The following is a 53,279-nucleotide window of genomic DNA, read 5'->3' on the forward strand; positions in this document are numbered from 1 at the left end:
TTAACCATGGTTGGTATCCCTAACTGGTGTGAAGATGCAAAGGCAAAGGGTTAAAGGCGCCCATGCAACTTGCGCAACCCGATAATGTCCCCACCCACAAATGCTTGTCCACAGAAACCACATCGCTTTATATCCTAGCATTAATTACCAATTAGTGCCAAAAAAAAAAAAAGGAATATTTTCCAATATTAGAAAACAATCCCCAAATTGAATTCCACAAATTTTCCTTTTTCCCCCTCATGCAATGCATTTATTTTTGGGTTAAATTAAACCTAATGTATCTGACTATTAGTAAATTTATATTTTAGTCACTCAAACTTAAAAAAGTTATAAAATGATTATTGAACTATTCGAAAATTTTCATTTAAGTCACTGAACTATTAGAAAGTTTTTATTTGAGTCAATAGGCTATTAAGTTTTTTCCTTTTTTTAAGTTTAGTTAGCAAGCTTCAAGCGACGATCAATATGGTGGATCAATGCCTATTGATGAGTAGAAAGTTATTTGAATTTTGGTTTGTAGATTTGCGACATTTAGAGTTATTTTATGAAAAAACTGAATTGTTGAAGAGAAGGGGAGGGAGAACTTTTGATTAGTGTAGGTGGTTCAAATAAAGTAAACCATATATCTGCAATTAGGGTGAACAAAATTCGATTCGATTCGAAAAAATAAAAAAAAATTAAATTTCGAGTTAATTGAATTGAGTTATTTCGAGTTTTGAGTTTGAATAGAGTTGAATTTTACAATTTGAATAACTCAAATAATTCGAATAATAAATTGGTGTAAATACCCCTTTGGTCCCTGTCAATTTTGAAAATGCATAAATTGATCTCTTTCTCAAAAAAATAAAGAAATAAAAATAATTTTCATAACTTTAAAATAATTTTTAAATTTTTTCTAAAGAATATAAAAAGAAAGTTAAAATTTTTAAAATACTCTAAAATAATAATTTTGGGGACCTAAATAAGATAATTAAAAATATATATGGTTTCAAATTTATGTGCTCCAACATAGAATTAATTATACTGTAACAATATTTTAATTTGACATGTTGATTTTTTAATTTAACTTGGACAATTTCACTCGATTCAATTCAACTTAAATTTTATTTTACTCGACTTGATTTGAAAAAATTCAAATCGAGATAGGATGATAAAATAAGACTCGTCAACTCGATTAACTAAATTTTTTTTTTACTTGATTCGATCTAACGCTCACCCCTAACTGTAGTTTTAGTAGTCCAGTGATTTAAATGAAAAATTTCGAGTAGTTTAGTGACTGTTTTGTAATTTTTTGAACTTGAGTGACCAAATTGTAAACTTATTAACAATTTAGTGACCTTGAGTGTAACTTACCCTTCTATTTTTCCATGAAAAATTTGCAACCAGTGGAGTAGAGACGAAGTCATAAAATTAATTTTGGAGGTACGAGATGAATCATAAATATTGGGAAGGGCCAAAGTGCAATTTTTTCATTTAACTTGAAATTTCTTAAAGTTTAAAGGATCTAATTAGAATGTTTGCCATTTTTTGATAGGTCAAGATCACCATCTACCCCTTTATCTTTGCTCTTGAGTGGGAGGATAGTTTTTTTATCGGTTAAAATATACTTGAAGTTTCTATATTTTTCGTATGTTTGGAATGTAATACTCCTACTTTTTTTTCCAAGGAATTTAATTACTTTATTTTTTCATATTTAAAAATGCAAGTCCAATTTTTAATAGTTCTAAATATTTTATAAATCTTTGTTACATGACCATAAAATGAGTAATAATTTCATTCAAAAATGTTAAACCAATGAATTTAGCCAAAAAAATTAACATTATTAATAATTAAACCAAAGAACCTTAAAAAAAAAAATTAACTATACAAAATGTATAAAGACTTAGAACATATTTTAACCTTTTTCTTTGCTATGTGTTTGCAATTGGTACAACCCTTACATTAATTTCCTTAAGTAGTAGTACAGTTGTTTTTTATGATATAAGGAGGTTGGAAACTTCAATGTAGGTCAGTATCAGATATCACTGGAATCATTACAATTAATCGTTACAAGTATTGAATTGAATAATTAACTAAAGTCGAATTAATTAATCATAATCAATGTTGTAAATATCGAGTTAGTAGTCAAATTGATCAGATTACTTGTTCAACAGTTAAAAAATAAAATAAAATAAAAAACTAAAAATAATTAAAAGTTAAAGTTGACTAAAATATAGAAAATAATAGAAACATAAATATTCCTTTTATAATCTATAACAACAAATTTAAATATTTTGGATTTTTAAATCAGTTTTGTACCATTTCAATCCGTTTATGGTTTTGTGGTACAACCATATCTACAATTCAATTTTGGATTAATTCATCAAATGTCCCCGAATTATGATTAAATTTTAAATCAATCTTTAAACTTGAAAACATTTTGATTGAGTCCGAAGATGTTTGATAAATTAGAGTTAATTTTATCAGATATCCCCAAGTTATGACCCTTATTTTAAATTGGTTTCAAAACTTCGAAGTATTCTAATTACATCTTTAAACTATCGATGTTATATCAATAACGTCATTCCGTTACTAAAATTATTATTTTAACCATTAAATGAGATTCCATATCTTATGTGGCATAATTTTAAATGAAAAGTTTAAAGAAAATGGAATATTATAATAATATTAATTTTGAGATTTTCGCTTTTTAAAAATTTTCATTTTAAATTATTTTATATAAGATTTAAAGTGTTATTTAACGGTTAAATAACAATTTTAATAATAAAAAAACCAAATCGATATAATATCAATAATTTAAAAATATTATTAAAATGCCTTAAAAATTATAGACTAAATTAAAATAAGATTATAATTTAGGGATGATTAGTGCAATAAATTAGCCACATCTTTGATTATGGGGGGCATGGTAGTATAGTGATTGGACCTTTTATTCCATATATGGTTAGGTGAGAATAAATATTTAAAAGAAGTTTGTGAAAACCAATAACCACAATAAATATTTGTTTTAATGTTTTACGTAATAAATGAAAACATTAATCACCACAAAAGAAAAAAGTCTGCAAAATTCTGAGACTGAGACAAGCAACTTGACCATGCATGTATGCTTTTCGTATTGTCAATCAATGATTGGATAAAACAACATTTATTGCTTTAATTGGCTAACTTATTTTCATTTGGTCCTTTTTCTATGGGTAAACTGCATTGTTAGTCATCTAACTTTTGTCAAATTTCTTTTTTAGTCATTAAATTATGAAAAGTTATAAAGAGTGACTTAATTATTCAACTTTATCTTTACTGGTCACCAACAGTTGAATAGCTAATAGAAGATGATGTGGTAGTTTTTAAAATTAATAAAAAACATCTATATATTGTGTCAATTTAGCTTCGATTCTAAAAATATTAGCCCCTAGTATTTACACATTTTGCAATTTGATCTTTTTTGTAAATTTTCTATTCTTTGTAACATTTTCACTTAAAGAGCTAAAAATAAAACAAATTAATTAGCTAAATTTGATGGAAAAATATACAAAAAATAGAAAAACCCCAAATCCTAAGACAGTAACTTTCATCTTTTTTGAATATTTTAAAATTAATCCTCGATGTCATAAATAAAAATAAAACTATAAAAAAGACCGATTACACAATGTGTAAATGTTGAGGGCTAACTTTTTTAGGAACATGACTATATTGACACAATCTATAAATATTAAGGGTTGAAGATATTATTATGTCAATTTTTTAAGTATTTTTAGCTTTGCGAACCATGTTCTCAAAGTAATCACTCATGGTATAGTGACTCTCAACAGAACACAGGAGACAAAACCCTTCTTCAAGGGACAATACTTTCAATTATTGAGAATTCACTAAACTGCCCAATAGATGACATTTCAAAAACTTGTCAATCATGCCATCGTCCTCAACAATCCTAATAGTAGTTCAAGATTCAAATTTCAAGCGGTTAGATGATCCAAATTCAGGGCCGTGTATTTTGGGCCCATTTTACATCCAACCGGAGCCCCAGTCCACAAAATCCAATTTTCATTTCCCGATTCGACCCGACCCAATTTCTAAACCCCGCCACGCTTCGTTTAAGTGCTCTGACGTTTGGGGGATTTTAGTTCCCGGTTTCAAATTTTCGCTCCGTTTCCTTAGCAGTCATCAATGGGGAAAACTGAGATCTGAAAAGAGACCCGAATCCGAACACTCGTCTTCCGCTGCCTTCGTCTCGAACTTGCCTTACTCTTTCACCAATTCTCAGGTAATTTTTCTTATATTGTGAAAAACTTAGCTTCAATACTATTGTTCTTTTTTAAAAAAAAAAATTAAAATTTAATATTATTCTAGCTTGAAGAAACATTTAGCGATGTTGATCCAATCAGGCGTTGCTTTATGGTTACAAAGAAAGGATATATACTACTTTAAAGCACAGCATTTGATTTTTTTCATCAATTGTTTGCTCGGAATAACACTGATAATATATGTTCTTTTAATATCTGTTCATAGGGTCAACTGAACATCGGGGTTTCGGTTTCGTTCAGTTCTAAGTTAAATTGAGGTTCATTTTAGATTTGTTGTTGTTGTTGTTGTGGTTGCCTTGCTTGGTTCGGTGATGAATTTTCATGTTTATCCGTTGTTTTGGTTGGTGTATTTTTTTCCTTAGTGCTGCTACTGAAGATGCCACGCGAGCTATTGAGCTGAAAAATGGTTCATTGGTTGGAGGTCGGAAAATTGGAGTTAAACTGCTATGCATCGTGCTCCATTGGAGCAGTGGTGGTCGAAAGCAACCCAAGGTTTGTATGCTTTTATATAGTTCTAGCTTATAGATTTGTATGTATGTGTTCTACTAACTTTAATATATGCTGTCGCGGATGATGCCGTGGAGACAAAGAATGATACAGATGGTTTTACCTCAACCGTGGACAAGCATGGTTCGGGAATGCCAAAATTAGGTTACATCTTACGAAGTCTTTTCTGTTATTCTTGTTAACTACTTGTTTTCTTTCCTGCTTTTCCAGAGAAACCTGTGCAACCTAGAAAAGTGGCAGCACTTTGGGCTGATTTAGCGGATAAAGAGAACTGTTCAGAAAAGCAGAGGTACTGAATTCTTTGTAGTATCAAATATTGTAATTAGATATGGGCCTCTGACATCATTGTCTAGTTCCTGGCAGCCGATGTTTAATTAATTTTTACTCATGAAATGAATCTTTGAAACATATATTTTTCCACATTATATTAGAAACATGTTATTTTATGCACGTTTAGTTTTTTATCGAAAATTATAATATTCACTTTCTGACACATTAAGGCATGACGTTTCTATTCTACTGTCAATATTATGAAGGGTTACTAGGACAGTTATATTTGGTGGTCTTCGTAATACTGAGATGGCCGAAGCTGTTCATCGATGTGCAAAGGAAAGTAGCATGGTCTGTGCTGTAACTTATTCTCTTCCAAAAGAAGAGCTTGACCAACATGGTAAGTCAAAATGTTGTTCTTTGGTACTGTTTAACTGAATTCTTCTTTCTTACTCTATGAGAAATAAGAAAAATGAAAGCTTATTAATAGAGTAATGTTATATTTGAAGAGCTCTAATGATAGTTCCGTATTCTTGATAGACATATTTATCAGTTGAAAAATAACTTATGATATAAGCTATCTCGTTGTGATGTGCGGTTTTTGATGTAGCTTCTAATGCATTATGTGCTTGTCTTTTGCATGTGTATTCACCACTGCTGTAATGGCTTTCCACACACACCTGGTTATCCATTGACCAAAAATCTGTTAAGTTTCACTATTTAGGTGCTACCAATGTTGTCTATCGTTGTATTTTATTATAACATATATCACACATGGTGATTGGATTGAAACTTGATTGATAAAAAAGCTTTTTCTGAGGATTAATAGCAAACCGTAAAATGCAAAATTTACTAGGTCTTGCACAAGATGGATGCAAAATGGATGCTTCAGCTGTACTTTTCACAAGTGTTAAATCAGCTCATGTTGCTGTGGCAAAGCTACACCAAAAAGAGATACAGGGTGGCATTGTTTGGGCACGCCAGCTGGGTGGTGAGGTAAAGTAACCATGATAAAGCAGTCATGATTCAACCGGTACTTATTTGCATATGAATGAATGAGTGATGAAATTCTTTAACTTCATACTTTATCTAATTATTTTTGTCTGGTGCTTGTGGCCCAGGGTGCGAAGACTCAAAAGTGGAAGCTAATTATTAGAAATCTGCCTTTCAAGGTTGGTTGGTGCTAATGGTGTACTAATATGATTATCCCTATTACTGACATCTAAAGTAGTTGCTGAACATTGTTGCAGGCTAAATTAAATGAGATAAAGGGTATGTTTTCAGCGGCAGGGTTTGTCTGGGATGTATTTTTTCTGCATAATTCTGAAAAAGGTTATCTTCTCTTCAATCAAAATCATTTAAAATTGTCAATTTTTTGTATTCTTTTCATCATGTAATGGTTTTTCCTCTTTATTTTCCAGGTTATCTAAGGTTTTTGCTATTGTCAAATTCACATGTAAACAGGATGCTGAAAATGTACTGCTGTTTTTTATCCTTTAGTCCAAAATGGTGAAGATTTAGAGATTTTTTTGCTACCTGTTTTTACGTTGTTTTTCATTTTCAGGCCAGTCAAAAGTTCAATGGGAAAATGTTTGGCAAAAGACCCATAGGTGTCGACTGGGCTTGTACCGAAGAGACTTTACAGTGGTGGTACTAATGCTGCTGTTGCTTCAGATGATGGTTTGTTGTCCTTAACTGAATTTCATCTACTTGTCAAGGATGCTTATTAACATCTTTCCTCCGAGTCTTTGGCATTATTATTTAGGATAAATGAGTTGGCTTAACTTTATAGATCAATCAAACATGTTGATTATTAAATAAAGAAGCTAATATTTCTTATGGTTATCAAAGTGCAGAAGATAATGACACGAGATTACAGATTTCTTGAAAAGTATTGAAGTGGTTTTAGCAAGTTAATCTCATATATGCAATAAGTTTCTTCTGCCATGCATGGTTTTCTTATAGTGTGTTAGTTATTGACCTTCTGAATGATGATTAATTCTCTGATTGGATATTCAAGTGATGTCTGTGTTTGCGTGTGTATCGTACACATACAGAGTACAGACACACACATGCATATTTATATACATGATACATAGTAGAAATTTTTATCGTTGACTTTTATATATCAAATATGTAGTGATATTCCTGAAATATGGTGAAGTTGGTGCCTTTCTGTAGTGGCAATTTATGTAATCATTAGTATACATGTATTTATGTTTGCAGATGGGGTATCTTTCTCATTTCTAGTGGTTTTGCAGGGCAGCTAAATGAAAGAGAGAAGGGAAGTGATAATAGTAGCATTGATAAAAAAAGATGACGAAGCTTCAGTCTCCAAATTTCCATGTTTCGAAAATCAGATTCGTTATACTCAATTTGCTAAAGTCCATGACCAAAAAAGAATTGAAACAGTTTTGTATCGATGCAGTTACCTCACAAGCTGCAAAGCAAAAGCCTGTTATACGACAGGTTAGATAAAGTTATTAATCTGTTAATATAAATGTTTATTTCTCATAATTCTTTGTAATAATTTTATGCATATTTAGAGTACTTTCATAACCCTGATATTACTCGTGCAGATTAAGTTCTTGAAAACCGTGAAGAAGGGAAAAGTCATTATTAAAAATCAGTCACGTGGGGTTGCCTTTGATCAGTTTTCGGAGCATCAGCATGCACTTGGGGCCCTGAGGGTTCTTAACAATAACCCCGGTAATGTCCCTTTGCTTTTAGATTACATGCATTCTGCATCGAAGGGCAGTTTATCAATAACATTGAAGGGGAAAAAGTTTACTCAAGGGCATTGTTTCTTTTCTGTTTCTAATCTTAAATTGTCATTGGTTGTTTGCAGAAACGTTTGGCCCCGAGCATCGTCCCATTGTGGAGTTTGCCGTAGATAATGTGCAGACGTTGATACTAAGGAAAGCTAAGTTACAAGCTCAGCAGCAGGATGCTAGTGATGATTCGAATAATGCACACCAAAATGCCGAGTCACATCTGATCTCCCTAACGAATCCAGAAAACAGAAATCTAGAGATGACAAAAGGGCAAGAAAGCATTCAGAGTTTAAAAAATCCAAGATGGAAAACACGGTGAAGGAGAAGCTAATAAGAAGCCAAAGCTAAATCCAGCAGGTGAAAAGACAAAACCATCTCCTTCGAAAGAAAACTCGGAAGGCTCCAATAGGAATTCAAAAGGATCAAATCGTAAATCCAAGGATTGCAAAACTGACCCGAAACCTGTTGTTGGAAGTTCAGATAATGTTGAAACAAATGTCAACGATACCACAAATTGAAGTCCAAGAAGGTGGAAGCAGTTTCGAAACCAAAAGAGAGGACACGGCAGAGCTAGACGACATAGACAAACTCGATATGCTAATCAAACAATATAGAATTCTCACAGCCAAAATCCGAAGCACCTGATGCCGGAAAGTAAAGTTCTAAAAAGCTCAGAAGGTGCTTTCAAGCTTAATTTCGTTTTACCAGGTTATAGCCAGGTTCGTATCATAACTTAAACCGACCCCATCTTTAGAAAAACCGAGAATATTCATCGATGTCTTGCAATTACTACAAGTTTTCGACATTTTATGAAAAACTCTCCTAGAAAGCTGAATGCATGTTATTGAGTTAAAACGCACTTTTCCAGAATTTGACTCGCTTTTGTTTTAATATCTCTTTCTACATCTGGTGCAGACATTGCTTGAGGATCAAGAAAAGAACATCAAATCTTATCCTCCATTGAAATGTTCACCGTGGAGTTCGACACCAAGAGATGGAAATAAAACCGGCAATATCAACAGGGTACCATTTCCAACCCACACTTCTAGGAATCTCTAACACTTTTATCTTCAAAGGGCATAACATATTGATGTCCTTTTTTCTTTTCCTAGATTTCTATTTTTTGCAATATAGCCCCACAACTTGCATGTTTGTGCAGTAGGGTATAGCTAAGGGCAACTCAGAGAGGCCCCCCCAAAAAGTAGAAAAGCCACGCAGAAGTCAATTAACACAATTACAATTTTTGGATTATGGTGGTTGAGACTTTGAGATCATGAAATATGGATCATGGCTCCCATGTTCATCAATCACCATTTTATAATCGAGCTTGTATTTGATGCACTTCTATTGGTGGTGAAATTTTTTTAATTCTGAAAAGTGAAATTAAGAGTTTGTCATTTTGTTAATCCAGTTTATGGAGTCAAAAAACTCGATTGATTAGCAAATTAATGTAAGATTGAAGGTGACCTATATTTTTTTTCCTTTTTTTTTTGGAATTTAAAATGAAATATTGGTGCTCGCAAACTGTTTAAGTTCATCTCGATAAAAAAATCGGATTTGATTCATTAATTTTCTAGTTAATCTCAAACTATCAACTGAGTGCAGCTCAAACCTAATTTAGCTTTTTATTTTAATATATTTTATATTATAAAATTATATTTTTACCCTTACAAACAAAGTTTAATTACGAATGAGCTTGAACTTAAGTAATAACTTGATTATGTCTTGATTTAAATTCAAACTTAGGAATTAATGTTTGAACTCGAATTTGTCACTATTCAAATAATTCGGTTCGACTCGATGACAACCCCCTCTTCAATATTGGGAAAATGTTCTCCACTTACAACTCACTCAACTACATGAAAAATTAATTAATTATATGCTCTCATTTTTAGTACTTCCCAACTAACAGTTAGTTAGAAAGTATTGTAATCCATTTAAATGTTCTCTCTTCAATGTTTCAACTAATGAGGAATTATTTTAATTTGTTGAATTTAATTAATATATATTAATTTAAAAACATGAATAATCCTAAAAAAAAGTTTTAATTTTATGAATTAGAAAAAAAAGTCAGTGTATATATGAGCTTTTATGAGCAATAATACATACATTCATACATGTATATATTAAGGAAAGATGCTTTACAAACCAATAATACTTCATTAAAATACCCACAATTTGATTTAATCATGTAGAGCTAAAAGCTGGTGGTCAATGCTTTAGATAATGTTTTTTATGAAGCAATTTTTTTTTTCAAATTTGACCCCGAAATTTAAATTTTGTTAAAGTGTAATGATATGGTACTTTTAAGAATATATTATGTTATCGCTTAAAAATTGATAAAAATATAATTTGTTTATAATTTATAATATTTTTTAATATTTCACGATTATATATATATTAAAAATTTTCAGTGTTACATCATCATACGTTAATGGGATTCAAGTTTAGGGACCAAATTGAAAAAAAAAATTGCCAAATTCCAAGACTAACATGGGCAAGAAAAAAGTTAACCGACATAATTGAGAAAAGTTGTCAAGTTTAAAGACTAAATGTTATTTTATCTCTTTTTGTTAATCTGCAATTGTATTAACCGTTCAAATTAGAAAGAAAACCCATACATTTACGTAAGGTAAAACAAACTTAAATAACCAGAATAAATTTGAAAGAAAACCCTAAATCTTAAACCTTAAAACCCTAAATCAATTCAATAATTGACTAAACTCAAATTAACTATAACCAAAATAAATTTGAAAGAAAATCCATATATTTATACCAGGTGAAACTTGAATATAAGATTCCAAAATTATTCGGGTAAAAAGACCTCTTCAATCCCTCTTAATTTCAAAATCGAGCAAATTAGCCCCTCTAAAAATTTTGGAGTAGTTTAATCTCTGTCAAATTTGAAAATGAGCAATTAAAGTCAATTGACTACAACAATAATATCTTCAATCAATCATACATATTTTTGATTGGTATAATAACAAATTTAGTCCTCGATGTTTACATATTTTGTTAATTTGGTCTTAATTTTTAAAAAAAATTCAAGAAATTCAGCTTCAACATTTACACATTTACAAAAATATTGCGGGTTAATTTTGTTAAATCATGACCCAAGTTGATATAATGCATAAATTACGAGAGCTAAAATTTCTGTTGTACCAATCAAATTTATGTAAAATTAACGACAAAACATTAACATTATGATTAATTATCATTGATTGCTCACTTTTGAAATACCTTTAAAATTGACAGAGATTAAATTGTTCTATTTTTTTTAAAAGAACCAATTTACTCAATATCGAAATTTTGAAAAGAACTAATTTTTTTTTACCAAAATATTTGTATCAAGCCAATGCTTGATTGGCGGCTTGAAATAATATTAAAGTTACAAATTATGGAACCCAAATATATTCCATAAAATCCATATAAAAGCATAAATAAATATAAAGGTCAAGAAGGTATGTAGTATTGTCACCCACATGAGGGCTACTTCTAAGTGGGTCACCCAAACACTCCATTCTTTCAAAAAGCCTCCTTAAATTAGCACTAAAATCCCCATTTTTTCTCTGTCCATTATTAGTTTTCATTTTAACATATTCATTGGAATTTTATTGGTGAAAAGAATTCTCCAGTTTTTTTCAATTTAGTCATTGTCAATTTCAAAAGTGAGTAATAAGAATAATTAATCACGATGTTAATGTTTTTTGTCAATTGTATATAATTTTGATTGGTATAATAATAAATTTAGCCCTCAAAGTTTACACATTCTGTCAATTTGGTAATATGATCTAACAAATTTATCTTGCAACATTTATGTGAATGTGTAAATATTGAGGTTAAATTTTTTGAATTTTTTAGAATCTAGACCGAATTGACAGAACATGTGAACATTTAGAGCTAAATTTATTGTTATACCAATCAAATTTATGTACAATTATTTGAAGACATTAATATCGTGGCTAATTGTTCTTAATTGCTCATTTTCGAAATTGATAGTAATTAAATTACTACTATTTTTTAGAATGATCAATTTGCTCAATTTCGAAATTGAGAGAGACCAAAATAGTTTTTTACCACTTTTATTTAATCTCATGATTAATAACAAGAGGGAAAAAATTGTAAAAAGCTAGTTTTATTGGGGTGACGAATGCTAATATTGAAAATATTAGGTTTGGTGAAATTGAGCAATAAGAAGCTTGATATTAGGGATGATAAATAAATTCAGATTTGATAAGGTCAAGCTTTTTGCAAAATCGAGTTTTGGTATGTTGGATGAGTCTAATTATTTAATTAGATAAGTCGGATCAGAATTAGGTATAGCTTTGATTTTACATAGTGGGATAAAAGGCAGAAAAAATAATATTTATTGAGGGTTGGATCTGGTAGTGGTAGAGCCAAGGGAGCTAGCAGGGGTTTCGACCCCCTAAAATGATTTTTTTTATTCAGACCCTTTATGATTTATAAAATTTTAAATTAGTAACAATAAGATTGCATTTTGCCCTAAAATGATAAAAAATTAATTTAATCTTTTAAAAATTTAAAGATATAGACTATTAAAATAGCGAAATTATATTTTTACTATTATAAAAATATAAAATTTAATTTCGACCCTCCTTAAACAAATTTTCTGACTTCGCCATCGGAATCAAGGTCGGGGTGAGCAAAAAACCATCCCACCTTCTCATCATTTATTCTCGATATCTTTTAAATGAAGTCTAGTACTCAATTCTAAATTTAATTAGATTTCAATGCATCTATCGAATAATTATTAAAAAGATGATTCGTTTAAGTCCCTGCTTCATGTTTAAGCTGATTCATGGTAATTTATACTTGTACAAACAGTTAAAAGAAAAAAGGAAAAATAAATTGTTAACAGCTTGTGTACCATAAATGTTGACTTCTCAAACTATAGAAAAGGACATAAAGTTACTTAATAAATAATTATTATTTTTGTTTACAAAAATAAAATTATTATTTTTGAAAGCAAAAATAATAATTTTGTAATTATATAAATTGAGATTTTGAAACACTAACCTCATGCTTTTCATCAATGGTTTGTATTCACATGTTATATGTGTTATAATTAAAGTTGTTGAAACCAGTTTAATCGATATTATCGGTGATATATAATTGAAAATAATCAAAATTATTTTGATTTGATATAAAATTAAAAATGGAAAATCGAAAAATTGGTTAGAAACTAAACATCCCTGATATTTTAAATTGATTTTTTAAATATAATTTTTTTTCTAAATTTTTAAATATTTTAACTTGAGTTTCAACTTATTTCGATCTTCGATCCAACTATTACAACATTGATTATAATCAAATCTTGAAGTTTAAAATATTTATTAATCCTTATACATTAAAAATTTATTCAAATCACGATACTATTTAAATTGTTGATAAATTAAATAAAATTTTAATATATAAAGACTAATTTGAAGAATTTTTCGTACAAAAACAGGACTCTAGATAAAATTTTGACCGAAATGATGTGTAGAAGTTAGAACATGGCCTCCACATGAATACAATTTTTTTGTCAATGGGGCACCTCATGAGCCAGCTATATGCTAATTGGTTTTCAACATATACAATATATATGTGAACAAGAAATCCTCAAACCCCAAAATCTTTTTGATTTCATTTCCTGAACAAAGCTGAAAAAACAGAAAAAATGGGCTTTTGTTGTGTAGTATTGCAGTGATGACAGTATATGATATTATATATATATATAAACAAAAAATTCCTCCTTTGTCACATTCATTTCTTTTCCCACACTTCACCTCATTTTTCTTTTATCATTCTCAAAAAAATTTTCTTAGCTTTTTTCTCTAATGGCAGCTAACTCAGTTTCCCACTGTTTTTCTCTAAGCATTATAATGTTATTTCTTTATCTTCAGCTTATTCATTGTAATGTTACTTATGATAGAAAAGCAATTGCAATTGATGGTCAAAAAAGAATTCTCTTTGCAGGTTCTATACATTATCCTAGAAGCACCCCCGAGGTAAAAACAAAACTTTCCCGGAAAATTTTCATCTCAAAATCCCACATTTTTCTCGGGAAAATATTGATATTGGTAACGACTTGTTGTTAATGTAGATGTGGGAAGGTCTTATACAAAAAGCTAAAAATGGTGGCTTGGATGTTATTGATACTTATGTCTTTTGGAACCTTCATGAACCTTCTCCTGGCAATGTTAGCTTTTGTTTCTTTTAAAAGTTAATTTTCTATGCTAGTCCCTGTTTTTATTTTTTTTCCTTAAGAATTTCCCTTTTTTTTTTGGGGTTTTTAGTATAATTTTGAAGGGAGATATGATTTGGTTCAGTTCATCAAATTGGTTAAAAAAGCTGGTTTATATGTTCATCTTCGCATTGGACCTTATATTTGTGGAGAATGGAACTTTGGGTAATTTATAAATGAACACACTTTCTTTTCTTTTTAAATTTTCAATCTTATATATGAAATGTTCATTTACTATATATTCTCATTGATTTTTTTTTCCAGGGGTTTTCCTGTTTGGTTGAAATATGTTCCTGGAATTAGTTTCAGAACAGATAATGAGCCTTTTAAGGTAAAAGGCTAATATGTACGTATGTATGTATGTATGAATGTATGAATGTATGTATGTATGTATGTATGTATGAAACAATGCAAATTTTCTTATGGCCCATTTTTATAATTTTTTTTTTCAGAAAGCAATGGCAAAATTCACCCAGAAAATAGTTCAAATGATGAAGGATGAAAACTTGTTTGAGTCTCAAGGTGGCCCCATCATCCTCTCTCAGGTATGTATGTATATGTGCGTGTGTGTGTGTGTGTGTGTGTTTGTCAGTGTATATCTGTCTGTCTGTCTGTATGTATGTATGTATGTACGTACGTATGTATGTATGAATGAATGATATTGATCAACATGTACTGTTTGTTTGCAGATTGAAAATGAATATGAACCAGAAAGCAAGTTATATGGACCTGCTGGTAAAGCTTATGTGAAATGGGCTGCAAAAATGGCTGTTGGGCTAAACACTGGGGTTCCATGGGTTATGTGCAAGGAATATGATGCCCCAGATCCTGTGGTAAGCATACACACACACACACACACACAGATATCAGATCAGCCATTGATGTTGTACTTTGAAAGCTTCATTCTTTTTTAATCCTTGGTTACAGATAAACACATGCAATGGTTTTTATTGTGATTATTTCTCTCCAAACAAACCTTATAAACCCACATTATGGACTGAGGCTTGGACTGGCTGGTAATATTTCACACACATACACACACATACATACATACATACATACACTTACAAGCTGTCCCCTTTTTTCTTATGTACAGGTTCTCAGATTTTGGTGGCCCGAATTACCAAAGGCCAGTGGAGGATTTAGCATTTGCAGTTGCCAGATTCATTCAAAAGGGTGGCTCCTTTGTCAATTACTACATGGTATATTTATTAATTGCTCGGGCTTTTGACCGTGTTTAATGCATATTCAAACATAGTTACGACGATATAATTCTTTAGAACATGTCTATATATTATACTAACATTCGAATCCGAGTAACATGTGTTTTTTTGTAGTACCATGGAGGTACCAACTTTGGAAGAACAGCTGGAGGACCTTTTATTACTACGAGCTACGACTATGATGCTCCGATTGATGAATATGGTAAAAAGTTCTAACCCGAAAGTATCACCGTTACAACATGTGTACCCAGAGTTTCGAATTTGTAATTGATGGTATATTGTAATTTTAACAGGCTTGATAAGGCAACCTAAGTATGATCATCTGAAAGAACTCCATAAGGCTGTCAAGTTGTGTGAAAAAGCATTGCTTAATTCTGATCCTAACATCGTCATTTTAGGAAGCTACGAAAAGGTGCTCGGTAATCTGTGTTTTATGCTTCTTTGGTTGAATGTTATGATTTGTTACAGTCTTACAAGAAAATCAGCTCGTTGGTATGTGTTAGGCACATGTTTTCTATTCCGAGTCAGGCGGCTGTGCTGCGTTTCTCTCGAACTATAATTTGAGGTCAAATGCAAAGGTGACATTCAATAACATGCATTACAACCTTCCGCGTTGGTCCATTAGTATCCTTCCAGATTGCCAAAATGTTGTTTTCAACACTGCCAAAGTAAGTGTCTCAGTCTTGCATTGTTTGGTTTTTGGTTAATGTAATGCAATGATAAAGCTAGATACATCTCTCTTTTTGCAGGTCGGACCTAAAGCATCTCGAGTCCAAATGGTGCCAACGAATGTGAAGATAGAATCGTGGGAGACGTTCAACGAAGATGTACATTCGGTGGATGACGAATCGTCAATGACCGTAAAGGGTTTATTGGAACAGTTAAACATCACAAGGGATACCAGTGATTATCTCTGGTATACAACCAGGTATATGAATGATTGTTCGTATTGTAGCTCATGTATTGAAATAGAATCGAGTTCATTTCGGTTACTGATTGGGTTGATTTTCCCAGTGTACGAATAAGTTCATCCGAATCATTTCTTCGTAAAGGCACACCTTTGACCCTCAGTATACAAACAGCAGGGCACGGCATTCATGTATTCATCAATGGACAACTTTCAGGTACATTATTTCGAATTCAGGTGCTGATTAGCTTAAAAACTTCTAAAATGCTCTAAAACTTACAGGATCGGCTTTTGGGACTCAACAAAAAAGGAAGTTTTCTTTTACCAAAAACATCAACCTACACCCTGGAGAGAACAAAATTTCTATTCTCAGTATCGCAGTCGGTTTACCGGTTTGTTCTCCGATGAAAAAACATATATTCATTGATTTTCTTTTTTTCGTTTTGCCGATTTCATGTTCGGGTTTGTTCTGTTGTTTATAGAATATTGGTCCACATTTCGAGACATGGAACATTGGTGTCCAAGGATCAGTTGTTTTACATGGGCTAGATGAAGGAAAAAAGGACTTAACTTGGCAGAAATGGTCATACAAGGTTGGCCTTAAAGGAGAAGCCGATAATCTCAGTTCTCCGAATTCTATCCCATCGATTGTTTGGACTCGAGGATCCTTGGAAACTCTAAAACATCCATTAACATGGTACAAGGTAAGCAAAATGCATACGTGTGAATGTATGTGTGTATATATATGTTCCTTGACAAGCAAGAAACTATAAACTCGACCTTCAGGCGTTTTTCAATGCCCCGGGTGGAGACAATCCCTTAGCATTGGACATGAGTGGCATGGGAAAAGGTCAAGTATGGATCAACGGCGAGAGCATAGGCCGATATTGGACTATATCGGTTAATGGTAATTGCACTGGATGCAGTTACGTCGGTGCATTTCGTCAAACGAAATGTCATTTCGGTTGTGGCGGTCCGACTCAACAATGGTAAAAGCCCTAAAAAATTTAACATCTTGAAATATGGGTAAACTACACCATTAGTCACTAAAATATGGGTAAGTTTTCGTTTTAGTCACTTAACTAAAAAAGTTACAATTTGGTCACTAAAGTTTTCGAAATTATTTTTTTGGTCACTGATTATTAGGTGGCACTTTTTTAGTTGGCATAATAATAATTTTAGTCCTTAGTTGACTAATTTGTAACTTTTAAAAAACAATTTAAAAAACTTTAGTGACCAATTTGTAACTTTTTAGGTGATTAAAATGAAAACTTATAATTTAGAGACGAAGAGTGTAATTTACCTTTGAAATATTGATGCTAAACTTCTGTTCCAAAATGTGTTCATTTTTTCAGGTACCATGTTCCAAGGTCCTGGTTGAAACCAACCCGAAATTCATTAGTAGTTTTCGAAGAAATCGGTGGAGATGCTTCGAAGATTTCGATCGTAAAACGATTGACGACAACTGACAAATAACGAAACTATACAACATTAGGTATAACTTAGCCTTCTCCTCCATCAAAAGTGCCTATATAAGCTTTGAATGATACAATGCCATTGACATATTTATCCCAAATCAAAGGAAAAACAAGGATGACGATGATGACGACGAGGATGATGATGGTGACATGGTGTGACATACCATGCTACTTGTGTGTGTTTCTTTTGTGGGGTTGCTGAAAATTACATATGGAATTCATGCTCGTTTAGTGTTTGGATTCTTTTTTCCTTTTGTACCAGTTTTTTAGGCAACTTTTATTAGGGGTCTCCTCATTACTTTTCTAGTTTGGTTAAAATATGCCATAAGTCCCTATACTCTTCACCAATTTAGAATTTAGTCTCTGTAATTTCAAGTTCAATTGTTAAAATTGTTATTTGTCAAATAAAAAAAATTCTCACTTGGGCAATCATGTAACTAAAAAAATGACATTACAATGAATGTGAATTTAACAAAATAATTTTAATAGTGTTACCAATTGGATCTGAATTTTGAAATCTGAAAAGTAAAAAGATTAAATTCTTAGAAATAAAAATACAGGCACTAAATTATAAATTACAAAAAGTATAAGGACTTATTATACATTTTAACCTTTCTAGTTTATGTGTGAGGTTAGAATTTCAATGGCTGCCAAAGGTTTATGGCCCACATTTTTCCCTGATAAAGAAGAAGGTACTTGGTACTGCCTACCTTTAAACTTAGGGCTCTGTATAGGGTTTGTTTGATTCATCCCAAGAAAATGTTTATTTTTTAGTCCCTACTTTCTATGTTTTGATTATTATTGTCTTGCAGTATTTAGAAACTTTAATTATCAAATTCAATAATATAGTTTCATGTTAAACAATCTAGTCCTCTGTTTATTATTTAAGTTTGCATACATCCAATTTTTTGAATTAGAGAATTTTTTCCACTTTAGTCATTGAACATGGATGAAAACTTGAAATTTTTTTTGTAGGGGCCAGAATTGAATTTTATATTTTTATAAGAGCTAAAGTAAAATTTTGCTATTATATTAGTTAATATATTTATAATTTTATTAAAGGATTAAATCAATATTTTATCATTTTGGAGAAAAAGAAATGTAATTTTACTATATATTAACTTATATAATTTTATGTATTTTCAAGGATACAAACTACAATTTTCTCATTTTAGAGTGCCCCTTTGACAGTGCCTTTGTCTCTGAATTTGGTTCACATTTGTCTCGAAATTTAGTCATTAAATTTGAATTTTGTCAAATTCCAAAATTAATGTAAGAAAAATAAGTTCAAACGTCAAAATTTTAAAAAAATATCAAATTTAGATACTTAATATTAATTTTTTTTAAAAAATTACGTTTATAAATTTAAATTTTTTCGAATTTAAATTATTTTCGATTCCAGGGCGAAATTGAAAATTTTAACTTACAAAAAAAAAACTTTTATAAGTGAAAATTAATAACGTGATGCATTCGGTGTTTTAGTTTTCACTTTCGGCTTAAAATTGATTTTTTATTAATTTGATTGAAATCAAAAGTGTAATTTGACTTTTAGGGTTTGCTCATTTATTAATTTGTTTGAAATTAAAAATCACAATTACTCTCTTCATTTATTTCCGCCACTATCTATTACTTTTCACTGAATAAATAATATTTATTAATTATCTTATTTATTTTAATTTAACGATCTGTCCATAATTTCAACTCAAGAGCTAAAACGTTTAAATTAAATCCTTTTTTTAATGCATGTATTGTAATTAAATTCTTAAAATATAAGTATCATAACAATTAATTTTATTGATGAATTAAATAATTTGCTTGGGGTAGCATATTGGAAGGTGTTTGATAAGTAGGGGTGTTCAAACGGTCGGTTTTTAAATTGTTAGAAGTGTAAAAACGAAACAAAAATAGCTAGATATAGTAAGTTTCGGCTGTAGTGAATGGGAGGAATAAAACATTGGTCACTTTGTTTAAAATTATGTCAAATGATAGCTTGTGAATCAATGAGTATTCTGGTGAAAACGAAATAAAAAAATAGTTAACCAAGTCGAAAGTTATGTGAATTTCGGATCAGGAAACTTAAGTTGACAACTTGATAAACCATGTATATTCAAGTTTGTCGTTAGTAGTTGTTTTACTATACCTAACTATATTAATTTTATTTTTATGAATTTTGAATGATTTAATTAGTATTTAAAAGATTATGTTTCGAATTAAAAACCATGATTTCAATTATAAAATTAGTAAATTATTGATTTTAAGTTTATTTTGAATATTATGATTTTTTGAATGGTTAAACAAGCACAAGCTCAGATTACTCGAAATGTAAAAATCTTTAACCATTAATCGAACTGAAATATTTCGATTAATTTGATTAGTTAATCAATTAACTGAAATTTATATATTTTTGTCTTTTAATTAAAATTAATATAGAACATATAATAATACATTGATGATGTTCAATTTTTTTTATTTAATAGTTCAAAAAAACTTTAAATGGAGGTGAAAACAACAAATAGGACATTAGAAATATTATGTAAGTCTTGAAAGTTAACAATCAAACACTACATAAGTCTTGAAAACAACAAATATTTCGGTTAATTGATTAATTATCTGATTTCAAACCGAATTAACTGATAATTAAAATTTTAAAAAATCATTAATTGATCTCCGACCGAACTAAATTTGACCATTGACAGATTAACTGAATTAAATCATTCAATCGGTTATAAAAATTGATTCAAATTGATTAACCGAATTAGATTCAAATTTTCGTTATAAAAAATTCAATAAAAAGAAGTCTTTCATTCCTTTTAATTTCAATATCGAGCTAATTAATCTCTTTAAAAAATATCAAAGCAATTTAGTTCGTGCTAATTTAAGAAATGGGTAAATTAAAGACGTTTTTTTTGTCAATTAAACATTTTTAATGGCATAATAACAAATTTAGTCCTCAATGTTTATATATTTTATCAATTTGATCTTGATTTCATAAATTTAACTCGCAATATTTACAAAAAATATATAAATATCAAATACTAAATTTATGATTATACTAATTAAAATTATGTACAGTTGATAAAAAATATTAAAACTATAATTAATTATATTTAATTGCTCCTATTCGCTTTTGTAATAATAACTCGAACGGGACAATAAGGATTAAATTATTAAAATTAAAAGAATTATTGATGCTAATTTTTTAATATTTTTTTCTTGAAAAATGAAAATAGAACGGATAAGTTTTTACTACTTAAATACCTGACCATAAGAACATTTTAAGACAGCAAGCTTCCAAGCAAAGCTTACGTGGCAGCATCATAAACAATTATCTTTCTAGAAGCTTATACGTGGCAACAACAGAATGCAGAAACTGAGCTTTTGTAAAACTAATAATGGATCTGGTTGCAGCGAATCTGAACTCTGAGTTCCCCCTAACATAAAACGTTTCGTTCCCATACCACAGCAACCTCCACCACCTTGTAAGAGAAGTTGAAGCGAAACCAAATCCAATCACCCGCTGACGTGGACACTCGATTATCCTTCCTTTTTACTTCCCGTAAAACCCCCCAACTTTCACCATAATCCCAATCTTATCCTTGTTTCAAATGAAATCAATGGTGATTAAAAGCCCTCAAAGCACAACTTCACTATAATCCCCGCGTAACACCGAACCTCACCTCCCCGCCAAAAAAATAAAACTAAATGGAGTACAACAAAGAGAAAAGAAAAGATATTAAGGTCAAATTTCACAAAAGTTCCTTGTATTTTGCACTTTTGGAAAATTTAGTCCCTCTATACTCATTCGATTTTTTTATCTTTTTATTTTTCGAAATATGTATTTTTAGTTTTTCCATTACCTATGTCAAAAACTAGTAAAACAACCCAAAAAGTCAAACTTAGGAATTAAAGATGGAAGAATTTAAAAAATAAAGATAAAGGAAGATCATATTAAGAAGAGCGGATAATTTATGAGGCCTTGGTTGATGATTCGACCTTCAGCAGGAACACTTTACATAATTGATTTTTTAAAATATTTATATTTCTCTTGCGAGCTTGTAGTATCTACACTAACCATCAACAAAGATACTCCTTCGAATGAGAGATAAAACTCCCAAATGAGACAATATTTCTTGCTAAAGATCCGAGACCCAACTTCCCCTTAACAATAACTAAAGAGACTTCCAAAGAATGCCGCCAACTAAAGTATATCAAGTTAGACTATCGATTAATTTTTCAAGGGTACTAAATCCACAAACAAATTATAGTACGAGGACTTGTTATAAATTTAACCAAAACATAATTAATGAGTTTTATATATATTTTAAATTAATTTATTTATGTCAGTCCACAATCTCTCTGTTGTCCTTGTGCATGCCTTTGTATTGCATTTCTCTGAAAAAAGTAGCCTTTTTTTTGTTCTTCCATGGTGAAAGCCAAAGCTCCAAGGAGAACTCTAGACTCTTATGCAGTCAAACACATCAACAAAATCATCAAAGGTAAAGCTTAAAGAACCAAAATTATGGTGCTTGTTTTTTCTTTTTTTTCTTTCTTTTTTTCTTCTTTAAGAGTTGTGTTGGTGATTGGCAGCGGGGGATTGCGTGTTGATGCGACCGGCGGATCAATCAAAACCGCAGTACGTGTCGAGAATCGAGCGGATCGAGGCGGACGCACGTGGTGGAAACGTGAAGGTGCACGTGAGGTGGTATTACCGGCCGGAGGAGTCGATCGGAGGGAGAAGACAGTTCCATGGATCTAAGGAGCTTTTTTTATCCGATCATTACGATGTGCAAAGCGCCGATACCATCGAAGGGAAGTGTACGGTACACAATTTCAAGAGCTATACCAAGCTTGACGCCGTCGGAAACGACGACTTCTTCTGTCGTTTTGAATATAATTCTTCCACCGGTGCTTTCAATCCCGATCGCGTTGCCGTGTATGTTAATTTTTTGCTAATTTCTTGAATAATTTTGACTAGTTAGGTCACATGGGCGTTTGTTTTTGGTTAATTTTGAGTATTTAGGTTGAATTTTTGGATGACTTTTTCAGTTGATACTTTGAATAATTTATGTTTAGGGTCGAAATCGTTTAAGTTGATTTTGCTCATAGCTGGGCGTTGCATATATAGAATCAATTAATTTCAATTTTTTATAGGATTTCTTTGCTTAATACACTACTTTTTCAGTGTAAATGCATGTAGGTTCCTTAAATTATTGAAACATTATTGATCAAAATGACAAATTTCTTGAAAAAAGAACTGGAAATTTTTGTTTATCAATGAAGCTAAAGTGTTCTGCAACTTTTGTTGTTGTACTGTTTCAGTTACTGCAAATGCGAGATGCCATATAATCCCGACGACCTAATGGTTCAATGCGAAGGTTGCAGTGACTGGTAAGTTGGGATTCTCGGGGAGGTAGCTATTGCGGTCAGGCCTTAGTTTATATTGTTTTATAAGTCGGATATTATGGATGATTATATTGTATGAAGCTGTTTCGGAATATGCCGAAACTTTTCTCCGCTTAATGCTTTTTCTAGTTGTTTTTCAACTTTATCAGTTCTGGTAAAAGCGATTAATTAGTTTGTTGGATAAGAATGGTATCAACTTGGCTGTTACTTGAAATAGGAGCAGGAATCAGTTTCCACAATGCTAGTAGTATTATGGCTATGGTTTAATTATCAATTAAAAAAAGTAGCTCTTAAAGACCTCTTTTTAGGCCTATGAAGAAGCTCCTGTACAGGTGTGATAAACGTTAAATTTGCGACACCTAATTTTCTTCGAGACGCCTATGATTGATTTTATTTAATTTTCGAGAGTTATAGCAGCTGTGTCTAATCTTGAAGGTCCTTTATATATATTTAGTGTATGAATTCTGTAGATAAAAAGTATTCAATTTATCTGGTATGCTGTAAAAGCAGTTGCCATATTCAGCACGCTACTTTTGATTCAGGTTTCATCCTGCTTGTATAGAAATGACGGCAGAGGAGGCTAAAAGGCTCGATCACTTCTTTTGCGAAAGTTGTTCGTCTGAAGGTCAGAAGAAGTTGCAGAATTCTCATGCCGCTTCCAGACACTCGGATACAAAGGTATTTATGCTTCATTGTTGTCCTTCATCCTTTTTTCGGTAGTCACTTTACTAGTTATTATTCAGACATGCATCTGTTATTGGAGATCGAGGTGGTATCGAAATGCATCTGTCATACCCTTATGAGAAAAAATTTTAGGTTCATTCGAAATATATACATCTTGGTTGATCAATGCACAATCATTTGGCCTTTGGGAAGAATGTGGTTCAAGCGGTATATTATTCTTGATAAATCGTCAGTTCATTATGCATTGATGAATTACAAACAAGGTTTTTAAAACCGGATCAATAGTTGAACCAATCAGGCTACTAGTTCATTGGTCCAACCAGTTCAACTGGTCCATTCTGGTTCCCAAGGTCAACCGGTCCAATGTCCTTTTCCAGATCAGTATTCCGGCCGGTCTGGTTTGATTCAAACAACCCTGATTACAAGATTACTCGCATTAAAAATCCAGCTTCTTGCAGAAAGTAGGCAAACCTTCCGATTTCAAACTTGCTCCAAATTCACAGGCTACGGTCTCGCCTCACTTCACTTCACTTCTCTTGCCTTATTTCCTATAATCACCAACTCGGTCATTCATTTGCAGCGTTTTATCCGTTATATTTATGCCTGTTTTCGTGGTTTAGGTTTTTGAGTTGAGAAGATTTCAGTGCCCTATCTATTATATATATGCCAGGTTGTGTCACATAACATGGAATACTGTGTTTCAGGTGGATACAAAACGGCGTCGGAGGTGACGAGAAAATGGTACATAAGCCTAGTGTTTTTAGTCGAAGACTGAAGCCGGTTATCGCTGTTAACTATGCCTTGTGAGTGGATAATGGTTGAGTTGACAGTAACTGGGTTTGAAAAACCTTTTTATCTCAATGTTTATGTGTTTGGTTGTAAGTAATTATCAGGATGTAGGTTCCCCCTTCTCTCTCTGTATCTGGTTTATAAATTAGGGTTTGTGTATAATTAAAAACTGCTTTTTAGCTTATAAAATAGCCATAAAAATTAGGGTTAATTTCACCTAATGTCTTTAAATTATGATCCAAATTCTAATTTGGTTTCTGAATTTCAAGATATTATAATTTAGACACTTTGAATTCAACGTGTTAAAAGAAAGAAATGATCCTTGTAATTATTGTTGATGTGGTAGGTGTACACATGTTTAGTGTTTGATTTACATGCTTTAAATAGGTTTAAATTGTTGAATGATTGATGGAAAGGCTTGATTGATACGAACCTAAAATAATTCAATTAAAACATTTTGAAGTTTAAATATTAAATCGAAATATAAACAATGGTTTATGAACTATTAGTGAAATTAATCCTAAAAATTACTTTTTTTTATAGAATAATAGATAATATTGATAATCATGTAGTAATTTTTAAAAATTCAATAACCAAATCATGATTTTAAGTAAACATAAATGACTAAATCTAAAGTCTACAAAAAATAAAATTAAGGACGACCAAAATTTAAAGGTTAAAATATGTCTTAAGTACATATACTTTTTACAAATTTAGAATTTAATACTTACACTTTTGTTAAATTCATGTTCATTACATGTCATTTTTTAAATTACATTGCTATTAAATGAATTCTTTTTTTATTTCAAAATGTAAATTACAAAATTATTGAAAATAAAGGTACAAAATTAAATTTTATATTTGTGAAGGGTATAGGGACTAATAGTATAATTTTAACCAAATTTAAACGCTCTTCTTGCTTTATTGGTTGTCTTTGTCTTCCCTCGGTTTCCTCGTTGTCTTGTTTTTCATGACTTTGACTTTAGCTCTTTTTTTTTTTTTTTTGAATGAGTGGTAGTGGGAAGAAAGCAAGCGCTCTTCCATGCATACTGGGATTATTATTATTTTTTTCTTTTTGGTTTTTTCCATTGGGTTGATGATGATTGATGCAGCCAGACAAAGACATCCAATTATTTGATTTGAGATTCTGAAAAAGCTTTGTTAATGGAGTTATAAGCTCTTGAAAAACAACCCAAACAAAACCACGAATAACAAATGAAAGGTAAAAAGACATCACTAGTCCCTCTCAGTTTCGAATTTGGACAAATTGGTCCACTAAAAAATTCAGAGCAATTTAATCCTTTCGATTTCGAAAGTTTAATCACAGCGTTAATGTTTTCTATCATTTTGCTCAAATTTGATCGGTATAATAATAAATTTAGACCTCAAAGTTTACATATTTCATCAATTTTCTCCTAATTTAACAAATTTAGTCTGCAACATTTGTGTAAATGTTGAGGATAAATTCGTTAATTTTTTTAGAAACAAGGTTAAAATGATAAAATATGTAAAGATCTAAGACTAAATTTTTTATTATACCAATCAAAATTATGTACAATTGAAGGAATATATTAAATCTCAATTAATTTTCCTTAGCTGCTCACTTTTGAAATTGACAGAGATTAAATTGCTACGATTTTTTAAAGAATGATCAATTTACTCAATTTCGAAAATTAAGAGGGACTATAGAGGTGTTTTTACCAAAAAGGAAACTTATTTGCCTGGTTTTGACATTTAACGATTCCATTAAATCACAAGTGCCATAAATGTTAAAGAGCAAACATGGGCAAATTAATCTTGTACATTAGATCAAAAAATAAACTGGTTTCATCCATTTTCATGACTAACAGATTAATTAAACAGTTATAAGTAGCATATCATTTTTACTTCATGCTGATATATAAAGATTAGTTTTTAACAGTAAAAATGAATGGAATTTTTAACAAAATTCATGACCAATTTACTTTTTGATCTAACATACAGAGATTAATTTACTCGTTTTTTGAGTAGAGGGGGCAAAATATAATCTGACTCTTAGTACAAAAGCCTCCATGATACTTTTACCACAATTGAAATTTTAAATTTGATAAGTTTAAAAACTAAAATTTCAAAATCCAAAGAGTAGAAGGCACTTTAAATTAGATAAATAGAGGGATTAAATTTCTCAAATTAAAAGTGTGGGGACTAAACTTTCAAAATCCAAAGGGTATAGGGACTGGGAAATAATGCAGAGTGCTAAAAAAAAATATGTCTTCCGTTGCCGGGACTTGAACCCGGGTCTCTCGGGTGAGAGCCGAGTATCCTAACCACCTAGACTACAACGGAAAGCTGACATATTTTTAATAGTTTAAATATAAGTTCAAAACAAAAAAAAAAGAATCCGGCCACGTTGAGTGATGGTGACAGCAGCAAATAAAGACGAGAGGGAATCGTTTTCATTATTTTTGTTTCAAATTTTATGAAAGTAAAGTAAATGGTTACCAATGTGCTTTCAATGGAATCCAATCCAATTCCATAGGTATAACAATGTGAATCACGTCAACAAAAGAATACTGGTCATACCAAAGAAAGTCACGTGGAGGTTGAAGTCGATTCATTCTATATGAGCAGACAACCATGTAGTTCGAGTGGTGGAGGTAAATCATTTATGTAATGTTACTAAATTATTAGTAAGTTTATGTTTTGGTCATTGAATCATTCAAAAGTTTTCATTTAAGTCATTGAACTATTAAAATAGTTATTGTATGGCCTTCTCTATTGGCACTATCTGCACAAATCTAAAACTCTTATTCTCTTTCTTTTCTATAATTTGTTTTTATGAAATTGCTTTAAATGTTAAGAACTTGCGTACCAAAGTCCAAACACCTTTCTTCTTTGATCTTTGATACTGACCGCCAAATCGACTTGGATCTAAGGTATGTTCTTAGACTCGTTGATGGGTACTGATTGTGACAGCTCTAATTTGACCCTAGTCGGAAAGTGATTTCGGGACCATAAAATCGAGTCACAAAAATAATTGATTGTTATATTCTATGCTTATTGTATGTGTACATGCATGTGTGAAAGTTTCATGCTTTAATTTTGTCATTTGTATGTGAAATTTATTAAATAGGAGTTATATGTGACATTTTTAAAATGTGATAGGTTAATTTTAAAATGGTCTATTAATGCATGTAATCAAAAAGGTGGACTTGCATGTCAATTTCCCCACTTTGATAGTAGTGGCCGGCCATGGTAATGATGATAAGCAATATGTGTTATGTAATAATATTAAAATATGGTAATGGCTTAATTTATGTAATAAAAAAAATGTGTTAAATTAATTAAATGAATAAAACAAAGAAAAGAAATAAAATGTTCATCTTTTGATATCTTTGGCCGAAAATTCTAAGAAGAGAAGGGAGGGGAAACAAGTATTCGGCTACTCCTTTCTAGTCTTGATTAAGGTATGAAATCCATGTTAGTTTTTGAATTCTTTTGCATATATTAAGCTAGTTACTAAGTCCCTTACTTGCCCATGTCAAAATTTTGAGTTTGGTAGTAAAATGAATATTCGGTTATGGAAGATGTTTAAGGGGATGTTTGTTGCCTTTATGAATTAAGGAATAATTAGGAATAGGTGATGTTGGAACTAATTTAATGTTCATATAGATAATTTTGAATGATAGAAAAAAATCGGCTTGTGCATTGGTGAAAATGCAGAATGTGAGCATTTATAATAGTTGAGTTATGCTTGTGTTTAAAGTGATGGATTGGAGTAGATGCCTATATGTGTTGTGAATAATTACTAGTAAATTAAGGTTTTCTAGATTACCTATGTCATTGCCGAATGTGTGGATAGTTGAAGAAAAATTTGTTAAAATGCTTAGTAGATGGATATTCGGGTAATGTTGTGTTTAAATGAGCACGATGTGTTGTATTGATATTATGCTTAAGTGAAATTATAGAAATATATATGATGAAATTGATTTGGTGATATACATGTTTAAATAATATGTATACAAAGAATGTGTGAAAGAGTAAATTGGTAATAATCTCCTTGGGACAGCAGCAGTAAAGTGATTTTGGAAAATCACTATAAATTGTGGGAGTTGAGTTAGAAGCTGAATAAATTATGTAATTAAATCTTGATGAGTCTAGTTTCTTATAAAAGAAACTATAAAAGCAAAAGCATTGCCGATAATGAGATAATTGAAGTAATGTGGGACAGAGTCAAAATGACTTCTAGATCCCCTCTTCTGTTTTTATAAAATCACTATAAAACGTATAAAAATAGTCAAATGATGAAATTTATATGCTTAGACTCCTTAATGAGTCTAGTTTCAAATTAAATAAACAAGGACATGTTTTGAATTCTGTATAATGAGAAATTTATTTCGTAGTGAAGAATGGTCAGATTAGTCAAACAGTGAAACAAGGGAAACTTTAGGAAAAATCTGGTATTGATTGGCTAAACTAAAAATTATGAAAATTTTATGGATAAAAGATAAATGAGTCTATTTTCAAGGAAAATTCACGGCAATTGATTTGGAGTTTCATAGATCTAGTTATAAATAATTTAGTGACTGTTGCTTAGGAAGTCAGCTTATAGTGAAATTGTGATTATATTGTAAACATTGATAAAAATTTGCTAATGAATTGCTTATTGATTTCTTATAAGCTTACTATAATCTGTATGTGTGAAAGTCGAATATATATGTATTATATTCTGAAAATAATATTTGAATAGTCGATTAATGATTAGTTTAAAATTTGTTGAATTAAAGCTTAAGAGCATAGGGGGCAATTTCGAATAAGGGAAAAGAGAAAGTAACCGAGTAGCCATTTCGCAACCGTTCAAATATATCCGAGGTAAGTTTTAAGTAGTTTCCTTTAGTATATAATTGACAATGCCACTATAAGAGTATAGTAGGTAAATTGTGATCTTTGGCTTGCACTTGAATTAAGATGTATAATAGATAATGCATGTATATGACTTATAGTTTGATGGCCACTTTGAATTTAAGATTAAATGATGAATAGAATGAGTGATATGAGATATAACCACTGAGCTGAAATGTGAATGATGATGTGCGTATCGAGTTTATATTCGAATGTAATATACGACTATTAAGTGATAAGGTGACTGTCATGTGTTATGATCAAATGTGTATGAGATTGAAAATATCCGGACATGAGGTCCGCAGGTTATATGCTGGAAAAATATCCGAACATGAGATCCGCAGGCTATATGCTAGAGATATATCTGGACTTGAGGTCCGCAGGCTACGTGCTGGAAAAATATCCGGGTTAAAGACCCGCAGGCTTACGCTAGTAATGTATTCCGAGCTCTAAGATTTGACAGAACCGATGCCAGTAAGTTAAATAAGATTTCGACTTCGAATATCAGTGGTAAACATCGTTGCGTAAGTATTATATGTTTACATGTTAAGGTTCGTGTTATGTGCTTATATTTGAATTGATTTTTTTAAGTGATTTAATAGTATCAAGGCACGAAATATATATATATATGTGTGTGTGAATGAATTCGGTATTTGAGGATAAGACAATAATATAATTGGTTAATTTAAGTCACCATATGAAAGAATGTGATTAAAGGTATTAGTATAATCTATGTAAATAATGAAATATGTGCAAGAAGTCTTGTGTATACATACATACATATTCGGCCAAGGGGTTTTGTAACTAATGTACTGGTGTATATTTGGCCAAGTGAATTACAATTAGAATACAAGTTTTGCGATACTCAGTGTTCAATTTTAACGATAAGCCTTAATAGTATAAATTGCTTAAAACTTACTAAGCCTCGAAAGCTTACTCTGTTTCTTATTTCTTTGTTTTATAGATTGTTGATTTTGGCTATCGACTCGGGGATCGTCAGCAGTTCTTCATACTATCGATCTTTTTGGTACAGTTATATTTTGGACTCGATATGGCATGTATAGGTTGGACTGTTGACAAAAATATGTTTTGAAATTGTAAATATCTTGGCCGTATGAAAATGGCACTTATGAATTATAAATCTGTATGTATTCAGTTCGATTTATACTTGTGTTGGTAGATTATGTGATTGAAATTAAATGTTTAGCTTGGTAATACCTCATAGCCTATACCGGCAATCGTGTAACACCCCGTACCCGAGACCGTTGCCGGAGTCGGACACGAGGGGTTCACAGACTACATTCACTTACTTGCACAGTTCATTTTAAAAATTTCCAGGCAGTTGGCTAACTGTGTCACTGTCACCTTAAAAATCATATCTTGAGTTCTAAAACTCGAAAATCAGTTTTGTAATTTTTCCCTGAAACTAGACTCGTATGTCCATCTACATATTTTTTTCTATAATTTTTGGTCAGGCCAATTAGTACAGTTTATTAGTTAAAGTCTCCCCTGTTACAGGGTACGACTACACTGACCTTCATGCATTACGATTTGGTTATCTCCCTGTACAGGGCTTCAATACTGATGCCGTTTGTTTCTATAGAAACTAGACTTAAATAGGAATCTATACATATATGGCATGACTTCTAAATGTCTCTAGTTAATTTATAATGAATTTCCAAAGTCAGATCAGGGGATCCAGAAACCGTTCTGGCCCTGTCTCACGAAAACTTTAACATCTCATAATATACTGTTCATATGAACGTTTCGTTACTTTCCTATGAAAATAGATTCATCAAGGTTCGATTAAATAATTTATTCACTATTTAATTCTATTCCTACTATTTTTAGTGATTTTTCACATCCACATCACTGCTGCTGCTAGCATCTATTTTTAAGGTAAACTTTACCTATTTTATGATCCTCCATGGATCAACTAGAGTTTGTCATACATATTCCAAAAAAAAATGATCATGAATAACCATTCCCATGGCTAACCGTTTCCAACATTTCCATACCTCTCGACGGGCAACATACAAAACGATTATAATGCTATGATCAAAGTATATTTAAGCCATTTTCGCATGGCTATCCAAATTTACACAAAACCGAAGGGTACATGACCAACAACAAAAGGGTAGTCCTATACATGCCATTTCAAAGTTCAACTAAAAGTATACCAAAAGGAGCTTTGATAGTATGGGCGACTTCGACTTCAAAATCCCGAGTCCGATAGCTGAAGAACCAAAATCTATAAAACAGAGAATCAAAGAAACGGAGTAAGCATTAAATGTTTAGTAAGTTTTGAGCAAAGAATTTAGACACAACCAAAGTATAGCATTCATGTAGCTAAACAGATAATTTCATTTGCACAAATTTTCAATATCATACTTACTTCACATTACCAACCCTTATATTCATACACAAAGATCAACTTAGCCAAAGGCCGGTAGCTCATTTATCAACTGAGCGAATACTTATTTGTAAGGGCTCAACTAATTCAAAGCACATACGAAACATACCTCAATGTTGGGATGTTACAAGCGTATTAACTGAAATTTTTACAGCAAGATCGTTCATTCCCGAATCACGTACCTTCGGAATTTAACCGGATATAGCTACTCGTTCAAATGCCTTCGGGACATAGCCCGGTTATAGTAACTCGCACAAATGCCTTCGGGACTTAACCCGGATTTAGTAACTCGCACCAATGCCTTCGGGCTTAGCCCGGAATTAGTATCTCGCACAAATGCCTTCGGATCTTAGTCCGGATATGGTCACTTAGCACAAAGCCTTTGGGACTTAGCCCGGACATCATTCGAATAACCATACACATTTAACAGTAAATCATGACACATTCGTATTTCATTTTCATTAGCAAAACTCAAACACAATGTAACACCCCTAACCCGTCTCCGTCGCCGAATCAGGGTTACGAGGCATTACGAAACCAAGCTCACATAAACATAACTTTAATATCTAATTCCAAATGCAAGTCCAATTCATGAACATATATAATCAAATTCAAGCATGGAAACTAAACTCTTTTCCCATTGCTATTTACACAATAGGATTCAAAACTAACCAAAACATTATCAAGCCTATACATGCCATAAGATCGAGTTCAAATATTTAACAAAATACCAAAAGAAGTCGATAGTGTGATGGACTGTGCTGATGATCCCCGAGCTCGTAACGCGTCTCCAAATCTATAAAAACGAATGAACGAAAGCAAACGAAGTAAGCTTTTATAGCTTAGTAAGTCTCCAGCATAACTAAATGTATAATTATAAACACATAATTATTATAACCTTTTTAATCTATTCTACTGAAATTTCAACTAACACAACCAACTAACATTCATACATTATTCTACTCAGACCATTTCATTTATAGTCAGATATGTATACCTGTCGGATGAATTCAGTTTAATATATATATTATACAAAACAACATTACAATTGAATGTATACCACCGAGCATATATATACATATTATATACATATCAAACCGATTGTATATGTACCCTCATGGTATGTTCTAAATCAATTCAAATCTAACACAAATATATATACATCAATCACATCTTATATTTGTTTGTATATAAATATACTCATTATGAATTTATACCTGAATACCTAGGTAACACATACATTTGAAATACACACATATATATATATCTCAAATGCATACATGATTAATTATCAAACACATAGGCTCAACATATATATGTTTAACTACCACATATCACCATATGCATTTATAAATTCAGCAATCACATATATCTAATGTACATATGTATTCATCGATTTCATATAATCACAAATCATAGATATATTCATTGCATATTCTAACACAATTTAAACAGATTCACCGAAATGTATCACCGGCATTTAGCCTGCTAGACTTAAAGTCTGAAATGTATCACCGGCATTTAGCCTGCTAGACTTAAAGTCTGAATTACTTCACCGGCATTAAGCCTGCTAGACGTAACGTCTGTATTATATTCAATCACTTTATAATAATTCAAACTAACAATTTCATATCTTCACTACCATTCAAAAACTTTTACGTGAATATACATACAAAATCGAAACTTTCACATACATATATAATTCCATACCAAATTTCGATTCAAGAATTTATACATGTGCATTTATACATATTCAAATCTACCATATGAATGTATAATTTCATACTCAATTTCAAAACAAAAACTTGTACATATATAAATGCACAATCAATCCTCGCATACTTATATAATGACATAACTAAATTCAATACACAACGCATACATGTATATTTGCATGCTTATTCGACTTTATATATATATATATATATACATACTTATATAATCATTCAAACCATATATATATATATACCTATATCTTTTACATACCTTTGATTAATCCAATAATTTATACAAGATCATACTTGTATATTCGAACATGTTATATACAATATCTATAGTCCAAAGTTTATTCAACTATTATACTTTAAATTATAGCTCAATCATAAGATAAAAATTAGTAAGCATGTATAAATATTAACTTAATAACTTTTAGTTGCTAATAGACTTACCTCGGATATCAGCAAACACGATTGACTATTCGATTACCTTCGATTTCCCCCGATCCAAATTCGTTTTCTTCGTTCCTTGATCTAAACATAGTCAAATTTAACCCTTTTATTCATCAAATCATTCAATTTTATCCAAAAACACTTAAATGGGCAAATTACCATTTTGCCCCAGACATTTTACACTTTTTGCAATTTAGTCCCTATTGCATAAAACACAAAATACACAAAATCTCACAACACTATAGTTAGGCCGAATCTTCCTTGTATTCATACAAGTCCATACATTTCATTTATTTCACATTTTAGTCCCTCAAAAATTTATTTTCACAATCTAGCCCTAAATACTCAAATTCATCAAAAATCCCAAGACAAAACATGTTAATCTAAGACATATCTTCCATTATTCATCATCAAACATCCCAAAACACAAATATTCATCAATGGCATAATTCAAAATATTCATCAATTCACAAAATTAAGACATGGGTTTTGAAGTATTCAAAGCAACGATCTCAAAAACGTAAAAATCATCAAAAACCGAAACAATTTCATACCTTAATCAAGCTAGTAAAGTGCCGAAACCCTAAATGCCATGGATGTTTTCTTTCTTTGCAACATTCGGCCAACAAAAGAGATGATAATGGCTTGTTTTATGTTTTGTTTTATTATACTATACATTATTTATTAATTTACTTATTTAACCTTTAATAATTAATAAACAAAACATATATAATAAGGTCATATTAGTCCTTTGCCACCCACTATCTATGTTTTAGTCTAATTGCATCATTAATCCCCCATTTTAAAAAGACAACAACAATTAGGTACTTTTAGATTTAACCCCTAAATTTTTATTTTAAGCGATTTAATCCTTTTATTTAATCGGACACTCAAATGACAAAATTAAAACACGAAAATTTCACACAATTAAATTCACACATAATAAACACACAAAATAATATTAAAATATTTTTTTTGACTCGGACTTGTGGTCCCGAAACCACTATGTCCGATTAGAGTCAAAACCGGGTTGTTACAACTCTCCCCCCTTAGGAATTTTCGTCCCCGAAAATCTTACCGGTGAATAGGTTTGGATAACGCTCTTTCATTGTATCTTCTGACTCCCAAGTTGCTTCTTCAACTCCATGTTTATGCCACAACACTTTAACTAACGGAATTTTCTTATTTCGTAATTCTTTGATCTCACGAGCCAGAATGCTAATCGGTTCTTCTTCATATGACATATCAGGGTTAATTTCAATCTCCGTCGGACAAATCACATGTGAAGGATCAGATCGGTATCTACGGAGCATCGAAACATGAAATACATTGTGAATCTTTTCTAGCTCAGGTGGTAACATCAATCTGTAAGCAACCGGTCCGACACGCTCTATAATCTCATACGGTCCAATGAATCTTGGACTCAATTTGCCTTTACGACCGAATCTGAGTACTTTCTTCCATGGTGAGACTTTCAAAAACACTTTATCGCCGGTCTGAAATTCTATATCTTTTCTTTTCAAATCCGCATAAGATTTCTGACGATCCGATGCTGATTTCAGACTGTCCCGAATCACTTTCACTTTCTGTTCGGTCTCTTTAATCAAATCAACCCCGTGTATCTTATTTTCACTGAGCTCGGTCCAATACAGTGGTGTACGACATTTACGACCGTACAAAGCCTCATAAGGTGCCATTTTGATACTAGATTGAAAGCTGTTATTATAAGCAAATTCAATCAAAGGTAAATATCGTTCCCACGTACCTTCAAACTCAAGAATGCAACATCTCAACATATCCTCAAGTATCTGAATGATTCGCTCGGATTGACCATCTGTTTATGGATGGAAAGCTGTGCTAAAATGTAGCTTCGTACCTAAAGCATCTTGTAATTTCTTCCAAAATCGCGATGTGAATCTCGGGTCTCTATCTGAAACGATAGAATTAGGCACACCATGCAATCTCACAATTTGAAAAACATACAATTCAGCAAGTTTATCGAGTGGGAAATCCGTGCGAATCGGAATAAAGTGCGCCGATTTTGTCAACCTATCAACAATAACCCAGATTGCATCTTTCTTGCTCGGTGTCAACGGTAAACCGGATACAAAATCCATTGTAACTCTGTCCTATTTCCATTCAGGTATCATGATCGGCTGCAGCAATCCAGAAGGTACCTGATGTTCGGCCTTTACTTGCTGACATATTAAACATTTCGAAACAAAGTCAGAAATGTCCCGTTTCATTCCATGCCACCAATAGTGTTGTTTCAGATCATTATACATTTTTGTGCTACCCGGATGAACAGAAAATCGACTATTGTGGGCTTCATTCAAAATCATCTGAATTAACTCTGGATTTTTCGGAACACATAATCGGTTTCTAAATCTCAAACAATTCTCAGCATCAACTAGAAACTCTGAATCAACATTTAAGTCACACTGAGCTCGTTTTGCAATTAAATCATCATCGACTTTCTGGGCTTCACAAATCTGTTGAATAAATAACGATTTTACTTTCAACTCAGCTACTATCACACCATCGTCAGACATAGCCATATGCGCGTTCATTGCACGCAAAGCAAACAATGATTTTCGACTTAGGGCATCAGCAACAACATTAGCCTTTCCCGGATGATAGTCAATCACAAGCTCGTAATCTTTCAACAATTCCAACCATCGACGCTGTCTCAAATTCAGATCTTTCTGAGTCATTAAATATTTCAAGCTTTTATGATCGGAATAAACATGGCATCTTTCGCCAAACAGATAGTGACGCCATATTTTTAACGCAAATACAATAGCGGCCAATTCCAGATCATGCGTTGGATAGTTCTTTTCATGCGGCTTTAACTGTCTCGAGGCATAGGCTACAACTTTGCCTTCCTGCATCAATACACAGCCCAAACCATTTAAAGATGCATCACTATAGATAACAAACTCTTTACCCGATTCGGGTTGAACTAGGACTGGAGCTTTGGTTAAAAGAGCTTTCAACTGATCGAAACTTTTCTGGCACTTTTCTGACCACTCAAACTTAACGTCTTTTTGTAGTAGCCTTGTCATCGGGGTCGCAATCATAGAGAACCCTTTCACAAAACGTCTATAATAGCTAGCGAGCCCCAGAAAGCTTCGAACTTCCGAAACATTCCTCGGAGGTTTCCAATCAAGTATAGCTGAAATTTTACTCGGATCAACCCAAATACCCGATGCTGATACAACATGGCCCAGAAAACTGACTTCACGTAACCAGAACTCACATTTACTAAACTTTGCATTCAACTGCTTATCTCGCAAAGTTTGTAACACAAGTCTCAGATGTTCAGCATGCTCATTTTCGTCTCGAGAGTAGATCAAAATGTCATCAATAAATACTACCACAAACCGATCCAGATACTTCCTAAAGATCCGATTCATCAAATCCATGAAAATAGCAGGTGCATTAGTAAGTCCGAAAGGCATAACAAGAAACTCATAATGTCCGTACCTCGTTCGGAAAGCAGTCTTTGGCACATCAGAGTCTTTAACTCGCAACTGATAGTAGCCTGATCTCAGATCTATCTTTGAAAACACAGTAGCCCCTTTCAACTGATCGAACAAATCATCAATCCGTGGTAACGGATACTTATTCTTTATAGTCACTTTATTGAGTTGCCGGTAATCAATGCACATTCTCATCATTCCGTCTTTCTTTCTCACAAATAGAACTGGTGCACCCCAAGGAGAGAAACTCGGTCGTGCAAAACCTTTATCAGTCAGCTCTTGCAACTGTACTTTCAATTCTTTTAATTCGGTCGGTGCCATACGGTACGGAGCTATCGATATGGGAGTCGTCCCTGGTACTAACTCAATACCAAACTCTACTTCTCGAATAGGTGGCAAACCCGGTAATTCTTCGGGAAACACGTCTGAATACTCACACACTACTGGTACAGATTCAATCTTCTTTTCGGTCACTTTACTATCAAGAAAAAATGCAAGGTAAGCTTCACAACCCCTTCTCACATACTTCTGAGCCGACATCGAGGATATTATTGCTGATAAACCATTCAGATCATTAGATTCGATCCGAATAATCTCATCATTCTGACACCGTAGATCAATAGTTTTCCGTTTGCAGTTTACAATAGCATCATGCAGAGTTAACCAATCCATACCCAGAATTATATCGAACTCGTCGAATGGTAACAACATCAAATCAGCTGGAAAACATAAATCTCGAATCATCAACGGACAATTCTTGCACACTTTGTCAACCAAAACACACCGGCCCAGGGGGTTCGATACTTTAATTGCAAACTCAGTAGACTCAACAGGCAAAGTCTTACTGAATACTAAAGTCTCACACACATAAGAATGAGTCGAACCAGGATCAATCAATGCAATAACATTAGTATCATAAAGAGTGAAAGTACCAGTAATAACATCTGGAGAAGAAGCCTCCTCTCGAGCACGGATGGCATAAGCTCTGGCAGGTGCACGGGCCTCAGATCGAATTGCTGTGTCCCTGGTTCCTCTCTGACTACCACTTACATTACTCAATTGTCTCGGCGGTCTACCTCGGACTGGCACATTACTCGGTCTGGTATCCTGCACAGTGTTTTGCTCAGCTACCATCGGACACTCTCGAATGAAATGATCTTTTGAACCACACTTGAAGCAAGACCGATCATGGAATCTGCAATCCCCAGGATGCCATTTCCCACAATGCTTGCACTCTGATCTATTTTGTCGAACACTACCAACGCTAGCAACTGAAGTAGCTCGTGAACTCACAGGGGGTCGATCTCGATCATACTTAGGAAACCTTGCAGTAGCTTTAGATTGGCTATGATCCGCTCTGAATTTCCTTGAGGTCGACTGAAATGATTTACTGAATGATCTTTTACGAGAATCTCGAGCTTCATAGTCAGCTTTCCTCTTCTCTTTCCCGAGCTCCTCAGCTTTACAAGCTCGTTCAACAAGTACTACGAACTCTTTTATCTCAAGTATACCAACTAACAGTTTAATATCTTCATTCAGCCCATCTTCAAATCTTCTACATATGATAGCTTCAGTTGAAACACACTCTCGAGCATATCTACTAAGTCTCACAAATTTCCGTTCATATTCTGTCACTGTCATACGACCCTGTTTCAGTTCAAGAAATTCCTTACGTTTCTGATCAATAAATCTCTGGCTGATGTATTTCTTACGAAACTCAGTCTGAAAGAATTCCCAGGTCACTCGCTCTTTCGGAACCACCGATACTAGTGTATTCCACCAGTGATATGCAGTGTCCCGTAGCAAGGATATAGCACATTTCAAGCACTCATCAGGGGTGCAAGACAACTCATCAAACACTCGAATAGTATTATCAAGCCAGAATTCAGCTCGCTCAGCATCATCATCATCAGTAGCTCTGAACTCTTCGGCCCCGTGTTTTGGAATTTTGTCAACCGGAGGCTTAAGTAATCTCATCGGATCACTTACTTGGGGTATAACAGGAATCGAAGATGGATTAGTCGGGGGTGGAGGTTGTTGTGTAACCGGATTAGTTCGGACATAATGAGTAAACCAGTCATTCATCATTTGGTAGAAGGCTTGTTTAGCCTCTCCCTCCTGGTTACTCGAGATTGGTCGAGAATCTACTGGCTCTGTCCCTTGCGCGGGAGCAGGCGCTATACTCTCAACATCATCAGCTACGGCTCGTTCGGGATCCATTACTATACGAAAACACATTTTTAGACGTCAGCAGTCATCACACTATCTCGATATAAAAATATGGCATGTATAGCTAGACTCATACACGCTACGCTAGTTCCGAGAATCGACTAAACCGTAGCTCTGATACCAATAAAATGTAACACCCCTAACCCGTCTCCGTCGCCGAATCAGGGTTACGAGGCATTACGAAACCAAGCTCACATAAACATAACTTTAATATCTAATTCCAAATGCAAGTCCAATTCATGAACATATATAATCAAATTCAAGCATGGAAACTAAACTCTTTTCCCATTGCTATTTACACAATAAGATTCAAAACTAACCAAAACATTATCAAGCCTATACATGCCATAAGATCGAGTTCAAATATTTAACAAAATACCAAAAGAAGTCGATAGTGTGATGGACTGTGCTGATGATCCCCGAGCTCGTAACGCGTCTCCAAATCTATAAAAACGAATGAACGAAAGCAAACGAAGTAAGCTTTTATAGCTTAGTAAGTCTCCAGCATAACTAAATGTATAATTATAAACACATAATTATTATAACCTTTTTAATCTATTCTACTGAAATTTTAACTAACACAACCAACTAACATTCATACATTATTCTACTCAGACCATTTCATTTATAGTCAGATATGTATACCTGTCGGATGAATTCAGTTTAATATATATATTATACAAAACAACATTACAATTGAATGTATACCACCGAGCATATATATACATATTATATACATATCAAACCGATTGTATATGTACCCTCATGGTATGTTCTAAATCAATTCAAATCTAACACAAATATATATACATCAATCACATCTTATATTTGTTTGTATATAAATATACTCATTATGAATTTATACCTGAATACCTAGGTAACACATACATTCGAAATACACACATATATATATATATCTCAAATGCATACATGATTAATTATCAAACACATAGGCTCAACATATATATGTTTAACTACCACATATCACCATATGCATTTATAAATTCAGCAATCACATATATCTAATGTACATATGTATTCATCGATTTCATATAATCACAAATCATAGATATATCCATTGCATATTCTAACACAATTTAAACAGATTCACCGGCATTTTGCCTGCTAGGCTTAAAGCCTGATTCAGTACACCGGCACTTAGTCTGCTAGACATATAGTCTGAAATGTATCACCGGCATTAAGCCTGCTAGACATATAGTCTGAAATGTATCACCGGCATTTAGCCTGCTAGACTTAAAGTCTGAAATGTATCACCGGCATTTAGCCTGCTAGACTTAAAGTCTGAATTACTTCACCGGCATTAAGCCTGCTAGACGTAACGTCTGTATTATATTCAATCACTTTATAATAATTCAAACTAACAATTTCATATCTTCACTACCATTCAAAAACTTTTACGTGAATATACATACAAAATCGAAACTTTCACATACATATATAATTCCATACCAAATTTCGATTCAAGAATTTATACATGTGCATTTATACATATTCGAATCTACCATATGAATGTATAATTTCATACTCAATTTCAAAACAAAAACTTGTACATATATAAATGCACAATCAATCCTCGCATACTTATATAATGACATAACTAAATTCAATACACAACGCATACATGTATATTTGCATGCTTATTCGACTTTATATATATATATACATACTTATATAATCATTCAAACCATATATATATACCTATATCTTTTACATACCTTTGATTAATCCAATAATTTATACAAGATCATACTTGTATATTCGAACATGTTATATACAATATCTATAGTCCAAAGTTTATTCAACTATTATACTTTAAATTATAGCTCAATCATAAGATAAAAATTAGTAAGCATGTATAAATATTAACTTAATAACTTTTAGTTGCTAATAGACTTACCTCGGATATCAGCAAACACGATTGACTATTCGATTACCTTCGATTTCCCCCGATCCAAATTCGTTTTCTTCGTTCCTTGATCTAAACATAGTCAAATTTAACCCTTTTATTCATCAAATCATTCAATTTTATCCAAAAACACTTTAATGGGCAAATTACCATTTTGCCCCAGACATTTTACACTTTTTGCAATTTAGTCCCTATTGCATAAAACACAAAATACACAAAATCTCACAACACTATAGTTAGGCCGAATCTTCCTTGTATTCATACAAGTCCATACATTTCATTTATTTCACATTTTAGTCCCTCAAAAATTTATTTTCACAATCTAGCCCTAAATACTCAAATTCATCAAAAATCCCAAGACAAAACATGTTAATCTAAGACATATCTTCCATTATTCATCATCAAACATCCCAAAACACAAATATTCATCAATGGCATAATTCAAAATATTCATCAATTCACAAAATTAAGACATGGGTTTTGAAGTATTCAAAGCAACGATCTCAAAAACGTAAAAATCATCAAAAACCGAAACAATTTCATACCTTAATCAAGCTAGTAAAGTGCCGAAACCCTAAATGCCATGGATGTTTTCTTTCTTTGCAACATTCGGCCAACAAAAGAGATGATAATGGCTTGTTTTATGTTTTGTTTTATTATACTATACATTATTTATTAATTTACTTATTTAACCTTTAATAATTAATAAACAAAACATATATAATAAGGTCATATTAGTCCTTTGCCACCCACTATCTATGTTTTAGTCTAATTGCATCATTAATCCCCCATTTTAAAAAGACAACAACAATTAGGTACTTTTAGATTTAACCCCTAAATTTTTATTTTAAGCGATTTAATCCTTTTATTTAATCGGACACTCAAATGACAAAATTAAAACACGAAAATTTCACACAATTAAATTCACACATAATAAACACACAAAATAATATTAAAATATTTTTTTGACTCGGACTTGTGGTCCCGAAACCACTATGTCCGATTAGAGTCAAAACCGGGTTGTTACACACAAGACACTTATTACTCTTGCAATTTCGGCTCAGTAGCCACACACAAAAAGCATGATTTTGATTTGCTTAAAACATGGTCTAATCAAATCATAATTTAAACTCTATTACTCAAGAACTTACTCGGATGTGGTCGAACGTTTTCAGCGACTATTCGATAACTTTTTCCTTTCCCTTATCCAACTGTGGTCCTCTAAGCTCTTGAGCTAATTCAAACAAATTTAACTTATTAAAGTCTCATTATGCTAGCTTATGGCCGAATATGACAAGGAGTTTGATTGGTCATATGGCCACCTTCTAGCTCAACTACACAATGGTCATATGCATTTTTAATCACATCAAGCAATTTAATACAATTCATTCGAACATCAAAAGAAAACCTCAAGGTACTTAGCCCATATATACTTTAGGCATTAGAGTCACATATATATATGGAATCATGAATCAAACTCAACATTTTAGCTAATATTCCCCCTTGGCCGAATTTTCTAAGCCAAGACAAAAGCATCAATATGCTTGCCTCTAACCGAATACATGCAACACCATCTTCTTCCTATGGCCGAATATGCATGTCTATGTTGAGGCCGATTATATACTTAATACCACACATAAATGGCATACATTTTACTAACTAATGCATTACATATTATAACTCAATACGCATCCATCATTTAATCCATAACCGAAGCACCATCATGTGTAAGTATATACCTTGAGATAATATATAGGTCATACCAATACGTCATGTGCAATCATATATATATATGTGCAAGAGCCGAATCACAAATTTGATTATAACCAAATTTAAACATATATCCAAAACATAAATCTTAGCTACCATGCAATAAGCATAAATCACACTTATGGATATACCATGGCCGATACTTCCAACAACACCAAATAAAAATATACTTCATGGATCTAAGGTAGAACCAAGAAAGAAACTCATAATCATCAAGATGTAAGCAACTACCATTGTTCATCTAGATTTAGCATGAAACACAACCATCACCCTTATTAATCTCCATAGCCGAAAACCTTACTTATTCCAAAATCACAATTTCAACATGGGTTACCAACAATAACTTGATATCTCACTCAAAATCAACTAGGATTTCAAGAACTAGTATCAACTTCCTTACCTTAATATCGACCTAAGATGACCGATTGCTTCACTCCTTCCTTCCTCCTCTCAATCCGGCCAAGAAGAACCAAAGAACACAACTTGTTTCCTTTCTTCCTTAGAACATTCGGCCAAGAGAAATGAAAAAAGATGGACACTTTTTTTTTGTTTTCTTTCTTACATCACGGTAATGGGGAGGGGGGAGAAACAATCACACACATTCTTTCTTTTTTTCCATTTCTTTATTACCCATACTCCTTATTTTATTGTTCCTAACATACATCAATAACATAACATGTTTGTGACATGTTTCCACTCATAGCATGGCCGGCCACTATGCCTTAATTTGGGTAAATTGACATGCAAACCCATCATTTTCACAATATGCATTAATAGGCCACTTTGCATTTGCCTAGCACATTTCTAAATTTTCTCACATAAGTCCTATTTGATAAAATTCACTTACAATTAACAAAATTCAAACATGAAATTTTCACACATGCACATGTACATATAATGAGCATCAATTATGACGGATAATTATTTTTATGACTCGGTTTAGTGGTCCCGAAACCACTTCCCGACTAGGGTCACATTAGGGCTGTCACAGATCGGACACGGGCTAGGGGTGTTACACTGATCTACTATACATATATTTTAATTGTTGCTCTTGGAGCTTGCTAGCCAAACTTTTAAAAAAAGTTAAGGACTCAATAGCTTGAATAATAAACTTTCAAATAGTTCAGTGATTGAAATGAGAACTTTTGAATCTGTAACTATTTTGTAACTTTTTGAAATTAAATGACCAAAATGTAAACTTATTTATAGTTAATAACCTTGGGTGTAGTTTACCTGAATAAATATGAGTTTGATCTACCTTACCACGTGCTATCTCCTAATAGGTCGGTTGTTCTTTTTCTTCATTCTTTGTTAGGTTGACAACATGACATGAGGGGATCAAATAACAGGGTATGTAAGTGACAAGTAATAGATATCTTATCAGAGCGGCCTAGATGTCCATGTTTCCTACAACTTGGTAGGACGATTCTTATGGTGAAGTAGACTTGTCCATGAATCGGGTGACTCTCTCAACTTAATCAACCCAGCTTAACTTATTTAAAATTATTAACTAAAATAATATTTTATTTATCTAATTATTCCGTAAATAGTAATATGAATCAACCATTAGTTCTTGCTTCAATCAGTTCAACTGCTAATTCAACTAGTACGACCACCCAATTCAATCTGTCTTTATTTCCAACCGATACCCCCAACCAATTATAAGTTCTCAAATTTTATTAAAAAAACATTGAAAAGCTTTAACACATTTCTATTTTTCTACAATTAACAACCATATCAACTTTCTTCATAGCTATACAGTCGATCATGGAAGAATATCTACACAGCTACTCAATCCTGTATACACCAACAAGAATACACATAAACTAAACTGAAATTGAAATTACGAAAACAGGCCCAGAAAAGCCGAATAGAAAGAGCGAAAATTTCGGGGTTTTTTATAAAAAAATGGAAAACATTATATTATGCTTATTGAGAAACAGAAGATTCATCAACTCGATGCCAGATTCTGTTGAAAAACCACATCGAATCTGCTTCGACGGGGTTTCCATCATTGTTACGGTGCCAACTATAATGAGCGTGAGTTCGGTTTTTGATATCGAAAATGGCATGACCGTAACTGGATTCTCGATACGCCGAGTACGTTGGCTGCGGCTCGCTCATGCTACAAATATGCAAGAACAATATATATGTAATGCAAGAAACTGAAAAACCAATCTATATGTAATGCAAGAAAAATGGTTACTTGGATACTAAGCCATCCATGTTGCCTCCATCGCCGATAGTTATGTACACAGGCGCGGATTGATCCTTCACGGGAGTGCAAATACCGTTTACAACGTTATACGCAACGTTCGATACACGTTCCTGTAACATAAATTATATCAGCAATCGAGTAACCAAGCATGATTACAACATGGTAAATTGGTTGTCAAGCTATTACTTGTACTCGAAGTTTCGTATATACTAGCGGAGATAACATAGTCAAAGAGCTTACAGATCGTTCGTAGGCATGGACGTGACCGGAAAATACGACATCAACTTTGTACTTCACAAACCATGGTTCGTATATTACTCTCATGGTTTCGCCTTCCATGAAAGGATAGTTGAAGCTATTATACCATGGAGCATGCATAAGAACGATTAACCATGGCGTTTCGGTCCGGTTAACTTTCGGAAATTCCTGTTGAAGCCATTGGTACTGAGGAGTGAATTTACCGTAAGCCGAATACGAAGACAACACTATGATGTATGCCGAAGCTCTCTTGATCGAGTACCAAAAAGGAGAAGTACTTTTCGATTCTACGTATGGAACCGGATAACGATTACTATATGGCTTAAAAGGCGTCGTTTCACCCTGCGCAGAACCGTTATAACACAATGGACAATTCTGTGTTTACAAGCTAATTATCACGATAAGAAAGGAACGAATACTTACGATTTCGGGGGCAAAGTCGAGTTCGTGATTTCCAACAGTCCATATCCACGGTTGATACGCAACACTTCTCTCGATAAACCTTCCCCATGTATCCCATCTTACATTATCATGATTCGGATAGTTATCTGCATACGAAAGATCGCCCACGTACAATACGGTTTGGCCTTTCTTCGGGTTTTGTTCGTAATGAGCTACCGTGCTATTCGAATCAAAAGTCTGCCCGAGATCCCCTACAATGCCAACACAAACAAGAAAAACCCTAAGAACAGAATGTGTACCAGGCATAAAATCAAACAGTAAGCAAACATTCACTTACCGATGATACCGAATGTGTATGGGGCATCAGGACCGACTCGAGGAGGCGTCGTAAACCAGAATTTCCGAATCGAATCACCGTCGCCGACCATATAGTAATACTTGGTATTGTACTACAAACAAACGAATACAAAGACTCAATATCGACATTAACGAGACCAATCAATATGGTACAAAGCCAAATCACTATGTCAAGTTACTTGGAGAATAAAAAAATAAATAAAACGGCCGCCTTGGACCGCAAGGGATCATCTTCTTCCTCTAAAACCTTATTTCATTTTAGTTACTTTTCTCCACTACGAGCTCCGATGCTCTCCGAGCTTGAGTTCGTTTTGCAGGAACCCGAGGCCATCAGAGCTCGAATTTAAATGCAAATGAAAAAAAAATTACCTCCAAATTTCTAATGATGCAGTGATGAATATAACCAGAGGTGTAATTATGAAATTTATAAGTTTTGACTTTCCCTTCGGCTTTTCTCTTTTCATTGCTGTTCTCACTCCAATAAACCACTGTATTTGAACCGGGTTCATCTTGGGTCACCCATGAAACTATCACTGCTTTTCCCACATGGTCACCTTGTGTTATATGTACCTTAAAATTTCAAAACAGGTCAGAAATTTTTTTTAAGCGGCCCAAAATTAATTTGTATATTTTTATGATAATAAAATTATAATTTATCATTTTAATAGTTTATATATTTATAATTTTTAAAAAAAAATTAAAGAATTAAAGTATAAATTTACTATTATTAATTTAAAATTTTGAAAATTTTAATTGTCATGTGAACACACACAAAATTGTAGATGGAGTTCTTTGCACTGCGTCAACATTTTTTTTGCTTATTCTTTAAAGGATTATATGAAACATAGGTACCCAAATTATGTAACTTTTTTCATTTAGGTACCTAAATTGTTTTTTTTGGTTAAAGTATGTATTAAAGTTTTATTTCATTACCATTTTAGGTATCAAACAATCAAATTATTGCACGTGGCATTTTTAATTAAATAAAAAAATTAGAATGTTAACTCCGATTTAAAAAAAAATCTTTGAACCAATTAAATTATGACATATGACATTTTTAATTAAATAAAAATATTTACTTAAATTAATGGTTGATACCTAAAGTAGTAACAGAATAAAATTTGAGTACCTAAATGAGAAAGATTGCATAGTTTGAGTATCTATTTTTCATATAAGCCTTCGTTAAATTAGCCGCGTGAGTGAATTTTCTTTTCAATGTCACTAAATTCTTGATACCAAAAATAAAGACTAAATTTTAAATATGCAAAAAGTAGAGGGACCGAAAAAATAAAACCATAAATATATCAACACTCCAAAAAGAGAGAGTAAATAACACGAACATCCATAATTCCAAATAAACTGACCTGTTGGGGCGCATTGTAACCGGAAGGAGCACGAAAGACATCACTGTGAAGGGGCATGTCACCGGTTTTCTCCGGTTTCCGCGCATAGACGCCGGTTTTTCCTCCATCACATAAAACTGCCGAGCTTAAAACAAAAGCTATAACAACGAAAAATACAACACACGGTGACGCCGAAGAAAACAAAGAGTTCGTCGATGTTACCTTCACCGCCACCATGTTTAAAATATTTTACATAATTTATGAGTTTTTCCTTGTTTTTGATTCTTTGTATTTATATGAATCTTAATTATTATTCTGTTATTTTTTCAACAAATTACGGGAAAATTTAAGTTAATATACTAAATAAAGATTTTTTTTAGCGAAAATTTGATATTAATCGTTTCAAACCATTAACAAAATAGATAAAAATAAATAAATAAAGGATAATTACTTTTATTTCCCTCAAATTACATTTTAGTCACTTTCGTATTGTAATATTTTAGTCGCGGAGTATTAATTGTTATTAATGGTGTAACGATAAACTGACGTGACATATTAAATTATCATTTCAAATGAAATTTTCAGGTTAAATTATACAATTAGTCTCTGTATTTTTTATTTTTTTTGAACAATTTAATTTTTTTCTTTTATATTGAAAGAGATGGAGAAAAGAGGAAATAGAGGGCGAAGTAGAAGAGAATGAAAAAAAAAAGAAAGTTAAAAAAGCATAAAAGAAAAAAATTGTTCAAAAAGAAAAAGATATGGAGACCAATTATATAATTTAACCTAATTTTTTATTGAAATTTTGATTTAACATACTATGTCTGCTTACGGTTACACTGTTAACGAAAATTAACAGTTCAATGATTAAAATGTTACAATATGTTAACGTAATATTTCAAAATATAAGTGACTAAAATGTAATCCGAGAGAAACAAAAATGACTATTTTGATAATTTACCCTTTATTTATTTATTTAAAAATAAATTTTGGCATTTTAGGATGGAATGTTTTTTGATAGTATGCTATGTTATTTTAGATTTCTTTTTTTAATAGTTTTTTGGGTTAATTTTACTAAAAGTCCTTAATCTGTAATTTAGATTTTAAATTAGTTCACAAACTTTAAAAAATTTTATTTAAGTATTCTAAATATCCAAATTGGTGTTTTAAATACGCTTCATGTGATATTAGAACACAAAATGGCATAATTGTTACAATACAAATACTAAGGACTTAATTAAAATATTTTGAAATTTAGGGATTAATTTGTTCAAATTCGATTCATTGATTTAATAAATAAAACTCAAAATCTTCTTCATAGCACTAAACCAACATAAATCCAACACTAAGGAAAAAATAAAAAAAGGAAATTTTTTATTAATTTATATTTTCTGCATTTTTTAATCTAAAAATAAAGAGTTCAAAAGGGGAACTACATCATGTTCTCATTGAGACTCGTCAACTGGATGCCAGAATCGGTTGAAAACCCACGTCGAATCGCCTTGAACGGCGTACCCATCATGGTTGCGGTGCCAACTATAATAGGCATGAGTCCGGTTCTTTATATCGAAAATGGCATGACCGAAACTAGCTTCTCGATAAGCTGAATACTCCGGCTGAGGGACGGTCATGCTACAAGGAAAAAGAAACACATTGGCATCAATGACATCAACAATGATGCATGTATTATATGATGATAAAAGAACAAAAATCTTTACTTGTTTGCTATGCCTTCAATGTTTCCTCCATCGCCGATGGTTATGTAAATAGGAGCGGATAGATCCTTTACAGGACTGCATTCACCGTTTACGAGATTATATGCGATGTTCGATATACGCTCCTGTAATCAAGCAATTTTGGAACAAACCCCTTTTTTTTAAACAATCAGTTTAAAAGACTTGAATGTAAGTAATTGGTTGGAAAGAGAACTTACGGATCGTTCATAGGCGTGGACATGACCGGAAAATACAACATCGACTTTGTACTGAACTAATAATGGCTCATACATTACTCTCATGGTTTCAGCTTCCATATAATGGTAGTTATAGCTATGATACCATGGGGAATGCATTAGAACAATTAACCATGGTGTTTCAGTTCGGTTAACTTTCGGTAGCTCTTGTTCGATCCATTGGTTCTGAGGAGTGTATTTACCATATGCCGAATATGAAGACAACACTATGATGTATGCTGAAGCTCTCTTGATTGAGTACCAAAAGGGAGCAGTACTTTGTGATGCTCTATAAGGAACATGATATCGATGAGTGTAAGGCTTAAACGGCTTTGTTTCACCCTGCAGGAAAACCGTAATCATGTTATCACCAATTCACCGTCATAACGGGAGTTCAATGACAAAGCAGTAGAAAATGAAGATGACATGACTCGGACAAAACCGCAATTAAAAACCGAAACAAAGAAAAGCATCAGCGCTGCTGTTTGTGCAGGTGAGCTTCTATGGCTAATACCATAGGAGGAAAGTTGATGGTGTTTACGAGCTAATCATGATAAGAAAGAACAAAAAGCTTACGATTTCAGGTGCAAAGTCGATTTCGTGGTTTCCAGTAGTCCATATCCATGGTTGGTATGCAGCACTTCTCTCAACAAACCTTCCCCACGTATCCCACCTAACATTATCATGATTTGGATGGTTATCTGCATACGAAAGATCCCAACAAACAACATGGTCTGACCGTTCATTGGGTTCTTTTCGTAATGAGTGAGTGTTACATTCGAATCAAAAGTCTGCCCGAGATCCCCTGCATAACCATTTCCAATTCCAAATTCAACCACATAAACAGTACCAAAAGCCAGCAACACATACGAGGATACGACCTTCAAGGATTCTTTAAATATACAGAAAAATGTAGATAAATCTAACCATACTCATGTCGGATACATACCATATCTAAGACCCAGATCCAAGTTCGAGTAACATAGCCTTAAACCAAATCTAACCCACAAAAAATTGCATTATCATTGAAAGATCAAATAATAAACTACTAAGACATAAAATCAAACATGTAAGCAACAATACTTCAAAACTCTAATCAGTTACCTCTTAAAGTACCTATTTCTGACCATACTCGTTTTGGATACATACCATATCTAAAACCCACATCCAAGTTCGAGTAACATAGCCTTAAACCATATCTAACCCACAAAAGTTGTATTATCAATGAAAAGATCAAATAAACTACTTAGACATAAAATCAAACATATAACCAACTACATGATATTCCATATCTAACACTCGCATCCAAATTCGAGTAACATATCCTTAACCAAATCAAAAACAGCAAGCAACCATTCACTTACCAATGAGACCAAACGTGTAAGGAACATCAGGTCCAACTTCAGGAGGTGTTGTAAACCAGAATTTTCTCATTGAAGTACCCTCACCAACCACATAGTAATACTTGGTGTTGTACTATAAAACAATATTGAAACCCCAATAAGCAAATTTATGAATTGAACTTTAAAAAAATGGCTATGAATTCAAAATTTTACCTCCAAGTTCTTGACAGTACAGTGATGAATGAAACCAGAGGTATAATTATAGTACTTATAAGTGCTAATTTTCCCCACTGCCTTCATCTTCTCTTTGCTACCTTCACTCCAATAAACCACTGTATTTGAACCGGGTTCATCTTGGGTCACCCATGAAACAATCACAGCTTTCCCCACATGGTCGCCTTGTGTTATATGAACCTTTCAAATTTTCAAAAAAACACCCACATCAACAAAAAAAAAATTCCAAATAAACCCAAAATTTTGCATTAAAATATACCTGTTGAGGTGCATTGTAACCAAGAGGAGCTTGGAAAACGTCACTGTGAAGGGGCATATCCACAGTTTTCTCCTCTTTCCTAACGTAGATACTAGTCTTTCCACCATTACATAACAACAATGAATTGAAAAATAAAGCTAAAATAATAACAAAAGAACATATCACTGAAGAAGAAGAAGAGCTCATCTTTGCTGTTATCTTCAACACTGCGAGTGCTACTCCTACTACTACCTGGCCGTATTTATATGACTTTTTGAGTCAAAAAAAAATTCAAAAAACCATTATCTTGATTTTTGGTTAATAGAATACCGGATTCTGGTATTCGTGAGTAAAAATACAAGGGAATATTCCCGTATATATATACGAAAATACAGATTATCTCGTATTAAACATCGTATCAACGTTTTGAAAATTGAAAACCTGTTAATTAAAATTAAGCAAAAAAAACGAATTTTTAAAATAAAGAATTTGAGATTGATTGAAGTCTTGGAAAAAAATTTGGAAAATTTGTACTCTGTTATTCAAATTTCTGTAATTTATAATTATCAATAAATTACATGACTAATAAAATTAATATATATATACAATTTATATATGAATTTGATGGCATCTTTATTCCAAAAATTATACATTTTGACAATTTACTTTGATAAAAATTCATAATTAATTTATAATATTAACAATTAACTTTTATCAAATTAACTTTAAAATATGAATTAAATTAAATCTATGTGACAAATTTATAATTAATACTAAATTTATTTAATTAACAAAATTATAAAAATTTTAATTAAATTTCAATTAAAAAATTAATATTATAACTTTGAATATTAAAATATATAATTTTTATCAAATACAAGTATCACATTAAAAAAATTGTCAAAACTAGATATCAAATCTTATATTAAACCTCCTTTTATAATTATCAATAAATCACATGAACAATAAAATAAAAAAATTAATTAATTTTTAAAGTAAGAAAATAAGAACTGTTAGGTCATTGATGTCAATCCCAATCACGTGAAGCTTTGATATTAAATAAAGGTTGAGCGTTGAGACTTTAATTTTGAAAAAAAAAGTCTGTTATTGATAAAATAATAAAATATATATATTTAAACGTACAAAATCATCCTTTCCTTGAATAGAAAATGATGATGACTTTTATAGAAGTATTTAGTCTTGTAGTCAACTAAATAATTTATATGGTAGTGGAAGACTTGCATTGAATGCCTATGATACCAATTATATCTAAAATTTATGGATTAAATTGTAAATATACCTATAATTATTGTATGTAAAAGGGTGAAGTTTTGAAGACTAGAGAAGACTAGATCGATACAACACTGATAATTTAATGCAAAGATGAAGATTCACCTTTGGCTCTGTTAAAGCAATTTTCAGGATTCATATCCTGTTTTAATGATTCACTCATGAAGTTTTGAAGCTGAGACCAAATTACAT

At 32.2% G+C, this 53,279-nt stretch overlaps 3 protein-coding genes, 1 non-coding gene and 2 pseudogenes across 5 annotated transcripts; 3 read left to right on the forward strand and 3 right to left on the reverse strand.

The window, feature by feature from the left end:
* Nucleotides 1-4,022: 4,022 nt before the first annotated feature.
* LOC107927885 (uncharacterized) lies at nucleotides 4,023-9,337 on the forward strand (annotated as a pseudogene).
* Nucleotides 9,338-13,488: 4,151 nt separating this feature from the next.
* Nucleotides 13,489-18,136, forward strand: LOC107928002 (beta-galactosidase 5). The gene is made up of 18 exons (XM_016859157.2): nucleotides 13,489-13,863; nucleotides 13,959-14,054; nucleotides 14,152-14,264; nucleotides 14,364-14,430; nucleotides 14,552-14,644; nucleotides 14,789-14,932; nucleotides 15,027-15,115; nucleotides 15,196-15,301; nucleotides 15,437-15,524; nucleotides 15,616-15,734; nucleotides 15,826-15,990; nucleotides 16,072-16,250; nucleotides 16,337-16,446; nucleotides 16,512-16,621; nucleotides 16,712-16,933; nucleotides 17,016-17,218; nucleotides 17,585-17,724; nucleotides 17,812-18,136. The coding sequence occupies exons 1-17, from the start codon at nucleotides 13,693-13,695 to the stop codon at nucleotides 17,703-17,705; spliced, it is 2,196 nt and encodes a 731-aa protein (XP_016714646.1). The 5' UTR covers nucleotides 13,489-13,692; the 3' UTR covers nucleotides 17,706-17,724; nucleotides 17,812-18,136.
* Nucleotides 18,137-22,042: 3,906 nt separating this feature from the next.
* Nucleotides 22,043-24,799, forward strand: LOC107928004 (chromatin remodeling protein SHL). Its single transcript, XM_016859158.2, has 5 exons — nucleotides 22,043-22,203; nucleotides 22,295-22,640; nucleotides 23,027-23,095; nucleotides 23,653-23,788; nucleotides 24,499-24,799. The coding sequence occupies exons 1-5, from the start codon at nucleotides 22,131-22,133 to the stop codon at nucleotides 24,523-24,525; spliced, it is 651 nt and encodes a 216-aa protein (XP_016714647.1). The 5' UTR covers nucleotides 22,043-22,130; the 3' UTR covers nucleotides 24,526-24,799.
* Nucleotides 24,800-26,835: 2,036 nt separating this feature from the next.
* TRNAE-CUC (transfer RNA glutamic acid (anticodon CUC)) lies at nucleotides 26,836-26,908 on the reverse strand. Its single transcript has one exon. It is a non-coding gene; the product is annotated as a tRNA-Glu (tRNA).
* An 18,201-nt stretch (nucleotides 26,909-45,109) lies between these two features.
* Nucleotides 45,110-48,285, reverse strand: LOC107927869 (purple acid phosphatase). The gene is made up of 7 exons (XM_016858993.2): nucleotides 48,053-48,285; nucleotides 47,058-47,258; nucleotides 46,669-46,780; nucleotides 46,353-46,582; nucleotides 45,912-46,271; nucleotides 45,660-45,781; nucleotides 45,110-45,578 (listed from the first exon to the last, which is right to left on the reverse strand). The coding sequence occupies exons 1-7, from the start codon at nucleotides 48,266-48,268 to the stop codon at nucleotides 45,383-45,385; spliced, it is 1,437 nt and encodes a 478-aa protein (XP_016714482.1). The 5' UTR covers nucleotides 48,269-48,285; the 3' UTR covers nucleotides 45,110-45,382.
* A 1,103-nt stretch (nucleotides 48,286-49,388) lies between these two features.
* On the reverse strand, nucleotides 49,389-52,049 carry LOC121222310 (purple acid phosphatase 2-like; annotated as a pseudogene). Its single transcript, XR_005919544.1, has 7 exons — nucleotides 51,819-52,049; nucleotides 51,539-51,739; nucleotides 51,347-51,458; nucleotides 50,559-50,787; nucleotides 49,965-50,324; nucleotides 49,750-49,871; nucleotides 49,389-49,663 (listed from the first exon to the last, which is right to left on the reverse strand). The product of XR_005919544.1 is annotated as a purple acid phosphatase 2-like (transcript).
* Nucleotides 52,050-53,279: the final 1,230 nt, after the last annotated feature.

This window comes from Gossypium hirsutum, chromosome A03 (genome assembly GCF_007990345.1).
Source record: "Gossypium hirsutum isolate 1008001.06 chromosome A03, Gossypium_hirsutum_v2.1, whole genome shotgun sequence".
Lineage (NCBI taxonomy): Eukaryota > Viridiplantae > Streptophyta > Magnoliopsida > Malvales > Malvaceae > Gossypium > Gossypium hirsutum.

What these genes read in the sequence shown, in the direction of transcription:
- LOC107928002 (XM_016859157.2), top strand. Translation starts at nt 13,693, where the DNA reads ATGGCAGCTAACTCAGTTTCCCACTGTTTTTCTCTAAGCATTATAATG. An exon ending in GCCCCATCATCCTCTCTCAG is followed by an intron (nt 14,645 to 14,788) that starts GTATGTATGTAT and finishes GTTTGTTTGCAG; the next exon opens with ATTGAAAATGAATATGAACC. An exon ending in CCTTTGTCAATTACTACATG is followed by an intron (nt 15,302 to 15,436) that starts GTATATTTATTA and finishes GTTTTTTTGTAG; the next exon opens with TACCATGGAGGTACCAACTT.
- LOC107928004 (XM_016859158.2), top strand. Translation starts at nt 22,131, where the DNA reads ATGGTGAAAGCCAAAGCTCCAAGGAGAACTCTAGACTCTTATGCAGTC. An exon ending in CATCAACAAAATCATCAAAG is followed by an intron (nt 22,204 to 22,294) that starts GTAAAGCTTAAA and finishes GGTGATTGGCAG; the next exon opens with CGGGGGATTGCGTGTTGATG. An exon ending in AATCCCGATCGCGTTGCCGT is followed by an intron (nt 22,641 to 23,026) that starts GTATGTTAATTT and finishes GTACTGTTTCAG; the next exon opens with TTACTGCAAATGCGAGATGC.
- LOC107927869 (XM_016858993.2), bottom strand. Translation starts at nt 48,268, where the DNA reads ATGGTGGCGGTGAAGGTAACATCGACGAACTCTTTGTTTTCTTCGGCG. An exon ending in GCATCATTAGAAATTTGGAG is followed by an intron (nt 46,781 to 47,057) that starts GTAATTTTTTTT and finishes GTTTGTTTGTAG; the next exon opens with TACAATACCAAGTATTACTA. An exon ending in TCGACTTTGCCCCCGAAATC is followed by an intron (nt 46,272 to 46,352) that starts GTAAGTATTCGT and finishes GGTTCTGCGCAG; the next exon opens with GGTGAAACGACGCCTTTTAA.